Source organism: Paramormyrops kingsleyae, chromosome 1 (genome assembly GCF_048594095.1).
Source record: "Paramormyrops kingsleyae isolate MSU_618 chromosome 1, PKINGS_0.4, whole genome shotgun sequence".
Lineage (NCBI taxonomy): Eukaryota > Metazoa > Chordata > Actinopteri > Osteoglossiformes > Mormyridae > Paramormyrops > Paramormyrops kingsleyae.
Window position 1 is genome coordinate 69096982 of NC_132797.1, and position 72089 is coordinate 69169070.

At 42.3% G+C, this 72089-nt stretch overlaps 2 protein-coding genes and 1 non-coding gene across 4 annotated transcripts; 2 read left to right on the forward strand and 1 right to left on the reverse strand.

Annotated features, from left to right (window-relative positions):
- Positions 1-19218: 19218 nt before the first annotated feature.
- Positions 19219-51616, reverse strand: LOC111859821 (glycerol-3-phosphate dehydrogenase, mitochondrial). The gene is made up of 17 exons (XM_023842868.2): positions 51503-51616; positions 49207-49314; positions 43729-43900; positions 40289-40413; positions 39278-39375; positions 38345-38508; positions 34078-34242; positions 32419-32563; positions 31441-31634; positions 27296-27430; positions 26856-27031; positions 25483-25614; positions 25179-25337; positions 24109-24221; positions 23923-24001; positions 23190-23288; positions 19219-20505 (listed from the first exon to the last, which is right to left on the reverse strand). Exons 2-17 carry the CDS (start codon positions 49306-49308, stop codon positions 20380-20382), a joined length of 2184 nt encoding a protein of 727 aa, XP_023698636.2. The 5' UTR covers positions 49309-49314; positions 51503-51616; the 3' UTR covers positions 19219-20379.
- Positions 51617-52392: 776 nt separating this feature from the next.
- On the forward strand, positions 52393-52464 carry trnaa-cgc (transfer RNA alanine (anticodon CGC)). The gene has a single exon. It is a non-coding gene; the product is annotated as a tRNA-Ala (tRNA).
- A 4701-nt stretch (positions 52465-57165) lies between these two features.
- nr4a2a (nuclear receptor subfamily 4, group A, member 2a) lies at positions 57166-62384 on the forward strand. 2 transcript variants are annotated; one of them, XM_023843089.1, is made up of 8 exons: positions 57166-57336; positions 58121-58224; positions 58593-59461; positions 60296-60425; positions 60652-60815; positions 61304-61506; positions 61628-61806; positions 61943-62384. In XM_023843089.1, exons 3-8 carry the CDS (start codon positions 58595-58597, stop codon positions 62197-62199), a joined length of 1800 nt encoding a protein of 599 aa, XP_023698857.1. In that variant the 5' UTR covers positions 57166-57336; positions 58121-58224; positions 58593-58594; the 3' UTR covers positions 62200-62384. The 2 variants fall into 2 exon arrangements, with proteins under 2 accessions (XP_023698857.1, XP_072574795.1); XM_072718694.1 differs by lacking the exon at positions 58121-58224.
- The last annotated feature ends 9705 nt before the right edge of the window (positions 62385-72089 follow it).

The following is a 72089-nucleotide window of genomic DNA, read 5'->3' on the forward strand; positions in this document are numbered from 1 at the left end:
ATCGTCTGTTTTGTAATTGGTAGTTGACGTGACTCTGCTTCTTGAGAGAACTGGAAACCTATGTATTGAATAATCGACAGGAAAACCATCCGGAAAGGAGGATATATATTTTATGTGTTACAATTTATCAATATATCAATGTTACATTTTAAGAATCTTCTGGAGTTTACGGTTTGTAAATAAATCTTAAAACTGCATTTGTGAGCAGTACATTCTAAAGAGCTCTGCAAATAGTTTACAACAGGAACGACGGAAAGATAAAATAATGACAGTATTTTAATGTAAGACCAGTTAAAGCTCATTTCTGTGTATTGTAACAGTCTTTGATATAACAGCCATATGATGACAGCAAATTTTTGGCCAACACCTAAATCTTGCCTTTGTTACAGCTGTTGTTGTTCAGTTTTTATGCATATAGACAAGCAGGGTATTAAGAAACAAAGCTCAACAGCCGAATTAGCTCATTCTGCATTTGATCCGGTTTAATCCACTTTCTCCTAGTGAATATTAGATAAACTAATGGCTTAATTGTTGGGCTGTGACAAGCTTGAACCCAAAGCGTAAAAGACTATGTAATACTTTTGATAATAAAGCCTGTTTAACTGCCGAATACACAATGCAGAGCATTATGAAAATATATTTACTTGCTAAGTCATTTTGAAAATGGACATATGGACACTGTAATGTTCTTATAAGGATAGTGTGTCCATGGCCAAATGATGTTCTGTGACCAATGTGTTGGTGCCGTAGAGAACTGAAGCCTCCTCTGGCCGATCTGTTATGTGGGTTCTGTAGCCCAAACGTCATGCCGTTCAGCAATCGAGGAACAAATTGCTACCCATCTCCGTCCACATATCAATAAATTTTGAGGGCCCATACGTCTGCATTTTACATACATGTGAAATAAATGACATGCAAAGAGTTGCGTGTTTGCCTTTCTAATTTTAAGGGTCAGCAGTATTTTAATACCATTTTAAACACATATTCGGTGTTTTCTTTTTTTATTGCACGTGTACAACTGGCTTTTGATGGCCAAACCAACGAAGCATGGTTAAAGAGCCCCTCGCAGGCGGCCGCCTCTAAACCCGGTGTAATTGTATCATTTGACCTCAGCTCACCTAGGCCAGCATGGGAATCATAATGCAATCCAAGTGTGAAGAAAAATGATATACGGTGTCTTTCACCTAAATATTTATTCAGGTTCCACCAAATAGCTGTTTGTCCCTAATAAAAGGGGGGGGGGGGGGGGGGGCTACTATAGGGGGTTGTAATCACACTGCCCCAGGGCCATTTAGGATGTTAGGGCCTTCATTGGCTACGTTGGCCACTGCTACTTTCCCCTTTTTCCGTTAATAAAGCACGTGTAACGGAAAGCTAATTGGCAGCATGGTTTTCAGCAATATTTCCCTAAAAAAATGTACTATATCAAAATATTAAATATAAAATATCGTACATTTTTCTTTGGAAAAAGCCAGAGTTAAGTGAAGATATGATAATCGCTCCCTCTCGCATCTCCGATCGCCTTCCCAGCCGCAGTTCACCATTGAGATGCAGCAGCCGTGAGACGCAGTGAAGCCCCCCCTCCGCTTGTACCGGTTTTTGATGTTTCGTTATCCCCCCCCCCCACCACCACCCCCCAGTGTCCCGGCTAACGTAAAGTGACAGCTGCTGGGAGCTAAGTCCGATGTGTCTATTGCTCTACATCGCAGAATAATTTCTGACCTGAAGATGTCATCTCCTACCTTAGGGAAGCGGTGGAAATTGAGATGGGGTGGGATGGAGGGGTGGAGTCAGGCATAACGTGAACTGACTATATAAAAAAGGAAAAGGATCATCGTCATAATTAGCGGGTCTGTCTTACATGCTCCTCCAAAGGCATCAGAAGTAACATGGTCCTCCTTTGAACCATCAGCAATCCAGGGCAGTTTCTCATTCAGGAACATTCCGGTCGACATGCGAGATGAGGCTGGCCGGCCTCTGGCCTCTGGCCCTCCTGGTACTGAGGCTCGCTGCTGGGGCAGGTCGGGACGAGAGGCCCCCCCGCTCGTCCGTGGGCGGGGCCTCCATCCCGGGCCTGTCTCTCGGCCCCTAATGGCGACTGCGTGGAGCGCGCACAGCTGCTGGCAGGGAGAGTCTCTCCTGTGCCGCGCAGCCTGCTAATGAGATCTTCCTCCATTTAATTAATACCATAAGAATTTTAATTCTGACTGAATCAATTTAATGTGATGTGATTTTGTCAGCTCTATTCCCCAAGTAAAAAAAAAGAAGAGGACTGAGCCTGATGCTTATTACATACATCATTTCACGGGCTCTGCCTTCCCTGCTGACTTAAACAAATTCTAATTAAGACTAATTAAAGCATCATTTATGAAAATGCTTGTGATAGTTATGCAAACATTCGGGGTGGGTATGCTTTGCATGATAATTACCCCCTGGTTTAAATTAAGACCTGTTCCTTGACAATTAGGTCCGCTAGACACCGGTACCTTGTGGAAAACCAGTCTTTATTCAATTCTTGCAATTAAATATGAGATCCACTTATGAACTGTCTATTCAAAATTCATTTTTAGAAGTGAGGGAGGATTAGAACTCGAGATAATAATTATAGGGCCGGTGACGATCTCATTTGTTTGCCGTGATTTGCAGGAACGGAGGCTCTCTGTTTTGGTAAAATGGCTAATGGTGTTGACCAGTGATCTGTTTGGCTTGCATAGGATGACTTCTGCTATGCTATAGGATGGGGATTAATGTTCTTACTGTGATAGGCCCAGTCAAGACCTCTGTTTTTCAAGCCCTACCTCCTCGACTTCTCCTTGGCATTCTGTGCCATCCTTTTCCTATCACATGTAACATTTCTAATTGCATTAAATTCCAGGGTAATTGGGTGGCTTTGGTGTTCATTAATTCAGTGGGATGCACAATAAGTCAAAAGCAAAACTCTCATGAGTTCTTTACCTAATATGCCAAGATGTACTTGATGCAGTTGGTGTCTATTTACTGATACAGGCTAATGTTGCCTCACGAGATTTGAATATAGGTATGAATAAGTAGGATCATTGGTATTCCGAATGATACTGAAAACATATGAATCCAGTAGTAGATGTTGGTGTAGATGCTGGACGTGTTCACCTGTTGATGTTCATGTATGTTGCATTTTGGCCACACAGATGTGGAAAGTTGCAGGCCCAAATGTGGACAGACAAAGAGGTCAACAGAATGACACAGGAGAACGGAATGATGGATCAAACCTTGTCTCTCCGTAGACTTTTACGTGACACGTCAGACAATGTCGGACAAATTTACTTTCCAGGAGCAGCCAAAAGATGTGTGATAATAGGAAACTCTGGCAGCTGTGGGACTTCATCACTGCGATAAGCGCAGATTTCACGGAATGAAGTCAAGAGAGTCTTTCTGAAGGAATAACGAAGCATAAAGCATAAAGACTGCGACATTCTCAACCGAGGAAGCGATGAGGGTTTGTTGACGTATTTGTACAACGCTCATTATTCTGTCCAAGTTTGTTTAGCTTGCACTTCCATTCGATTTTGGACACGCTCTGGCCAGGCCTTACGTTATAGGGCGATATTGCTTTTTTTCCCGACAGGCAGCTGGTTCAATATTTAGAAAAAAAGGAGAATTCCCTAATCTGTTGCTGAAGCTTGAGGGAGGCAGTATGAACACAACAGAAATCTACCCGCTCCCTGTTTAACGTGTTCCTGTCGTCCCCAGACACGCAGATGGCACGGTGCTCCCTGATTTCATTTGAGCTAATCTAATCCCCCTCCGCTCCCACTAGAAAGGAGGAGAATTACCGGCCATATGTCAACGAGATTTGTCAGATTATTCATTACAATTAATTGCTGTTCTCACTTAAGGCCTTTAAAGCTGTGAATTGCCCGGAATTCTATTGCAAACACAAAAATTATGAGTAAAAGACTTTAGCCCTGTCATTCAAATTTCAGGCTGACCTTTAGTGGAGACCAGCTTTCGGAGGGTGCAGCAGCGAGAGACTTTCTAATTGGTGTTTCTTCTTCCCTTTTTTTTCAAACTACAGGTAGGCTGTCGGCCTAGTCAGTCATCTCGACAGTGTAGACAAGGGATAGGGCGTCAGCGGTCCCTGCGGACAGAATTTTAGCGCCATGTCGAGAGCGAAGCTGCAAACTGACTGCTTTTTTCTTTTTTCTTTTTTTGGCCAGGGCGTATTACGGCAGAAGGTGTGGGATTTGTGAGAGCGTAACATTTAGGGCGTACGACGTCAACGATTCAAGCGCAATTTTACTTCGGATTTTTCGGTGAGTGTATTTAAACACTAATAACATTGTTTAGCATTTTATTTTGAAATCAGGACTTAAGTTTGTACGAATTCAGTAGGAATTTATAGTGCCAGGAAACCCTCATATGGGTTAATGTGCTGCTAGTGTATAGGCCTTAATATTTGGGTGAATGCTTATTTCAGAATTCCATGCTTTTATTCCGGCTAGTAGTGACACTGGAACAGCTCGAATTGTTGTCCCTTTTTTTAAATTAAGTCAAAGCTGCACACGTAGACATCCTCATCTCAAATCCACATGCAGGTGCTATATGAACCTAGACACCTGAGCTGCCCACACTTCCACGCAAGGTGCTTTGTGTCCTCACGGCCTGCCGTAGTTTTTCCCATTAACAGCACCGTTGCTGACTCCCGGTTGCAAGTCACATTGCATTCTACTTCATTTTGAGGTAATAAAAATATTAGAGTACAAATTTAAAACAGTGTGCATTGTAAATGGTAGTGATGGTCATTACTGGGATTTTTGGGCTTACAACAAACAAATACAATTAACAAACAGCAGATTTCATCATGAGTTGCTTGAAATATAATAACATATTATTAGCAACTATTTACTATTATGTATCTATCATATGTCCAGCTTCCAATCACTTTCCCGCTACAGGTGTAATTGCTATTTTAACTATTGAAATTAGGACGATTTTTTCTAGTTTAAGTGAACAGCAATAACAGGACACAGACTAAAGATTCAGGCGTGAAATGAAATCCCTTCCGCTTCTTCTGAACGGACCCCTCCAAATTCCCCCGAGCTGAACTTTTCAGCGGCGCCGGTCGTTGACGGTTCGGAAGCGTTTCCGATGCCTCGCCACGCGCGCGGCTCCGGATCAATCGCGGCCGATAGCCGCAGCTCTTTACTGTAGCCCCGCCGATCTGACACGTCCTCATTATACTACACTACTGTAGCTGCCACTAAAGGTCACCCTCCTCGAACACAATCACCCACAATCAAAACCACAAACTTCATACATCAAGGAGACAGTAAATAGCTTGAAGGTCTATTTCCTCCTGTCAGATAAGGGCTCCTGGTCCGTGCTTAATCTTGGGATACGGTCACGTTATTATAGCCATTATTTAAGATCTGAGTTGGTGCACCAGACTCTCAATAAATTAATTATGTAAGGATTGAAGAATGGATTGATATGTACTCATATTCATATGTACTGTGTGTACATTAACTGCACCTTCTTACAGCATTCATAGAACATTCATGTAAGTACTTTAATAACCTTGTATGATTATACAATTATAATGTTTGTTATTATCATATAATGTTTGTTATTAATGTATAATAAACCTGTTAAGGTATCTTAGGTTGTTAAGATACACTTACATGCTGCTTATGAATGTTCTATGAATGCATTAAGAAGGTGCACTGAATGTTCTGATTATAAAGTGTTACCACATGTCCATCCATCCATCCATCCATCCATCCATCCATGTGTGTGTGTGTGTGGATTAAGTTTATATTACATTGTGATAAAAACCTGTCATTTTGACCTTCTGGGGACCATTTTTCAGGTCGCCATAAAGATCTCTGAATGCAATCAAACAACTAAAAACGCAAAAAGTGTAATTTGTTTTTGTTTACTTATGGTTAAGGTTAGGGCTGGGTAGGGGTCAAGGTTGTCATTGTTGGGATTAGGGTTAAGCCCATAGAAATGAATGGTGAGTCCCCACAAAGACAGAAATACAGCGACTGTGCATATAAATGGAAAAGCCTTTAAATTTAACCATATAGTATTTCTATTAAAATTGTTAAATATTGTCTGTCCTCCCCCACCCCCATATTTAAAGAAGGAACCCATTTTTTAAAAACTTGACGGCAGGTTGACATGACGGGAGTATTAAAAGAAAGGAAAGTGCAAAACGTGTCTCTCTCCGGCATATTAACATAATGAGCAAAACACGCTTAGCGGGCCGCGACCCCGTGTCATGTGATTATCCTCATGATTGATGATACCCCTTAACCGTAACATGCCGATAGCACCCTATGCTTCCTACCATGTTTTTAAAAAATATTATTTATTTAATTTTTTAATTTATTTAACATTTTTCTTCTGATGCCCAGTACTTCTGCCGTTTCCTCGGCGTGTGAAAAACTCAAATCACAGGTGGAAATGGAATATCAATGTTGTGGTTTTTTTGCATTATTTAGTTGATGGAAAGATATCGCATCTGTCTGCATCCGTGTTTTCCATCATTCTAATGGAGCAGCCATTTCCAGGATGGTGCCTCGTCATTAACGTCTTCTGGAAGAGAGACGGCTCAGAGACTCCTTTCACCCGGGCCACTAGGAGACAGACCTAGATATGGAGATGGCTGACGATTGACCTTTAGTGATTCCAGAATGATTTCAGTCCCAGGGTGAGTAATATCCACCTTTCTTGTTTAGATGCCAAGCTCAAGGACGGCCTGAGCCATATGTGGGAAAATCAGTTGGGGAATCAGCTGTTACATCTTCGCCACTTGGCTATAAAGCGAATAGCACAAATCGTGAACAGCTCTAAAAGGACGTTGATTAGCCTTATGAATGCGATGGCGATTGTCAATGTAGATTCTCAACTTCAGAAAATATACCACTCCAAACTAAACAATGAAACATGGGTTGCACCCTGAATTTCGTAACAAGAGCATTTTGCCAAGAGAAGCTTCTTGGGTCTCGGAGCAATGCGGTGTGTTCTGCCTGGTACTTTACCTGAATCTTAAATAATCAACTTATTTGACACATTATCTCCATACTGAGGTTGCTCAGAAAAAGTACAAAAAAAAAAAAACATGTAGATGTTGTGGAACGTTATGACTGAGGTTTCAGATCTCAAAACCAGTCCTTTTACAAACAGTTTTCGATTCTTTTCCCCTTCAGTCATTTTTTCCGGCATTTTTCAGTAGTGATTTTCCTCGGCATTCATCTGAGGGTTCGAGTCCCGTGCTGTCAGCCAAGGTGACCTGAAAACAATGCTGAACCCAGTGACTCAGTTCAAAATAATTTCCCTCCTGCTGCCACTGTCTCCCAGGCGCCCCTTGGCCCACAAAGGCCTCAGTGTGGCCATGATGTAGGACACAAAGGTGGCCTCTGTCCCCAGTAACAAGTGGGATGGGCAATAAAAATACAAGAGCTGTCCTTCACTGCAGCATGTTTTTTTTGTTTTTTTGCAGGCCTGCAATTCATATTTATATTTGAGGGACAGTATTTTGGGCTCCTTAAAGGGACGTCGGGCAAAGACAACCTACATTCCTCCTGCTTCCCACTGCACATTTTTCTTCTGTCTTGGGTCACCTCTCTGTCTGGCCGCCCGGCTCAGTGCCTTCGTAAGTGCGACAGCGAGGCTTGGTGACCTGCTCGGTGAACTTGGGCACCTGCATGCTCGGAAGCTCGTACTGTAAATACAGACCAGTGAAAGATCCAGCCGTATCCTCAGTAGCGTAAAATAGTCAAACACGTTACAATTGGTTTTATGATTGCAGGACAGATATGAGAAAACATGTGACTGAATGCACTGCAGAGGCATACAGTGAAATGTTTAGGTTTGTAGGTTGTTTTTTTACTAGAAAATCAAGAATTATTCATAGGCAGTTTTTCCTCTGTGACATATGTTTTTTTTTTCTATTACACACACAGAGACATGTACTCATATCTTTGTGGGGACTGTCCATTCATTTCTATGGGCACAACCCTAATCCCAACAATGAAACCTTAACCCCTACCCAACCCTAACCTTAACCATAAATAACCAAACAAAATACAAGTGTTTTGGCATTTTTAGTTTTTGGAATGCAGTCACAGATTGTAATAAAGCTGAATTTCCCCTTATGGGGACTGAAAAAATTATCCCCACAACATCAAAATAACTGGTTTTTATCACATTGGGAGGACATTTGGTCCCCACAATGTAATGCATATCTAACCCACACACACACGCACACACACACATACACACACACCTTGGCTGACCTCATTAGCCCTCTGTCATAATGCGGTAAAGAGATATGCGTCACACTTGGGATCTGTGTTCCTTATGGCCCTAAATCCAATGGCTTAGGTGGGCTCAGGACCCCAGCCCTGTCGGTCACAGAGGCGGGGCTGTCTGTTGTCTGCCTGCCATACGGTGAACTGTGATGAGGCTTTTAGATGAGTGTGGGGGGGAGGAGGGGTCATTTTGTACCCTCGTTTGACCTTACCATGAAGCGCCACGGGATGTGATAAATGGTTACCCTGAAAATCAGAAATGTCATGTGACTGGTGCCAAAGCATCGTGCTGAAATGGACATTCATCTCCTGTATTATAGTATCATGTATTTCAGAAGTGAGAATATTAAGTTTTAGGGCCCCATTTTTGTCTTGTTATGATATGATCAGAGAATGAAGAAGAAGGAAACGATTTATCAGACCATTCTAAAGAAAACCATTGCATGTTGTGAAACAACATTCTCATTCACTATTCTAATACTTCATACATCAGCAGAAAAATGTATTTTTTTTCATTAAAAAAGGATATGTTTTATTCATAATCATGTAACTTGTTATTGGGGAGGTACCATGAAGCTCATGTTCACAGTGTTAAGTTTGCTCTGTGCATGAAAAGAATCGCATTGTTCAATTAAAGGGAATGTGAGCAGAGCCCTCCGGGAATTGTGCTCGGAATTCGCCGGAAAGGTTCCCTGTGCACCGTACATGTCCTCCCTCAAATTCACCGTGAATCTGCGTATTGGGCTGTCAAAAAATTAAATGGAAAAATCCTTCTAATGGGTGACCCTTGACGTGCCTCATATTTCCTGTCAATTATGAAGGTGTAAAGTAATGCATAATTATGAGGCTCAGCAGCCCATATTAAAATGCACAAATAATTTGTGTTTATATAGAGGTAACCATGGATCCCCTCAGTTCTGTCATTGAGAGCCTCACATAATTACTGGTCTTATAACACAAAACTGGCCTCTTCATTGTGTTGGCCGTGAGAAAATTCAGTTAGATGGTTATTATAAATAATTTAATAATTATACAAACTTTTAAATAAGCAATAATATACTCAGAGTGTAATAGTCATTTATTTAAGCTGTCACGGTTTGTGGGACAAAGGACTCGAAAGCGGGCGTTTGGTAAAAAAAAAGGGGTTTTATTAATTGAATGGAAGCAGGGAAACAAACGAGACTGTGAGGAGTCAAAACAAGAAGGCGAGTATGAGGAAGGACACAGGCAGACAGGAGGAGTGACATGACTGAGGCTGATGAGACAAACAGGTACAAGAACTTAAATACAAAGACTAACAAGGGGTAACAAGTAGCAGGTGTGGATCATCAGGGCCGCGGTAGGGAGGGGACAGAGGGGTCAGGCAGACATGACAGGCAGGATGTAACAATACCCCCCAAAAGCAGACAAGGAACTGGGGAGGGGACCAAGGGGACTGAACGCGAGGATGGACATACCGGGCTGGGGACACACAGGACAATGGATGGGACAGGGCATGCTAGGACCGACCCAGTACACAGGACAGACACCACACAAGACCAGAGGGGCCGAGCCACTGGACAGCACACATGGCACAACAATGGACAAAGAACAGACAGGGGCCACACTAGGGACCAAGAGGACAACAGGAAAGACCAACACAGAACAAGTCCACACTGATGAAACAGACAAAACACGCGATGGAACCAGGCACCATGGACCAGGGACCAGAGGGACAAACACCAGACATCAACGGAAGCAGGAGAAACAGAGACTGAGACAAACTGAAAACACCACACCGGGGGAACACCAGATGAACAAAACCCAGGAGACAGTACAAGACACATGACATGACTAGGAGCATGGCACAAACTAAGGCAAAATGAAGGACAGAAGAGAGGACACCCAACAAGACACACTAGGACAGGGTGGAGAGGTAGAGGATCCATGGGGACAGGGATGGACCCTGGGTAACTGGGCAGTGATCCTCGGACAGGCACCCTCCTGGGCCTGTTCACTGGGGACGCAGGGTGGCATGAAGACCGTAGGATCTAAGGACCTTGGAGAGCCAGCAGGACCAGAGAGCTTGGAGGGGCCAGCAGAGACAGAGCAGGAGGTCGCCGCGGGATCTGCAGGGCAGGAGCAGGATGGCGCAGGACAGTTGCCCAGGCAGATAGACAGGTGCCCAGGCAGATAGACAGGTGAACAGGCAGATAGACAGGTGAACAGGAGTCTGGGCTGCTGGCACAGATAGTGTGTCCCTGTCTCCCCCTTCTGGGCCCCAGCTTATGAGCTTAGGAGACTTAGGAGCACCGGTCCAGACTTCAGCCATGGAGCGTGTTTTAGCGCAAAGCCCAAAGGGTCCCACTCTAAGTCCTCAGGGATGAGAACCCAAGTGCAGCTGTACAGCAGGTGATACCTCAGCACAACACTAGTGTGAATGGAATGGGAAAGTGTGAAGTCTTTTTCTGGTGTCTGAAAGGTGGTGGACCTGCTTACAGGGCTGGATGTAGGTTAATATCATACCCAGGATGATGCAATAGCGCATTGCTCAAGGGCCCAATGGAGTAGAAGCACTCCTGGCATTCACGGGATTCGAACTGGCAACCTTCTGATTGCCAGCACAGATCCCGAGTCTCGGAGCCACCACTCTGCCCCTGATGGGGCAGCACTTAACATAAACTGCGTTCAGTGGAATTAGCTAGTCGCAATCCACTGTTTGCAGCATTACTCATAATGATGTTTCTTATGAATTAAAAGTGCTTTTTTTTTTGTTAATGATCCTTCATTCATATAAACGTTTAGCGATCCTCTTGGGCCCAGTGTGTAACTCAGGTGTGCATAATTATAATTTTTAAGGTCAAACTCTCAGCAGGATGAATTAGTAAAATTACATAGTTGACCACTCCGGGGCTCGGATGTAGATGCAATTAGCTGTAGTTGGTAGGCTTGCAGCGGCGAGAACGAGACAGGAACCAAAAGCTTGGGAAGTCTGTGACTCGACAATCTGGGGAAGATTCCGGAATATTTCCAAGGTGAATAAGCATGCCGAATCTCAGGCACGGTTCTTATTTAATTATTTTTTCATATTCATAGGAAGTTTATTTTCTTGAGCTGTAAAAGCTGGGCTTTTACTTATTGGTCCCAGTTTCCATCACCTGATTTCCTTCCTAGTTTTGCTAAAATACTTGGGTCCAGCCAAGAGACACTGAGGTGCTCCTGGTCCAGAATTGGTTCCCCCACAGCTCACAAAGAGCAGTGCAAATTCATAATAAGCAGAGCATAATCTGCTGTGAGTCTTTCAATCACAGAGGAGCAATAGTTTAACCCTCCCGTCCATGCATTTTCCAGCCCTGACACCCCAGGGATTCAGTGTCTCAACGGCACTGAGATATTAGATATCCATATGTAGATTCATAAGGTAAGCAGGTCCCCATTGTGCTCCAGTATAACCAAAATGTAACCGAAATCCCACCTCTTGTCTAAAATGGAACAGCTATGCTGTGAACTATTTTTTTTTCCAAGGGGTACCTGAAATCGAAGGTTTGACTTTCAGCCCCTTAAGTCTGATACCTTCTTGTTTAACATGAAGGTATCAGACCTTCATGTTTAGAAAATGTGTCCATTTTCTAAAACTGAGGCTGGTGGCATCTATGTGGAGCTTCTGTGCTGGCTGACACGTCGACAGATAGGAGGTACTCCAAAATGGCCCGTTTGTGACTGCCGGTGTGTGTTGCGAAGGGACAGACCAAACCTTCGTTAAATAACCCCATGAACTCATCAGCGCAGTCAATGAAAGCAAGAATGGAAAAAGCTAAGCCTCCTTTGGTCTTCTCTTATCAAATGCTAAATGTATTCAATGATAATAATCACTGTTGCCAGTTTCTTTGGGCTGCATATGGAGCCAACATGGCTAGTTAACGGAAAATGGATGAACGCGTTGATTGTTCAGAAAGGGTTTCGCTGAATTTGTCGACAAACACACTCTGTACACCTGTGTAGTGAAATACCTTCTCTACTTGCTTCATGGATTGTGCTCAAAGGGGAAAACATAACAGAAAGAAAAATAGTATTAAAATATAAAATATTTACATAACAACAAAAATTTAATTAAAGGGTAAAAAAGACAATAACAGCAGCAGCAGCAACAACAACAACAACAATAATAATAATAATAATAATAATAATAATAATGGGAGGGGGGCGTCCTGTCAGCAGTGTCCACCCATAATTCTCAGCTCTCAGCGAGATCCTGGCGGACAGCAGGGGGCGGCCTGGGAGGGGGCCGGACGTGCCACTGCGGGCCATCTCGGCATACACCCGGTCAAATTAGACAAACGACAGGACGCGGCCGGTGACTGTGTGACACTGATATTCCAGCACGTCCATTATTCAAGACGGCATGGAGTGAAGGCAGAGTCGCGCGCACGGGATGGGGGGGGGAGGCGGCCTCGTGTTTTTGTTTGTGGCAAATGTAGCAGAAACAGCCGCATGATGCCCAGGAATGGGAGACGTGCCTGTTATACTCCATCATCGCCCTCATTTAAATCTTAAAAGGGAATTTTACGCTGAAAATATTCTGAATTAAAGCAAAATAATTGAAAGGAATTTTTAAATGCTTTAAATTGGGCTTAAAATGCACATTGAGCTGGATTTCAGTACACGCATGCTAAAATCAGGAGACAGAAAGGGGGATAAACCACAATAAAATACTACTAGAAGCTTTCACAGTGGTGGGTGACCATAACGTGACGGATGGACACTTAAACCATAATCATTAAATTGATCGGACGGCACTAATTCATCGAGAGCGCGACGAGTCCGTAGCAATGGAGCAACCTGTGCTTTGCAGATGCACGTCTCTAAACGGTGACATGAACCATCTAATCGTCTCCTGGCATCTGGGAATTCCCCTGCAAGGCAGGAATATTTGATTATGACATTAGGCATTCGAAAGTATCTGATGATCCGGCTCACCAAGTTAAAGGCAACGTTTAGGCTCGCAAACGAACGAAAGGGTAAGCTTGTTAAGCCGGCAGCCTGATTATTAACTTCCAGTTCATTTAGTCATCCTAATGCTAATTTCAACTTTGTAAATTAAAATAAATAAGGTCATTATCGTTTGTAATGCATTTACATATTTCACAGGTGTAATTCTCCAGGCTTTTTACAGTGAGCCTTGTTCCTTTAGAGTAATTCATTCAGTGCCATAACCAACAAAGATGGGAGTCGGGCTAATTTATCTCGGAATTTGCGCAAAGTATAAAATCATGCAAATGAACCCGGGTTGAAAGACATAGCATTTAGCTGACAGTAATCAAAGAAAAAATATGCCCGGGAAAGTTGACGAAACTTGCGCGGAAATGGCACGTTGGTCAGAGCGCTGATCCCGCACTCGGCCTTAGAGTGACGTCGGCGCGAGGAGAGAGCACGCGCTCAGGTCCCCTACCGATATTTAAAGCAGGAAACACGTGCTTGAATCGCTATGGATCAGCCACAGGGGCTCGCTGCTTTTCCCGGGATGCTGATAATTAGTCACTCACATCATGACCATGCAGCTGGCGCTTTCAGCCTTTGCTGGGGCGGCGCCGTTATTCCTCGTGAATAAATTATTTTTTTCCCGCGTGCCGTGTTTTTGTGTGAAATACCTGGATCGATGAGTTTTGCGGAATATGCATGAAGCAGTAAGTCCGCGAAGGAAATCCTTCCGCGAATCAGAATACTAATGACAATTAAACGTTATCGGGAGGGTTAAATGAAGCTTATGAAAGAAATCCCCGCTTTCGGAAGACGGCGGCCTGAATACAGAGATCACATCAACCAGCAGCAAATACCACAGGGTCCATACTGGAGAACTGAATTCCCAGATAAAAGACCAGGGGTCAGACAGCACCGAGACCAGCATTCAGCCTGTTCACTGATAACAAAATAATCACAGTTATATACAATTACAGTACACAATTATATATTTATCAGTCCAAGCAGCGTTAGCTGCTTGATTCCTATACTTTTTATGTTTTTTCTCCCCAAAAATCTGAACTCAAAGTAAATGCATTAGAGGTGTTAAATGGCAAATTAAATTCCGGCGACTCTGTTGTGATGGGAAAATTAAACTGAATTGCATTTTTTAAATATTATCTCATAAAAACAATTACATATATATAGACACATTAAATAAAAAATATATAAATATGTACACACACAATATATTAATCTATTTGCTTTCTATCTATCTATCTATCTATCTATCTATCTATCTATCTATCTATCTATCTATCTATCTATCTATCTGCACATGCATGTAAACTGCTCATATGTACCTAGTCTTATAGTTATTTAGTTATTATATAACCTGTATTTTGCAAGTCTTCTTTTTTTCAAAAGTTCTCTCTGGCTTAAAGCAGAGAAACAGCCATCAGACAGGTAGCACAGTGCTCAGGTGACATCCCCCCCCCCCCAATAAGCAGGACATGGTTCGCGGTTCCTCTCGCCATCCTCCCCAATGGCGCGGTGAAGCCAGCCAGTAAACGGGCTGTGGTCTGTTACCTCTGCACAGCGTGGGCCAAGCCACCATCATAACAGAAAGTGTTCATACACATATGTGTGTTTATGTGTATATATATGTGTGTGTGTGTGTGTGTGTGTGTGTTTATATATATATATGTGCTAAGGCAGCCATGCAGAAAGGCCGGAGCAGTGATCAGAGCCCCTTGCACCTTTATTCTGTGCCATTCACATTGAAATGCAAATATCAAGGCAGGGTTTCCGCCCGTGTGCCACTCACAAATTGAAAAGCAGTTTTTATCTATGCAAATGTAAGCATGGTAATTGAAGTTAATCAATCAATGCTAGCTTTCACTAAAACCTTGAACATGATTGAATAAAGTAATTATCATTCAGCAGAAAATGATGAAGTTGTAGACAGCATGAACCTTATTAAAGGAGGATTTTGAGTCACAATGGCTTAATTTAGCCAGCAGCCTCTCTCTCTCTCTCTCCCCCCCCCCTCTCTCTCTCTCTCTCTCTCTCTCTCTCTCTCCCTCTCTTTCTCTCTCTCTGTCTTTCTCTCTGCTCAGGCTGAGCGAGGCATCACCCGCACCTCAAACTGTATTACAGAAGCACCCGGACTTGTGTTCCTGATTTGCCCCTTTTACGTTACACACACACATGCACACACACACACACACACACACACACACACACACACACCTCAAAACCCCTGCTCTTTCATTAAGGCATTTACAATTTCTTATGTGCACGCTTAAGCTTTCCTTTGATGTCACCAAGTAGTTATAAGGTGAGACGCTTGGTTCATGTGCCATTTAAGAACAAAGGCTAAGCAAAGTCATTAAGTAATTAAAAGTAATTAAGGATTCTCAATGGAAATTGCAATAACTTTTGCTCACCTTGAATGGATTAGGAACTAAATATTATCAACTAGAGGAAACGTTTGTGGTCATTCTGCCCTAAAAACCCACCCTGATGTTAATTTTCACAAAAAGCTATGCTAACCTCTTCATCGACTCCACCTCCAAAATTTAACGGGCAGCCACACCCCCTGCCACTGTCTCGACTACTGCAGGAAATGCATGGCTCCCTCATGGTGCTAAAGAGAGGCTTTTGGTTAGAACATTCATGGAGACACAAGACTGTCTTTTTCCTCTAGGGCGGTGTCACGTCAAATTGTGGAGGGGTTAGATCCACCAAATATTTATTTTGAGTGACTTTTAAGCAGCCAATATACCATGTTCACCCCTAGAATATGTAACTAACCCTTTACAATCCCCAAAGCTTATCAAGACTAAAGCTTCTTTAAATCTTACGTGATGTACTTGTACTTTAAGGGTAAAAGAACACTGTCACATGAGGTGGTGGAGAAAAGAGAAAAAAAAAACAGACATGTCAACCATTTTAGGATGAAGGGTTTTTCCCAGCATGCACCTGTCAGCGGTACCTCCCGTAATTGAGCCTTCCGATGTCCTGCAAGTAGGCTACCTGACTCCTGGTCTTAGGCTCATCTCTCCATTGCCGGGGTAGTTAAAGGCTTCTCCGGTTTGTCACAGAGTTTAATATGCACCCTACATAATTATGCAGGATTCACAGTGCTATCAAACTGCAATTCAAATTAGTTCAGGATTAAAGGCACAGAACAGTACTGGTTCCTTAATTGCATTGTACTGTGCTGATCACATTCAAATACCCATTACTCATTCCCTCTGTGGAGCAATAAGTCAGGGGGATTAATACTGAGGCAGGTGACAGGGCCAAGCCATTAAAAGGCCGTTATGCAGAAAGCATGGCTGGTTTTATTCACGTTAATGAAATCAGCGAAATGAAACTGTAATAGATTTATCAAAGCTCAGATGGATTTGCAGTAAATCAGTTTGATTCAGGCAATCAAACTGGACAATAGAGATAGTTTTCAGCGACACCAGTGGATGTCAGGACGCGCCATGTGAGCGGTGCTGATATTCTTCTTGCGAGGATTTGGTGAGCACCCAGCATCCCGGCCGTATTCCCAGAACGCCAACGCTAATTTCTGTCAGCTAAGCAGTGCCAGTGACTGATAAAACATACAGCCTTCTGTTTAAGCGCCATATTCCTCTGTCTTCCCACTCTCTCGTCCTCCCTCGTCAATTTCCTCCTTCCGTCTCTCTCTCTCTCTTTCTCTCTCTCTCTCCATCTCTCCCCCCCCCCCATCCTTTTGTGAGCTCACCCGAGTTTCAATTGCACACGAATTAGCGTCAAAGTAGCACAAGTTACTATCGCTGGCATCAGCCCCTGGGATTATTGACATGCTGCTACTCTCCTACCCCTGGCTTGAGCTGGCATGGACGGCATTCTTTATGACCACACGGTGACTCCCGTGTCCATTAGAGGGCGCTAATAGTACCCAACAGGATCCACGAAAGATAGGCTGAAGATACCGGATGAAAGTTTACATATGTTTGTGACTGTTAAATGTTTATCTTATATTTTAGCAAATAACAGCTCGTAATAAATAGAAAAGTATGGAAAGTACATCAGTTGCGCTCCGTGTTTAAAACAATCATCAGTAAATATTGAACATCATTAACTGGAAGCTGTACCGCATAAGTGGATGAAAGATGGATGGATGGATTAACTGGGGAAGCAGATTAGGGACTTACAACTCGAAGGCAGCTAGTTGAAGTTTAAGTAGGGGCTTTGCTATGGTACACATGCAAAATATTTCACACAAATTTCTATCAATAAAGGATATGGCTGCAAAACTAAGGTTTGCTTTGGATAACTGCATCAGCAAAGCAATTGAGAGCCCTGTCTCTACATCACCTCAGTGTAACTTTGGGGACACAAGAGTGATTTTGAAAAACAACTGGAAGAGCATTGAACTGAGTACATAAACTTGCTAGATTCATTGCAGATAATCGATTACTCTTTTGCAGAGTAGAGTTCATCTTAATATTATGAACGTCATTACACACAACTAATTTAAAAAGAAAATGTATACTGCTGCACAGTATCTTTTATTCAAATGCTCAGATTGTAGTATCAATTCCAATTATAACCAATTAACCTCAAAGAAAAGCACCATGTCCAGGTTTTCTCTTAACATTTAATGGTCCATTGCCACGTCAGCCATTGGCTGGACTGGATGAACCTGGAACAGCCACACGGAAAAGCATATACACTGTTAGTGATAATACAATAACCTGGCACATTATCCAGTGCAAAGCTTATTTTGATCTTATTAATGGGCTACATCGATTTCGGTACTGGACTCCTACAAGGACAACTTTATGGTTCATTGAGATTTTAGCCCCATTTGAAAGGTATAACTAAAGGTATAAGTATTGAAATTGTCCCATTAATGAAGCCTCATTAGGCTCTCGTTTCAAAACATGTGGCTCCCCGGGAATTGGAGATGGTCAGTGCGCACAATCCTGCATGTTAGAGACCTTGATTGACTTAAGCGATAAACCAGAATCAGATTGACTCTTGGTACCATCCAACATCTCTAACATAAGCTTCAAGCCTATGTGAAATGTAGGGTGGCGTGACTGCAAATTATACGCAAGGTTTTTATTCTTTTTCAGAAAATGTAATTGGCTACTTTCTCCTCCAAGGATTCCCAAGAGATTTGCAGCTGAGAAAAAATTATTTTGCTCTGTATTAGTCAACCATTTAACACATATTTAAGTAAGATTTGTATCGCTGGGCTTTTCCATAAGTCTGCCCAAAGCACTTATGGTTAGTACTAAGAAGACAACGTGTTCAGTTATTCACGAAGAATAAGTTGGTTTTGCACGAATCAAAGCTAGTATTCATTACAGTTTTAGAAATTGTAAAACTTGCAGTTTTATTTACATGACAGATGCCCCTAATGAAAATTCAAATGAATGTAGCTCACATGTAACATAGTGAATAAAGTTTTGCTTGTTATTTTGAATACGATTTTGTAAAACTGTTTTTAAAATTCCTTATTGCTATTGGACGAATAAGCCTTTAAACCTCTTGCCTATTTTTTGAGCAAATTTCATGCCTAGCTGGTGCTACCATAAATGATTATAATAAAGTATACCAAGAATACACTCAGATTTTAAGATTCTAGGATTTTAAAGTGGGGTAGAAAAAGTAAAATAAAAAATGCATTACTTTTAGTATGTGTGAAGTTTTTATAAATTTTAGAGTGAAATTATCAATGCTACTTCAGCGCCAAGTGCACACATTTCCTACTGCAGTGTGTGGCTTGGTGCAGCGCTTACATAGGAAGCGAGTAACTCCGCTGATTGATTCGCCCAAGAGTTGAGTTCAGCTGCAATATCCCAAACGACTCTCCCCTAATCAACCTTTAAATTCAATATGTCTTGTGCGAAGGCCGACAACTGCAGTCTTTTCACAATTGCATTTAAATGAAGATGAATTACGCAAAATAGCGGACAAAGAATTACACACGGACGCATTTTGAACACACAAAACAGTTTTTTCATTCATAATCATTCCAGGAACAAACATATGAAATCTTAGCTTTGAAAGAGTGCAAGACAATAATTAAGTTATTTATAGGTACTGTGAAATTAAGCATGCTTAAAAGCTGGGGCCTGTATAGTTTAATCAGTCATATTGATTCATGTTTTCAATTCATACTAGATCTGAAAGCAAGGCACATTAAATACATTCTCTTATTACTCTATAAATGCAAGCGACCCACCCGGCAAACCAGAAGCAATAAATTAATAGTAATAAAAATACCAACCGCACAGACAGATCCAGAAATTAAAAGCCTGCTTCAAATACAATAGTTAATCCCATTCTGCATAATAAAATCAGCGAGCACAATAACACTTCCAAGAACCAATCACGTAACACTTTCTATGCGAGTCTTTGGAATATTTAAGCATGCTTATTATAGGGCTGTATTTCGTTTGACATTTAAGCACACTAATTGAATAAATATCTTGCATATATAGAAACCAGTATGTATAAACAATAAAATAAAAATACAAAATTGGCAGAAAATAAAAAACACCCTGACATTGAATGAACAGAGCAACAATACATTGTGTGCATTATTAATTTTTTTTCTGAAAGTTCGACAGACAATATGCACATTCCAATATGCAACAGTACAAAATCGAATAAAATCTATATCGTGCCGTATATTGTAAGACACCTTCCTGTGCTATAATACCCGTTGCAAGCAGCTGCTTTAAATGAAACGGGTAATAATACTTGCTTTCATTTTACAAAAGTTGCTGGAGTGTAAAATGGCACAGGAGTACAGTACACTGGTTTAGAGGGAAAAAAATAAGTATGCTTTAGAAACATTGAAATGCATTCCTTTTAAAGCAACATTGGAATTTTAACACTACACTCACTTTTATTTAGACATGAGAACCGCCTCGAAGAAACATAATTGCCAAAATACAATAACATACAAAAGTACAAAAAATATTCCGGTGCAAGGCGTTCATATCATATTAGGACAGAAACTCATTTAGTATAAAAGTACACAGTGTTAGACAGCCGTTAGACGCGAGTGGAGCAGGTGACTGAGGGACTGAGTAGGGGACTGAGTAGGGTTGTAACACAGCAGAAGCTGGTGTTGCTCAGCCGCCGGGACTCACACACCTCCGCCACTCCTGTCCACGGAGACGGGCTCCCGCTGCTCCAGGCTCTCCTCCACGGTCTTCATAAGGATGGCCAGCCGGCTGTCGGAGACCTGACCCTTCTGTACAGCACTCATCAGCTGGAAGAGTAACAGCACAGCCGGACGTGCCAGCCATGGCGTACAATGTTGATAGACATGCCGAGGAGTAACTTGAAACAAACAATAACATTTTTAGAATGGGACTGTCCCCTTCTTCATCACATGTGGTGGACTGCCATTCTGTCCAGAGTGTCCCCTGCCTCTTGCCCTGTGGTGGACTGGCATCCCATCTGGGGTGTCCCCTGTCTCATGGACTGTGGTGGACTAAACAACACCGTATTCCCAGGGTGACCCCATCACTCCCCCTCCCCCATATAATCTACACCCACACCCCAAAAATCTTAATTAAATCATCTGTAAAGTATTATGTAATCAGGTTCGCCAGATCTGTCTGTGGCTGTCCTTTCATGTGCCACTGCTTTAATTCTGCTTTAATTTTGGTGCACTGTCTCAAAATTAAATTACTTACAAACCTTCTCATATACAGAATTACTGTGAAGTATGAAAAATATCTGACAAATACTATTTGAGGTATCACGCTAATGAGATCAAATGTCTGAGGTTGACTTTCACTTTGATACCAGTTTGTGGTGCTATTTTAATTTTGTTGTGATTTGTCTCAGAATTTGATCTTTTCCAGTTTGTCTCCCATATGATGTGTCTGCAAAGTCTGAAGAAGATCTGTCAAATACTTTTTGAGGTATCACACCAATAAGATCAAGTGTCTGATGCTGCCCATCTCTTTGACACCACTATGTGACACTGCTTCAATTTTAGTGCGATTTGTCTCAAAATTTGATGAGTTGCAGATCTTCATCCATACAATGTGACTGCAAAGTTTAAAAAACATTTTGTCAGTTATCACCCTAATGAAATCAAGTGGACCAACCTCAACACCATAAGCATTTTCCAAAGAGCCAAAGAAAAACAAAAATAATTACACAATTTACATCCGTGTTACTTTAAATAAGTAGTAATGGTTACAGGAATATTTTCTTATTTTACTATTTTAAAGACATAACCATTTGTTCTCTGAGCCAGCTCACTAAAACCCACATTCTTCCACTGTTATTTCAGGTCTCTCCATACTAATTTCTTCCCTTCTCCAGTGTGGCTTTCCTGTAATCTTCAGCTCGACCCCGTACGTGTGTTAAAAGTGTGCGGGTGAGCATGGGGGTGGTGGTGGGGGGGGGGTGGTTGTCATTATCATGCCTGAGCACATCCAGCTTCCTAGCCGCTCCGGATCGAAGTCTGCCACCATCCTCGGCGAGGAAGCCCTTGTCCGTCCATAATGCAACCTGATCACCCTGCCAGTGGAGGAATTCCATTTGCCTTCCCCTTAAAATCTACACTAATGAAGATTAAATTATGTGGTTTCATTAAACCCCAGATTACCGGTAATCTAGTCCCTGCCGTAACATTGTAATTCCTCCACTCCTCTACTAATTATACTGCTGCACGATAGTGACTAATTTACTGCATGGAAGAAGCCCCGGACTCATTATCGAAGCTCATTGGAAAGATTTCCTCTCACTCCTCTAATTGGTTTCATCTCATGAACTCGAGCCAGGAAGGAGCACGCCAGAGTCTTGGACACCGGCGGCAGACACGCTCATAGGCGTGCCCCCGGTGGAGAGACCCGAGCCGTAATCCCGATATGGAGGCAAACGTGGGAGCACTGTAAATTTACACAAAACAGTGATACTGGGAGGTGTGTTGGTCAGATGGTGGTCGATTGATGGTGAAAACGATCAAGATCACCGGCAGGCAAAGTCATCAACGTGCAACTAACGGTCCTGGACATGAGTAAGTGGCCCCGGTGGCCCCCTGTGACCACACGTGACGTCGGCCGGTGTGGAGACTCGTGCCTGGCATGGGGCTTGTCTCGGAAGCAGCGACCGGCATTTCCGCCGGTCCCATCTTGTTTGTTTAACTTGACGCGGTGAAGAAAGGGCTGACATGGGCCGAAATCCCCGGCATTAATGGGACTCATGTTCTGCATTTATCATTGTCACCTCGCAGGAGCGAGCTGGCAGAGCAGACGGAGGGATGCAGGCTGGACTGGGCTGGGGGCTCCTACACCCCCCCCCCCCCCACCCACCAGCCATTGCCAGATAGCATCTCATATCTGAAGAGGCCTGTCAAAGGACCTCCACTTGACAAAAAGGTTCAAGTACAGCCCCCGTCCCCCCCGTCCCCCTAAGTGCCGATGAAAAGCCAACAATAACTAATAACTTTATTATTAGTTCTAATCATTTTTTTATCATCTCTATTTCAAAAATCCAACAACAAAAACAAATTCTGAGCTTAGGAAAGGATCTAGGGTTAAAAAATAATGAGCATCTAATTTCTGGATGGAAAAACCAGCAATTTAACCATTAGTCTGGAGCAGGATTGCGCAGAAGCCTGAAGCCCATCACAGGCAGCATAACTGGGGACACCCTGGATGTGATTCCAGCCCACTGCAGAGCACATACCTACATACAGTCATGTACAACAGGCAACTGAGATGCACCAATTCAACTGCAAGTCTTTGGACCACGGATGGAAACCAGTGTACGCTGAGGACGCAGCAGGCAGGAATTCGAACCCCGTCACAGGAGGTGTGAGGCAACAATGCTACCCACTGAGCCACTGGAAAATGATACCATTTATATTATATATTTGTATTATGAAAATTCGTACATGAGACACTATTCTTCAGCCTGACAGGCGACACATACCTGCAAGAATTCATTCAGTTCGATCTGTCCGTTTTTGTTCAGATCGACTTCGTTGAGGATTTCATGGAGTGTGTTCTCATCAATCTGGATGCTGATGCTCTAAAGAAGAAACATGGATGGACAGGTTAACGGGGAACATCTTGGGATCTCCGGTTGCCAAGGGAAACCACGCGCATCCCTCTAAAACGACATAACATGCCACAGTGGCAACTCTCCAAAGACTCATAGTCCATCTGGGTTTGTTGGGTCCCGTACCCCAAACCATATTTTATTCATCGTCATACTAATTTTCTACCTCTACGGAACAAAGACGGCATCTTCTCGGTTATCCCGGAAGGGGATCCGCTGCACGAGATCATATTGCTTCCCCTGAGTTTGCCTTTCGTTGCTTGAAACAATGGTACAAGTGCAAACTCAGACGATTCTCCTATTGACTCTGTGATTGGGCGAGTGTATAAACTCATAAGTTGGCGATTATAATTAGCAAAACTAGGTCCCAGATTGGGAATGCATTCGAAGCCTATAATATTTGCTGGCTGACAGGCTCAATGTCATTTTCACAGAGCTAAAAGAGGATCCCTGAAACAGAGCAGCAATATTAAAGAACAGAGAGTGAGAAGCATAACCCTCCCCGGGTGTTCTAAAGATATACAGACGAACGCCCACTGCTAATCACACACTCTCCAGTGGGAAGAACAAAGAAAAACTAGAAAATTAAACTGGAAGTCCTTACCTCTAAAACCTGCTGAACATCTACGGTGGTGATAAACCCCTTATTTTCTTTGTCGAACTTATGGAATCGCTTCTTATACCTATTGACAGAGGAATTAGACGTGAATGGCTGACCATGTACCGTTCCCACAGGAGAGCAGGTAGAGGCTTCTCACAGTGAGACGGAGCAAAGGTACAGTCTGCTTACCTGTCAACCTCGGCAGACGTTAGGGCGATTTCCGACATGTTGGTCAACTGCTCGGACTTAGCCTTGTAGCCCATCTCGTGATGCAGGAACTGCTTGGCTGCAGCAAGCTCCTCCTATTGGAGAGAGTAGAAACTTACCGAAGATCCACCAGGCAAGAACATTAACCAAATAACCAGCAAGTTGACTGGACAACCATTCTTCTTACTGTATGTAGAGGCATTCATGGTGGTGATGAACTCATTCAAAGGGAGAAGATATAGAACAGGGCTATTCAAATCATGGTCCTCAAGGGCCAAACCCTGCTGATTTTCCAGCCTTCCTTCACCTCTGAGTCAGGTGTGAAGACTCTGGCTAATCAGAATCAGTAATTAATAAATTCACTACTGAAAACAAGGCCAGGATTTGGAATTGAGGTTCAGATTTGAAGAGCCCTGATATAGACCATCTAGGAGTCTATATGATAAGGCTTTCAAGTCTTCAATTGCCCATAATTTTCTTTGTTGCTCTATTGGAGATGTCCTGCAGTAGTGACTTTTACAGATCTAGGATGGTTAAAAATGCAATAATTTTGAGGTGTGGGACAGCAAGAGAGTCATGGACTACTGTATTGCTTTATAATTACTTGACTGAACTCATGTGAACATAGTGACATCAAAGTAATGCCAGTTGACCCACTGGTGTATTTAGTCGTCAATATTTAGCTGACATAAATCGATGTCTACATACAGCCCAGCTATGAATAAACGTGCTGCGTGTGGCAGGCTGAAGCAATTCATGTCCTTTTGAGGCAAACCTCAAAGGAATAACCTCATAAAACAAACAGCACGGTGCTGGATTTTAACAACCTGCCACGGCTTTTGGTGAAAGAAACACGGGAGAGTGGTACAAGGAATCCTGCCTGGAGTATAGGAATTTTCATGGCTATTGCTAAGCTTTCCTCAGCGTAAATAGCTCATGTGTAAGAAACTTTAAAAGAGTTAGTAAATAACGTAGGATGACATTGTGGACATAGACGAAGGCGACTGATAACGAACAAAAGAGGGTCGTAAGATGGCAAGAAAGGTAGCTACCCTCTTCTTCTGCTCGCTCCACCTCAGCTGCTTCCCCATGATCTCCACGATGCGCGGTAAGGCCTCGTCGGCTGCCTGCACGTTCAGAAAGCCCAGCCGTGTGCGTCGGGCGATGACATCAATGGTCGTGCAGGCATACTCCTTGATGGCATACTGGACCTGAGGAAGGACCAGCTTTTCTGAGATATCCTTCAAATTAGCATATGCTAAAGAAGTATTTTCAACAGAATTTACAATAGTATACAGTTGGTGTGGATCTCAGAACTGATGAAAACTCATGGCGAAGTTCATAGTAGGTGCATACCTCACTCTCAATGTAAGGGAATTCAGACACAAGTCGCTTGCCCACGATTGGCCACCGTTTCCCGGTCACTTGAGCCATTTTAGCCACCTCAAAAGCTCGTCCCCCATAGGTTGCAGTCAGGTGTTTGGCCACCTGCAGGGTGAAACCATTCACCGTTGATCAAGACAGCCATGGCCGAGTGGCTAGCTAGCTCGAAACCTAAATTTTTAAAAAATTAAAAAATTAAATGTAATCATTTACATGAGATGGCTGTGTGCCTCAATTGCATGCCACGACTAAACAAAGAGGAAGTTATTTCAATTCCGATGGTTTTGTTACTTTTTCCACCAAAGGTCAAGTGCTGTCAAAAATATCAGCATACTGACCTTTTTAAACATTCCGGAAACATCAGGATCATAGATTATGCTTTCTTCACATCTCACATCTAACGAGGGGTTAAAAGTCTCTCACATGCAGTAACAGAGGGACCCCCCCCCCCCCCCTTATTGTTATTTGCAGGTCGGTCGAGCGGCTCGTTGGGCGTCTAACATGCTGCTGATTGTCCTGGAGAGCTGACAGGAGTGATGACGTGTGGCCAGACAGGAAGAACTCCCCGATAAGGCCTCCGGATGCATCCTGTACTGTGCCTGTCGTTTCATTCAGCCGGCATCGATCTGACATGCATAACCTCTTTCTTTGGGCACCAAGATTACACATTCTCATTCTAAAATACAGCTTAAAATTAAACCTGAACCCACAGAAATAATAACATGCAATTTCTGAATTACTTTAATACGCTGTACTGTACTATTTCTGGGACAAAGTCAGCGTGTGGCTTAAGTTATCAGGTAGCTAGATGAATTTCTTTATTAAACAAGAACTTTAAATGCATTGTCTAGCCGACTGCTAGGAGACACTCAGATTGTGAGGTACCACGGAGGTACCAAGACGAGGAACGTGTGGTGAATGAAGGAATCTTTTTCATGAAATTTTATTGCCCCATGAGATTGTGTGCTGCATTGTGTTCTGTGCATGCTAATCAGCTGTTCCACTTGACCTTATTATGTAGGAGTGCTTGTTTTCAGCTTTTTATCTACAACGTATTTTTAATTGATATTTTTACTTTAATAAGAAGAGGTAAAATCAAAAGGAGTAACATGACATGTTTTTTATCAGTGGTCTGTAAATTACTATTACTACTACTATTACTACTACTAATAATAATAATCAAAGATCACTACAATATACCAAGCTTACTTTGTGTGAAAGTTGCTCAGTTGCTGCACAAACTTAGCCTGCTTCAGCCATGTTCAGGGTCACCTGAAAACTCATGAGGCATCACGTTACATTTCAAAATCACCTGAAACATTAAACAGTCGCAGCACTGAACTCACCTCCACTTCCAGCCCATAGTCTTGCACAAGACGGATGTATGTAGTCGGGCTCCAGTCTTTGGCTCCCTCCAGCATCAGGCCCACGGTCTGGCTTGGCCCCCCTCCCAGATCGTGGGCCTTGACCGCCGCGTCAAGGGTCTCCGTAGCCATGGAGCGATAGGTGGTCCACTTCCCTCCTTAGATAAGATTTTCAGGTTATTCAAGGTGGAAGCCTTTCAGGCAGAAGCAATCAATCTGTTGCATTGTGATCATTACATAAACAAATTCAACTGGATCAAATTCTGATTGAATCTGAAAAGCCTGAAACCAACCATAATGTTATCATTTACATATATATGAGATGGTAGGAGAATACTCATCAAAACAATTGGAATAATTATAATTTCACAAATCTACTGTTGCAAAGGTAAAAAAAAAGAAAAGAAAATATACATAAATACCAGCAATCGTGACCAGCCCGCTGTCACTGATATTCACAATGTGGTTGCGGCAGATCGACTGGGTATCCTTGGAGTTGGGGTCCGTGACCAGAGGGCGGATTCCACTCCAGGCAGCCAAAACGTCTCCTCGTCTGACTGAGCGTGGACAAAGCAGAAACGGGGGGGTGACTGGTGCTCGTCGCTGGTCCCCGGGTTCTGGCCTGCCTGTCTTCTCTCTCAGGTTTGGAGAATTGACAGAAAATGAGCCTGTATCGCCAGCGGATCACAGCACCTGTTTGGTGCACCTTAATACCATGCTAAGGTGATGCCAGACGGTTCATCGAAAACAGTCCTCTGCATGAACAAATGAACAGGTGTTTTTTTATTAAAGAAACGAATAACGAATAATGAATAAAAAGTCGCTCTGATTTGGCCCATTCAGTTCTGCATTACCGTATTATTGTATTTGTCTGTATTATTATTTGTCAGGCTCCTAAGAAAGACCAACCACCATGTTTCTCACAAGCCTACAGGAGAGACCAACCACCATCATTATGACAATCATTGTGACAGAAGAGACAACCACTATGATTCTGACTGGCCTGCAGGAGAGATCAACCACCATGATTCTGACAAGCCTACAGAAGAGACAACCTCCATGATTCTGACAGGCCTACAGGAGAGGAGACCAACCACCATGACTGACAGGCCTACAGGAAAGACCAACCACCATGTTTCTCACAAGCCTACAGGAGAGACCAACCACCATCATTATGACAATCATTGCGACAGAAGAGACAACCACTATGATTCTGACTGGCCTACAGGAGAGACCAACCACCATGTTTCTGGTAAGCCTACTGGGGAGACCAAACATCATGAATCAGATAATAAGAGACTATCCATCATGCAGGACAGCCATGCAGGAGAGACCAACCACAATAAATCCAACAGGCTCACAGAGGAGACCAACCATCATGAACTTGACAGAAGAGACCATCCATTTGGGTACCAGACAGGGCTAAGTACTGGCAGAGGAATGCTAATGATATTCCGCTGTTTAGCTCTGCTCCTGGTCTGGCCTGGTGTTGGTGCCTCTGCTGGTCAGGCCACTTGGGAGCTCAATAAATGAGCTTTCAATGCTGATCCACTACCTGCGCTGGAGACTTTTTGTACTGCGGTGACATATAAGGAATTAATTATTAATAAGATGTTGTGTATTGATTGGAAAACTACCTGCCGCAGTAATGGGCTGGGTGATATTTCTGAATAAAACAATGACAAACTCATTATCAAAGGGCATTTTTAAAACATTTATGACAGGCGGAGTAGCTCTGGAACCTCCAAGCTGGCACGGGCAATAAACCACTCTCCGACGAAGACAACGCGTGTTTGTTTCCGCGACACGCAGGAAGCCATGCATTATACAAAACATCGCCCTCGCAGACACAATCTATATTAACCCTGGGACAAGTGGGTCAATGGCAGACATATTCTGGAATTCTGAAACATTAAACTCCAATAACCCAGGGTGAGGGATGCAAGCCAGACTTGTCGAGGTATTCAATATTTCTTAGGGAAACAAGACTTCAGCCCTTAGCTCTCTGAATCCAGTTTAAAATTCTTTCAGATTTAAATGTTACTTTAGTGACTGAACACAAATAAATAGAGTGGTAAATACGATTCTGACCGTCTCCCGGGAAATTTTTGCCATTGGGCACCGAGGTCTAACATCGGCCCATGGAGAGCGTAGGCTGGTCTGGCGTCTGGCGGGTGACTTACTTGGGGGGGGGGGGGGGGGGGCACCGGGGTCTGTTCCGAGTGCAGGGAGTTTCCAGGGGAGGGAGAACAAAAACTGCTCAGTGGCATGCCAGAAGGGGGGGGTAGATATGCCCTCACCGTGGGAGGGCCGTCATGGTGCGATACAGAGCCACGTCTTACTGCAGAGACGCAGCATTCCGGGGGGTGGGGAAATAAAGATGGTCCACTCTGGGCCCACCAGGAGAGCGTCGACTCCAACGCCATGTAACAAATCACATCAGGAACCATCCCCCATAATCCCCTGCTCCATCTTCATCACGCGAGCAGCATCTGAGGCCTGATGCTGCTCCGCTCCCCAAACAGCCAAGGTCGTGAGGGGTCCGGTGATGACAGAGGCATGGGGGATTTACCCTCCACCCCCCCCCCCCCCCCCCGTTCAACCGGCCCTTCCAGTTCACTCACCTCCTATCCCCACCCGAGATCAGGAGCACAGAGCTTCATGGGGGCCTCTCCCAAACATGCATCAGACACAACGCCACTGCCTGGATCAGCTCCTGCCCAGGGCGTCTGGGTGTCTCCTAGCAGGTCACGACAAACACCTAAAGAACAACTAATCCTCTTTGATCTTTCTCTTTTGTTTTATAAAGACACGGAAGCCACAGGAGGGGGTGGTGAGCCGATATCAAGTTAATCGATCAAATAATCAAGTTCGTGCCCATTGCGAACTAAAAACAATTAGGTGGCGTCTGCGAAGAAATCGATAGCTGCGCGTCCTGTTCAGACACGCGGCTGTCATTCATTTAATAAAGTCTCTCTAGGCCACGCCGAACCCAGCCGTCTGTCTTGGAGGCTCGCCGAGCTCTCTGCCGATGGGCGATGACACCAGCGCCGGCGGGATCTCGCATGGAAGGCTAATCTAAAACAATAGGAGTCGATCCGGCATTCGTTATTATGATAATTATTTATTTTAATTCCCCGCCAATTTATAAACACTTATTCCCACAAGGTGGACCCAGACAAGAAAAAATCCATTTCTGACTATCAGTTGGGGTGGTGGAGAAAACAAACCGGAATGATATCCGGGGGAAATGTAGGATAACTACCTACAGGAAAGACCTCATAAAGTCGCTCTCAGAAATAACGGAACAGTCAGGCTGATGGCTCTTGTTTTAAGTCTGGCTCCCATACATAATTAAAGCAGAGATTTGTATCTGTCCACATTCTAGGGCCTGCAGATGGATTAATATCAGTGAGTAAGTCCACACTGGCATCAGATTAACTCATTTATTTCTGTCAGCTGCTTGCACTATCAGCTATTTGTAGATTGGAGAAAAAATATATATGTGAAACCAAAAGACTTATTTACTATCACAAACAGGTGTTATAAATTAGGCAACATTCATGTGTCAGTGTTATACCGCCTTTAGTAAACTAAAACTGTTCATTTTTCGTGTTCAAGCAAAATACATATTCTTTAGGTCATAAAAGGAACATTACTGTCAGGGTTCCTTCAGCTATGCAAAGAAATCCAGGTAATGTCCATTTCTTTGAAATATTCGAGGTCATCAATAATTATATGTTTTTTTATGGCATATAAAATGCAAAATTAGCCAGAATACCACTCATTAACAGAGATGGTAATTACACCGATTCATGAATGCTGCAGACATAAAATTAGCGATTAATGCAAAGGCTAATTGCTCTTTACTGCCGAAATGAATGGATCATTTAAGACATCCGTAAAACAACATATGTTTTTATCAGATTTGCATTCCTGTTAGCTGCACCGCCATTCACAGAGCGAGACCGCTGGGCATTTTTAGATCATTTTAAAGGATAAAAAATATTTGCAGATTCTTCAAGCGGCTTCTGATCTATATTCGTTTTGCCAGTTCTCCCTTTTGACAAGACCAGCTACTATGTACATAAGCAGTGGTACGAACAGGATGAGACGCAGAAATATTATATACATATATGTAAAGTTTCAATAGTGCGATTCCTCAAAATTCAATAAATATCACGTTATGGCTTTTTAATTTATTTAGCTATGGTTTCCCCTTTGTTGCCATTTATGGCTTATATTTCTCAAATCATAAAAGATAACTTTAGAAATTATATCCATTCTAATTAAATTGCTGTATGAAATACACTTATTTCCATGAAGATTAACATCCTATTCCACCCAGTATTATTAGGATATGGTATTACATCCGATATGGACATCCCAGTATTATTAGGATATGGTATTATTATACTAAAGATGCAAAGCCCGCGTTAAGCAAAAATGGATAGAGCCTCGAAACGGTTTTAGTAAATGATTTTTTTCTTCTCCGATACTTCATTTAATTCTCCGTTATGAATGTTTTATTTTGACTGCCACTTCATGCCGGTGGTTCCACATTTACCTTCCACGTCGGGGCTCAGATAGTTGCGGACCTCGGTGAGGATGAAGTTGATGTCCTCCTCCCTGGGAATGGGGTGGGCGGTGACGTCGGTGGGCGTGTCCGTCGTCCCAGCGATGGTCATTTTCTCCCAGGGCAGGAAGAAGATGACCCGGCCGTCGCTCGTGGCAGGGTCCAGTAGTCCCATGTTGTCTGGACTTGAAGGGGTTGGGAGGTGCGTGTGGGGGTGGGGGTGGTTGGGGGGGGGGGCGGTGACAAGAGCAAACAAGATGACTGGACTGCATTAACCTTTCCTCCGCTGGTGGGTGGGACTGGGGCGACTGGTACATTCTCCATAATCAGGCACCTGTCGCGCTCCGAGTGGGAGATTAATTCTGCGCCTGTCCTGCGGCTCCCACCATTACGTACAAATGGGCCCGGGTTTGAAACACACAGTCACAGAGTCGTTTAACATTTAATTCCAAGTCACATGACGGAAAGGGGGCGGTACCTATCCTATATTCAAAAATAACATGCATCAAAATGAAATCTGAACACACAGCAAAAAACCCCTTACTTGAGCAGGCTCACCCATTAAGAAAAAGAACATACACAGAGGTTCCTTCACATTAAGAAACACAGAATGAGCCCATGCATAGAAAAACTCGTGGTTCATACCATCCTTTCCACCCACTCCCTTGGCTCACTGATTGCATTATTTGCTTCAATGAACCGACTTAGTCCTACTCCGGCTCTCATAGAGCCAGAAAAGCAAAACAAAACAGAAATAAATAAATAAAAAATACTGCCGCTCTCAACCCTAATTGCACGTGTTCATTCTTACCTCCACTTTTAGGGTAAATTAGTGGAGCTGATTATTATGGAGCTGTGTGTGTGTGTGTGTGTGTGTGTTTTTGGTGTTGTTGCGTTCTGTTTTGGGCGGACGTGCTAATGAGAGTCTTGCACCGTGCCGAACCCACGCTGGCGAGGGCTGCTCCCTACCTGTAATAGCCGGGGATGACGATGTGAACCCCGGCGCTGGGCTGACAGATGTTGGGGTTCTTCTGATCATCCATTTTCCTCACCGAGTCAGTAAAAGGTCCCGTGGCATTGATAACACATTTGGCTCTGACATCAAATTCCTGCCCTATGAAAGAAAACAGCATCAATCATGAGGCCCCATTCATCTGCGTCCACTGACAAGCCGGATTATTAATTTATCAGTGAACACATCCCCGCCCCCCCCCCATAATAGAGTGGCTCTCCCGTCTGTGGGAGACTTCAGAGGAATGTAATTAATAGCAGGCGGATGCACCCTGTTTCTCCACTTCTCCTGCCTGTGTCAAAGAGCGCCCTGTGCCCCCCCTAGGTGGGGAAGCAGGGAGGGGTGGGGGCCTCATTTTAACGTCATGGGGACAGCAGTTGCTAATCTTCTGTGTGACGGTCACGGCTGGAGGAGGGTCTGATCTATCCTCTTTCCTTCATTCCTTGTTATTTCTTTCTTAAGGCAAACTATGGCAAAGAGGGACGGAACAGTAATCCTAATGGGCACAGATGATGGGGGGGGGGGGGTCGCAACACAGACTGTGGGGGTGTCTCAGCACAGACTGTGGGGGGGCTGGGCGGGGGTCGCAACACAGACTCTGGGGGACTGTAGGGGTGTCTCAGCACAGACTATGGGCGACTGTGGGGGGGTCTCAGCACAGACTATGGGGGGACTTTGGGGGGGGTCTCAGCACAGACTATGGGGGACTGTAGGGGTGTCTCAGCACAGACTATGGGCGACTGTGGGGGGGTCTCAGCACAGACTATGGGGGGACTGTGGGGGTGTCTCAGCACAGACTATGGGCGACTGTGGGGGTGTCTCAGCACAGACTATGGGGGGACTGTGGGGGTGTCTCAGCACAGACTATGGGGGGACTGTGGGGGTGTCCCAGCACAGACTATGGGCGACTGTGGGGGGGTCTCAGCACAGACTATGGGGGGACTGTGGGGGGGTCTCAGCACAGACTATGGGGGGACTGTAGGGGTGTCTCAGCACAGACTATGGGGGGACTGTGGGGGTGTCTCAGCACAGACTATGGGGGACTGTAGGGGGGTCTCAGCACAGACTATGGGCGACTGTGGGGGTGTCTCAGCACAGACTATGGGGGACTGTAGGGGGGTCTCAGCACAGACTATGGGCGACTGTGGGGGTGTCTCAGCACAGACTATGGGGGACTGTAGGGGGGTCTCAGCACAGACTATGGAGGGACTGTGGGGGTGTCTCAGCACAGACTATGCGGGGGCTGGGGTGGGGTCTGATTTCTACATCGACTTTCCAACCACAAAATGTTTGAAAAACGCTGAATAACATCAGGGGGCAGTCATGTGCGGGGAAGCAGCGCCGATCCACAACAGGTGGAGAACTGGGGGCTGATCTCACTGATGACATTTAAAAAGTTATGTGGGGGCCAAAAAAGAAATAAAAAATACCCACCCCCATTACACTGCATCCAGACCCTAAGGACCTTGACCACCATAAAAAAAGCTTATTAAATATTTAAGTGTAACATTGAAAATCGTGTGCTCGAGTGCATGATTAACAGGGATTTTGTTGTGGAAAAAAGAGTATGAAACATTGTTTAGTTGGGGGGGGCGGGGGGGTCGGCTTCCCGTTACCTGTGATAACGTCCCGGCACCGTGCTCCGCACACCCTCTGCTTCCCAGTGCAGACGTCGGCCGTCTTCAGGAGCCGCACGACCTCGGTGTAATTCGCAATGGCAGCGCCATACCTGGCAGCGGTGAGGGCGATGGCGAGGTTCATCCGAGCGTCATTGTGCTGTCCTGGGGGGTGGGGGGCAGGAGCCGAGGAGAGCACGACGTGAGTCACCCCCCCAGCCAGTGACTGGTGGCTCGGAAGTACGTCGGAACCGATATGTCACATCTGTCCCTGTCACTTCGCATCACTGGGGGAAGGCTGAGAGTCACGCCAGCCTTTTGCATGCCCCCCCACCCCTCCAAGTCTACGCACCCCGATCCACACCGGCAAGCTCCTCCAAATAGGAGCATTAAAAGTGTTAAAACTACAAACTGCAAAACACCGCACGGGTGTCACTTACATCCGTGATCCACGAGGTCCGTCCCTGTGACAAGAACACGTGTGTAAGACCAGCATGACCAGGCCGACCCGTGACTGGATCCTCAAATATTACACTGAGCAAATATAATTACTAACATCTCAATTTCGTCCCCTGCCAAGGGACACCAGGGGTCAAAGATGGGTCAGGAGATCTTTTCATATTATTGCTGGTTTCGAAGGCTTTGGAAATGCACGGCAGTACCTAACGGTAACACATTACATGTAATGTCATATATATACCACTTACAGCTAGAGCAGAAAAAATGAAGCGGTGTATCTGTTTTACAACTTTGCAGAGAACTGTTTTAATGAAAAGAAGGAGATTCTTGTATCCAGATTCATGGATTAATCCTCACACAGTTTTAAAATACAGGAAATCTATATTCGGAGTCACAAGGTCGGATGATTTGTAATTTAAATTAAAGGGTTTAAAAAGGTGACAAATGGACAAAGCCGGGTTTCATTAGAGTCATTGTTATGTACATCATTAAAGATTTATTGCTGGGAAATCCTTAGCTAAAGAAAAGAGAGAAGAGAGATGATTAATTGCTTTTAATGTTGGTGTCTTGAGAAGTACTCTTTCTATTTATTACTGCTGAGGAGGTTCTGGTCCCGGCCGATGGGTCAGAACGGAAACATCCCCGCTTTTCAAAGGGAGAGCAGCCCGGAGCTGGGGAACCGGCAGGGTTCTGGCTAATGCTACACTTTGCTTCGAGTGATCCTATGATGCAGAACCCAAACACAAAGGCCACATTTTAAATGAATTATACACCGGTGCGAGATCCCTGCAGCGTCACACACTAGACGCAGACGGCTCCCAATACTCCACATCTGTGAATGTGTGTCTCTGGTCCCTTTAAGGGGCTCCGCGTGGAATGTACTCCAGTCGGTCAAAACTACATTTCCCGGTAAAGAGCTGTTTACGACTTCATGTTTATCGAAAGCGGTATGTCCGATGTCCCCTCCATAACGTCAACTACTGTTATAAAAAAATAAAAAATTCTCTGTTAAGCACCCACTTGTAATAGTAATCTGTATTACTTGTAATCTTGTAAACCTAATATTTTCAATTATCTAATACAAGTAAAACATTACCTTAAGCATTTAACAGTAATACAGCAACAATTACTATCTATTATTATGATTATTATCATTACAGTTCCTATTATTATTATTATTATTATTATTATTGGTCAGTTCAAAATGGCCACACAGTGTATTGTTGATATTATTAATTTTAATATTAATATTAGTAGTAGTAGTATTAATAGACGGAGCACCCATACACAGGGTCCAACTCCAGCAGAGAAGCCAATTTAATATCAGGATTCCCAGGAGGAGCATGCAGTTCAGCGGTGCCCCTACCCGCGGCTCCACCATAATCTGCGCCACCCGGAGGTAGAATACTCACTGGAGTGAAAGGAAGACCGCAGCATGGACAAAACACTGCAAAAATGACAGGGACAATAATGACAATGAATTTCATGTCTCCCAGTCATGGGCCAGGAACACTCAGCTGGCCTGACTTGTCCAATTAAAACGTCGCAGGTACAGCGGGAGATGCGGTCATTATCCCGGATGCCTCTGGGAATTGCTCATCTGGTGGAAAACAAAAAAACACACACGCACACACAAAAGGGGCCCCGTTCCCTCTCAGCACTACGGGATTAACAAAAAAACACGGAAGCGTAAAGACAAACGAATCGCCAGCGAAAGTATGAACCGAGAAGAAAGTTCTCGTTTTGGAGCAAACTCTACGATTGACACGACACGGCTCGAGGAACAGGCCCCGGACACGCGTGGAAACCGAAATCGCGGATGGAAAAATCCTGGGAGAAATGAAGTCATGCGGCGTGCGACCGAACTGATACAGAAGGTCAGGCTGTAAAATGTCACTGTCAGGACGGCTCCTGATTGAATAATTGGAGATAAATGTAACGACGGCTTGAGGGGAAAAATAAATAACTACAGACTGGATTCGTACATCAGCTACTGTTTTTTATTTGTTTGTAATTAAGCTGGCTCTTTATCTTATGAATAAAATAATGAATAAAATTACAAGTCGGATGACACCCATGCACACAACATCAATGTTACGATTCTCTTTACAATTAATTAAATTAGTAAAATTGACGGATCACTGCTCATATAGCAGTCATATTTCCTACAGATAGATAGATAGATAGATAGATAGATAGATAGATTGATAGATAGATCAAATAAACGCTGCCTTTTGGCTGTGCGCTGGAATTCACGTATCGGCGATCGCCGAATGAATCCTGACAGATCGCCTTAAGAGACGGAGTTAGTGGTCGCCCTCTACACAACGGCTCTAAATAGCCGGGACAACGCTGCAAGCACGCGAGGTAACAAGGAGCATATGGTTTGTTTTCCGACACCAGCTCGGGCACACGCACGCGCGCACGGCCCGCGGGAGACAGACGCTGCTCCGAGCCCCAAAGACACAACCGTCCTCCTTTTTACACGTTTCCTAAGCGCACTGCTGTACAGCGCGGCTAATAATTACAGAGTATTTCGATGAAGGCGTTGCGGAAGTATGTTTTTAAGAGGACGAAAGTGGAATTAACAAGATTTTAGATTTTAGTCTTCAGTGGACTTCAGTATCGTGTTGATAGTTAAGAAAAAAAGAAAAAGATGTTCCAGGAAAATAAGTGATAAAGTAGTATAATATATATTCTTATTTAAACGAGAGATCCTTTATCCTGCTGTATTTTCCTACAAATGCATGCACAAATAAATATGGAAATCACCTTGACACGCAGAACATGACATTTCCAAACACATAAAATCCTAGGAAGAACATGGTAAGTCGCTCCGCCAATTACTCTGAATCACCCTGATTACAGAAAAATCTTATTAAAACTTTTTTCTTAAAACAGAAGTTGTGGAGTTATTTTAGTGAACATACGCCATTTTCTTGATTTATCAGAATTTCTGTACGATACATTTGAATTCAGAATTATTTTAGAGAACTGAATGTAGAAATAATAAAACTAACTGACAAACACACCTTTTCGGAGCAAATGAGTTTCATCGCATAAGTACGGTACAACTAATACCCAGGGCAGTGGCTGGTCACAGTACGGTGAATTATGCTCTGTTTATGTAGATTTATTCTTCTGAAGTTGTATTTTCCAGTGTGATTTTAATATTATAATAAACACTGACCTTCTGTTATTGACTGATAGGATATTTTAGGATTTTGGACTATTTTGAGCTCGAGGAGATTTTTCTCCACTGAGATGTTGTCCAGGCGTCACGTGACCCGCATGGCTCCGCCCATCCCTGACGGCTTAATTCAGCCTGACATCCATCTCACACAACCGAGCACTATTGGGTCATTGAAACACTGATATGTGTACACAGGAATTAGGGCCAGCTCTAGCTATAGGCAGGATAGCTAGGATATGTTGCCTAGGGCCCCTGAATTACCTGCGTTGTGGAGGAACTTTGCCTAGTTGCTATGCTTAGAAGAAGAACTGAAAAAGTCGATCTGACCTGACAGGAATGCATTTCGCGTGAACCTATATATAATGTATGAGTTTATAAAAACTTATTTGTATTTATGTTAATTTATGTGATTAACACCATTTTTGTGATGTGCCTTAAAGTGACGGTACTCAAAAACACAGCTGCATATATCCACCCATTCCTCCACCCAGCCACGTACATCCCGTCACCACCTTCAGCTACTTGCCAATTCGCTGAATCCTGCTCATGCTGTACTAATCGGGGGGGGGGGGGGCATATTCATATCAACATTGACTCGTCTCCGTGCAAACCTACCGTCATAATAGACGATGGCTCCCACCAGCTTGTCCCTCTTCAGCATGGGGAAGTGCTCCAGAGCCTTGGTCTTGCTGAGAACGTAGCTGCCCTTCAGGCACTGAGTTCCAGCCACCAGGTCGTACAACTTAATCCCCAGCCAATAATAAGGAAGCTGCCACCACCTTAAAATGAACAGATGAGTCATACAGGCCCGCCCCCCCCTCCAGGAGACCAGCTGGTACCTGCTACTGAAATCCTCAACAAAACTGGGCGATGGGGCTGAATCAAATCTGAACGTCTCAGACAGTCTCGAGTAAGTTCACCTCGTTCTAAAGAAGTGCTATTGAACATTTTTTTGTGCATGGATTCTGTTGAATTGAATCAAAACATCCAGGTGACAGGACACCAGATTGCCGACTGACGTGGTAACCTTTTGGTACAGTTCATCTTTACTCTTATGCCTCCCAAAACGTGGCCAAAGATAATAATTAATAAAGCACATGGGACAATACTGCGAATGTTACTTGGGAAATTAACTGTTGGGTGTCGCGCACACCTGGTGGGCTTATGTGTGTGTGTGCGTTTCCTGATGGGGGAGGGGGGACCGCAGTAAGCCATGCAAGCCTTACCCCAGCCTTCATTAATGAGACACACCTGTACACGCTTTTAAATACCAGGGAGGATCGTAAATGTCAGGTGCAATTAAAACTCATGATATACGGTGGAGTGTCTGAAATCAAGCCCCGCGGTTTTGCCAGAGATGGGGAAAGCAGGTTGGAACCCTTCCCGCAATGGCTTCACACGGTATTCAGAGGGCCTGACGGGGGGACGGGGTAAGTCTTTTGAGTCGCGGCAGGTGTCTGATGCGGCAACATCTTTCGGGAGACGTGAGGACAGACGTCGAGGTGGTAGGCGGCCAGCGTGGCCGGGTTCAGACAGGGGTGCACTTACTTATACACAGGGAGCATGATGGGGAGCGGGGCAGACAGGTGCGGAGCAATTTCCAGAAGGTTGGAGCGCTCGTGGAGGGCCTCCTTCACCATCGTGTACTACGAGAGACACGCAAGGAGAACAGCTGATCGAAAAAGATCTCGACGATGACGACGAATATGTCGATGATCCTTCATTTTTGACAAGGACGGTCCCGCTACAGCACAAAAACCTTCATGGAAAGCAAAAACAGTCCCGCCACAGAAAATAATAATATGTCATCTATAAGAACGCAATCGCAATGCTGAAATCTGACGAGCTAGGAGTTAAAATCTGATAACGATAATGAGCATTCAGCTGATCAGAGCTGAACCTTATTTTTCATTAAACCATTAAATACAGGACTTAGCCTGGGAGTGAATTCTCCGATTACCGTGTTTGTTTATTTACTAGCGCTGAGAGCAATTACCACGGTGCTGGGCCTGTCTGTCGCATGTCTCACATCCTCTCAGGTCTCTGCCAATTTCAGCGCCAAGCTGGGCCGGCTGGCCAGTTATGCTCCCCGCAATCACACTAATTGGTCCCTCTACATCTCACCTTTTAGACCCGAGTGTGTTCATACACTTCGGAAAATGAAAAAGAAAAGGAAAACACGGTCCTAAAATAATGAGATTCAGGGGGAACCCTGAAATGTAACATAAAATGATGACATTTCAGCTTGAACCTACGTGACTCCTCCATAGCTATATGCGGGCAAAGGGAAAGGACCCTAATCCTTTATTCCCCTATTACCTGCATATAATTCCCAGGTTTAATTTGAAACTCGATAACGATGCCGACTCGCACCCATTGTTGGCCGAAGTTCGGAAACACTTCCGAATCTCTTTTAAAAGTCTCAAACACCCTTCTCGACGGTTCATGTCAACGAATGAAATGTGAACGCAGAGAGAAAATAAAGCACTCGGACCGAACGGACAAGGAATTTCACTGACGTATGTCAGCCATACCAAAGAAAGAAAATGAAGCGTTTACCTGTTCATAATCTAATTTCAGGATGGCCTTCTGCAGATATCGTACGCCGCCGTGAATGAGCTTTGTGCTTCGGCTGCTGGTCCCAGAAGAGAAATCATTCCGCTCCACAAGGGCCGTTTTAAGATCTGTTCGGGGGGAGGGAATCAAGGCAGCAACAGGCTGATATTTCTGTCCCAGTAGGTTTCAATCGCATAACGAAACTGCAAGAACGGCATAATGAAAAACACAACATGCCAAACATTCCACCACAAAAATCACAAAAAATGGCATAAAATAATTTTAATAGTTAACAACTATTAAATCCTATTTAAAATACATATAGCTAACTGAAAAATGATGAAGCATGCAGACTATTACAAATAATAAAAGATTCACATTTATTTCAAAGCTTATTGTTAGTCCAACTAGGACATGTGAATATGATTTTTTTTTGCAAACACAAAGCTTGCAAATCAGTTTCGACGGGAACTTATAATTTTTTTTCCTCACTGCAAAACTAAGTAAATAAAATAAATAAAACTCTCATGTGCCCCAGAAAGACTGAAACACTGTTTCGCTGCTTTCCACTTATCCTTCTGCCATTAGAAGCTTCTGTGTTGCCCCTGATGGATAGAGACCACAAATCCCAATTTTGAAAAGGATAAAGAAAAAATAAAGGAGGATTAGGAAGTTGGGGGGGGGGGGATGCGAGGGGGTGTCCAAGTCCCCGCTGTTTCAACATTAGACAGTTGAACTGGATAAAAGGAAAAACAGATTAAAGAACTCTCTAACCAGCAGCATGCATAATTGATTTAGGATGTAATGGAGGCAGCGGGAAGGAAACTGTCTTTGCGGGGAACAACTCTGTGAGTTGGAGACCGGGCTCTGCTCCGGCTCACTCTTCCGCCGGATAAATCCTCCAAGTCCAATGCCTCCCTCTCCGGCTCTCCAGAGCTCCCTTCTGCCTCTTCCTGCCAGCGAGGCCCCCCAGGGGTGGGAGGGAGTATACGCGGCTTGGAAGCTGATGAGGTTACGCAACGTAGAGGCGAGGGATGGGCCGTCAGAATCCGCGACAGGGACACGGAACAAAAGGCATGCCGCTGGAAAATCCCGCCGAAGGGCTCGTGAGCTAGCGGGCCACCGCGCCGGCGGGATAAGTGGGATCTACGCGCGAGGGGTGCCTTGGAAAACCGGGCCGCAACCTGATCTGCTGACGGGCACGTTTCCGCCGTTTATCCGACTTGTGTGAGAAGCTTTGCAGGCTCTCTGTCAACCATAAAGCTGCTTTCTGAGCCACTCTGCAGAAGCACACTCATTTATTTACAGTACGCCAGTACGGAAACACTTATTTAGAAGTTAATTAACAGACTCCTGTGTGTCCATTAAACTGGAAAACAGTAAAACATACAAGAACACCTGCAGGTGCGTCAAACTGAAGAATGCGAGAATATCTGCATGTAAAGTACAGTGCAAAAGTCTTAGGCAGTCAGAGGAAATGTTTGAAGCTATTTATCTGGGTTGAAAGTGTGTACAAAAACACAATTTAACATTAGATTGTATGCAACTTAACAGCAACATTACAATAAGAATTTCTTCTGTTCTCCAAAAAGTGACTGATATCTTGTTGGATGGCTAGATGAACACAGCTTCGGTTCCCAAACCTCTCCTCAGGGGAACCTCTTTGTGTTCATTAAATTTCACCACCAGCTCACTTGATTCGATTTAATTAGTTTAAAAAGTCATTGAGGTATTGATTGGCTGTATCAGGTGTGCTAGTGGTCGAGTCAAGTTGCTGCAAATACTGGGGTGACTTTAGGAGAGGTTTTGATGTGGTAAAGATAACACACTTTATAGAATCATAGTTTTTCACCAACATGAAGCTCATTTAAACATCATGTTGTTTGACTGCCTAAAATTTGTGTACAGTACAGGTCAACATAAAGAAAGAAATCTATATAAATATATATAATAATAAATTACTTTTGTACTATAGTTTTTTGTCATACACACTATTGTGCCATGTGACTAATCAATGTTCTGCAGGGTTAACAGAGCTCTTCATCTTTTTTTTTTTACAGGGAAAAAGTAAGCATTTGGAAACCATCTGATTAGAAAAAATATACAGAAAGAAAAATGCAGTTATGTGAAGAATATATTTTTAATAAATAGAAGGGGAATTTAAGTGTTTTAACCAAGGGGGAGCCAGACCAGATGCTAAGTTATGCATGATCCATGAGTAAAGGGAGAGGGAAGTGTGCAGGAGCCAGCAGGGCAAATGAGCTGTCCCAGTGGGTTTGACAGATATTCCCTACCAGCTGCAGGTGCACACTATAAGCTAGGGACCCTACAATGCTCACTACAAGCTAGGGACCCTACAATGCTCACTACAAGCTAGGGACCCTACAATGCTCACCATAAGCTAGGGACCCTACAATGCTCACTACAAGCTAGGGACCCTACAATGCTCACTACAAGTTAGGGACCCTACAATGCTCACTACAAGCTAGGGACCCAACAATGCTCACTACAAGCTAGGGACCCTACAATGCTCACTACAAGTTAGGGACCCTACAATGCTTACTACAAGCTAGGGACCCTACAATGCTCACTACAAGTTAGGGACCCTACAATGCTCACTAAAAGCTAGGGACCCTACAATGCTCACTGCAAGCTAGGGACCCTACAATGCCCACTACAAGTTAGGGACCCTACAATGCTCACTAAAAGCTAGGGACCCAACAATGCTCACTACAAGCTAGGGACCCTACAATGCTCACTACAAGTTAGGGACCCTACAATGCTTACTACAAGCTAGGGACCCTACAATGCTCACTACAAGTTAGGGACCCTACAATGCCCACTACAAGTTAGGGACCCTACAATGCTCACTAAAAGCTAGGGACCCAACAATGCTCACTACAAGCTAGGGACCCTACAATGCTCACTACAAGTTAGGGACCCTACAATGCTTACTACAAGCTAGGGACCCTACAATGCTCACTACAAGTTAGGGACCCTACAATGCTCACTAAAAGCTAGGGACCCTACAATGCTCACTGCAAGCTAGGGACCCTACAATGCCCACTACAAGTTAGGGACCCTACAATGCTCACTAAAAGCTAGGGACCCAACAATGCTCTTTACAAACTATGGACCCTACAATGCTCACTACAAGCTAGGGACCCTACAATGCTCTTCACAAACTATGGACCCTATAATACTCAGTACAAGCAAGAGATGCTACAAAACTCGTTAAAAGCCAAAGGTCCCGGAATATTCACTACAAGCTAGGAACCCTACAATGCTCACTACAAGCCACAGGCTGGAGAATATTCAGTACAAGCTAGGGACCCTTCAACAATGAGATTAAGCCGCTTACCCAGAATACTTTGAACGAAGGAATGGAATTATACATAAAGATGTTTTGTTGAGTGTGGTTTTAATAACAGACAATGACTTACTCCGTGTAACAGCATCTAAGGCACATCCCGCCCCCGTGGCCCCTCCCCCGATGACAAGCACGTCAAACTCGTCGGCGTTCTTTAGCGTGCTGAGCTGGGCCTGTCGTGACGGCAGCTCGTCCTGGAAGGCCATCTGCACTTGTTCTGCTGCCTCCACCTGTGCCAGGCGGGCCTGTGGTGCCCATGCAAACACGCCAGTTACCCATTCTGTCATCGTACATGTCATCGGGGGAGGACAGGCTCGTGCAGCAAGCATGCGCTAGAACGCAAACAGCACGTCCACAGATTTTCATTAGTGGATTTTGAAATCCTGTGTTTTCTGTGGTCAACAGCAACAAAAGGCCACATGCCATTGTATTGTTATTTCATGTTAATCAAAAAAGTACACACGTATTAAAAAAAAAAATGTAGTAAAATTCATGCAATGCATCACACAATCTGGCAAGGTTACAAACCTTATCGACAAGAATTATCAATCTTACCAATCAGTGTTTTTGCGGCTTCTGGTGGGTCATAAGTTATAAAATCTCTGGATTTTTGTAGCAGGGTGTAACTGGATGTTGAAATGTATCCCTTCTGACCTACACAGGATACCAGACTCAGGGGCTGCTTACTAGTTAAAGCCATTTCTTATGACACCACCTGTCTGGCGATAAACTTAATTTATTTAGCAGGATCTTTTATCAGAATCAAAGAATAACTCGGAAAGATGGGTCATACAGTCCCTGGAGCAATTGGGATTAAGAGCCTTACTGAAGGACCCAATAGTGACATCACTGCACTGGCCGGCAGGATTTGACCCAGCGACCTACCAGTCACAAGCACAGAATTCTAACCCACTGAGCCACACAATGCCCCAATAACAGCCTTACCCAGGATATGGGCAATGACCAGATGGATGATGCACAGTAACTTGGAGGGAAAAAAAAATAAGTAAAACACCAGAACCACGACTGAAAAATCAACCAAGATAAAATATAAAGATCATCCGCAAATTAGACAAGACGACGTGGAAAAAAACTCCTTAAGAATTTCAAAAATAATGAAACGCTTTATTCATTCTGCATTTAGCACCCCCCCCCCCCCCATAAATGATTACATCCATCTTCTCCAAGCCTGCGCTCCATTAGACTTGCAAATCTGTGAATGAACCTAGACATTTGCAATTTTGACAGTAACAGCAAACAAGATCTAATAATTAGGGTCTATTTCTAAGAACGTGCATATCTAAACACGACAGACAATTAAGAGCCAGGTTTGTCCTGCAATCAAGTAAGACGCGTGAGAGAGGCGCTGAATTTCATGCAAATGACGGCTCCGCCACGAAACTTTGCCGCGCCTCCGTCTCGCTGGGGCCTTAAGGATCCACACGTGAGATTATGGGCGGATTGTTTTTGCGAAGGCCGCTGTCCGTTCGCTTATCCATTTAGGCTGGCATGGGGAGGGGCACAGGGAACCGGGGTGGGTGGGTCTCAGGCATAGACACAAACATTGTAAAAAAAAACTAAAGCAGAGCTAACATGATTCAGAAGCTGTCTGGTTGGTTGGTGGCAGTATTTAAAGGGATCTTCTGCACAAGCCTTTTTATTCTGTTTATTTGACCAACCTCCCTGTAACAAAAGGGGGACAGCAGGCTACCTCGTAAAATGCTTCATACTACTTTGCCTTCACTGGGTATTAAGTCATAGAAATGGCATCTGTGGTTGTCAAGTTCTAGGATAAAGGCTTATATTAATGAATTTGATGCTTTTAATGTGATTGCAGATTTCCTCCAGTTTCGGCCAATAGCTGACAGATTTAAGGGTTTAACACTGTTTCTCTGTCTGCTGCCAATGCTGGAACAGAACCGTTTATCCAGTGCAGCATGGAGCCTGTCTCAGGAAGAACAGGGCAGGAACTCCCTGGACCTGTGTTTCCCAAGCCGGTCCTCGGGGATCCCCAGACAGTCCACATGATTTGCTCTCTCCCAGTTCCCAGCCAATGAAGAACACCGAAGACCTGGTACATGTGCGTTGGGAGCTGGGGGAGAGCAAAACACGGACTGTCTGAGGGTCCCCTAGGGCTGGTTTGAGAAACACAGCCCTGGACGAAATGCCAGTTCATCGCAGGGTACATGCACACTCTTTTGGCAATTGGCTTAAAGCGCGTGTTTTTGGAGTGTTGAAAGACACTCGTACAGAGACGGTTAGATCATGCAAACTCCACACACAGAGCTGGGGTTTGGATATCGAACAACTTCAGAGGTGTGAGTGTTAACCGCTGAGCCTCTGTACCACCCAGGACAGCTGGTACTGCAGTGGTGAAGCGGTTATGGGCGTCTCTTAGTGGACTGCACAGTTGTCTCTGGCCACGAGGGTGCAGTTTGCATGTCCTCCCTGTGTCACACAGCTTTCCAAACTCTGCTTTTCTGCTGCAGTCCAAAGACATGCAGTTAAGCTAAACAGAATCAGTAAGTGGATCACAGTCTCTGTGTGTATGTGCCCTACAATGGACTGGCATCCCATTTAGGGTGTACCCCAGCCCAGTGGATCCTGCAATAAGGCCCAGTGCCGTTGACCAGGATCAGGTGTTGGATGGATGGATGGATGCTTACTAGGGATGTCCCAATCCACTATTTTGGTACCCTGATCTATTTAATATTTATATATGACAATTACAAGTCATGATCCAATGTTGAAATGATTAAATATTCTTACACATGCAGTACACATTACTGCATTATTCATCTGAGTAAGCCACATGATTTCACGGTATTCTTCCTTATGATGTTTCTTTAAGTGCCTAATGTATTAAATGACGCTCTGTTGCTACCTCCTCTCGAAAGGGTGGCATTGCAAACATCGCAGGTAGCTGTTAGGCTACTCAGAGTTTCCAATTTAAAGAATTTCCACATGGCTGACACCTTGATAGTTTATAGTTTCGAGCCATGTGCCTCAGGGTTACTGCAGCGTGCGACGGAACGTTAAAATCTGCGCAACTGACGTAAATCGAGTAGACATGGAAAATTAAATAGATCGGGCTTTGGATGGGCTGCGGTAGCCGATACAATCAACTAAAGATTGCCTGGATCGGCCCAGATTCTGCTCTTTGATATCAGCTCGGGACATTATTGATGCTTACAAAATGCAAGGCCACAATGAGTCTGGAACCTACCCAGACACAAGTTATAAGGTTCTAGATCTAGATTCAGCCATCACAGGGTACACATTCACACGCTATGGACACTTAGAGACACTAGTCCAATTAACTTTCTGTTCATGGACTATGGGAGGAACTCATGCTGTGATACCATACGAGCCACTCAAAGAAACCTGAAAATCATTAAAAACTTAAAAATGAATGTGCTAATTTCAAATGCGCAGTCTCAGGTTCCCCATAGTAGGAAACGACACCAAACAAAACATTTGCCTCTGCAAGCAATGAAATGTGAATTTCTGCACTTTGTTTCCTGAAACATGGATCACTGCCCATAGTCACAGCTTAAACAATGTACCAAGAGCATTATCATAATCTACAATGTAGGAATGTTCTTTCCAAAGCTGAAGACACTGATTAAAAGAAGGCAATCAGCAATCTGTGCTTTGAGCCTGAGACGAGGGGGAAAAAAAGATTTGTAGAGCACATACCATTTTACTCTCCATTGACTCTCAGTGAAAATGTTACCTGGTGTTAGAAGATGAAATTTTTCAGAAGAATAATTTGATCCCAGTTCAAGATGCATGTAACAGTATTTTCTGTGATACTATTGGGCAGTGAATACACATCCACATACACACACACATGTACACACACACACACAGGTTTGTAAATATATCTTTGTGGGGACTCTCCATTCGTTTCTATGGGGAAAACACTATTCCCAACATGAGGACCTTAACCGCAACCCAGCCCTAACCTTAATCATACAGTAAGTAACCAAACAAAACACAAGGCATTTTTTATTTTTATGATGTTTTATAAAATTGAGTTTCCCGAAAAATAACAGGTTTTTATCACACACACATCCACACAATCGCATACATTTTGATACTTTTCTCTTTTAAGCTGATGTTGTTTGGTGCTCCTGTTTCCAATTAGCTCTGATTGTGAAGTTTCACTCAACTTCTGACCCATCCAAGCAGTTACAGTGTAGCTGTGATACGGGATCAAAGTACAGACCCACCCAAGCAGTTACAGTGTAGCTGTGGCACGGGATCAAAGTACAGACCCACCCAAGTAGTTACAGTGTAGCTGTGACATGGGGCTGAGTACAGACTTACACAAGCAGTTACAAACCTGAGTACAGACCAGTCTGATGAGGTATGGTGTAACTTTCACACTGAGTACCAACCTAATTTGACCTCTTGGAATTTAATTTTATTTTTAAAAATTATTATTTTTAAAATTTTTATTTTTCATTGTTTCATTGAAAATATCCGTCCATCCGTCCGTCCATCCATCCATCCATCCATTTCCAATAATTTTTTTTACAGGGCCATGGGGTTATAATTACTTTAACAAAAAAAAACTACATTAAAATTTAAAACTACAGCAAAAAACTGATGGAAAATACTAATACAGTCACTATGTTCACAACAGTTTCATTTAACCCATTAACATTTCAAATTGCTTCTAGCCTCCTAAATAAGCTGTCAATACTACCAGAGGTAATCGGCTAATTCAAGCCATTAAATATACACCATTGGTGTGAGTAATAGCTAATATCTAAATGTAATTCTTTGTCCGGCCACTTTCTTAAAGTGGCAGTGTTTAAAAAATTAATTATTAGCATGCTCGTTCAGTTTAAGTAACGCGACTCTCCCACAAGGATGACGAACACCTTAAACGGCTCAGGGACCACAGCCAAAAGCCTGTGTGAATTTATCAGCTGGACGTTTCTGGTTTAAAGCAGAGCCCCAAAGAACTGCCAGAACTCCAGATAAAATGGTGAAAGGCTGCCGTTCCGCAAATTGCAGATGGAGGTAAATATGTAAACCACCTGACAGTTAGGTGTATTTCTTACCATATTCCATTTTTTTTTTTACATTTACTCTGCAGTTAAACATATCCTGATTATAGAAGCCTTTAACACAGAAATACTACCTCTGTGAACCAAACTCACCAAGATCAAATAAGAAACTATATCAAAGCTCAATCAGACCAAATCAGAAATTATGTTAATGAGAGTGTTCTTAATCACAACAGCTTACCTCACTGAATCAAGGTCCTATGATATGTACCTTGAATGGACCGTAGGAAAAAATGCTGGAAACTTGAATTTCTTCAAAGAAGGCCAACGTGGTACAAACCCATACTTTTCTACCACTCTGCAGCAAAATGTACCCATAAATAATATCTCACCTCTGTGAGTTTTGGGAAGCCTGAGGCGGCAAATGGGTGCATAATGTCAACACGGTGTTGCGGCGTCTCCGGTATATGTGTGTATTCATCAACCTGCCAGGCACAAAGGGTGACGGAATGTTTTTCGGGAAAACCTACCTGCTTTTTTCTGTATTCCGAAAGCTGTGAGTAACCGTAGAGAGCGGCAAGGACCCCTCCGCCAATGAGGGAGGCCCCCTTGGCGGCTTTCCGGAAGGCCATGACCGTCTGCAACACAAGAAAGAGCAGTGAGTGAGACGATGGCTCACAGCCTTAGGAGGGAACCTGCGGAACCCTTAAGCAAGGCATTTAACCCCAATTAGAGTTCAAGCTGTGCAAGGCACTACTGCAGAGCCGGTTCTGAACAGAGACACCAAACAACTGACTGAAAAATAACGCCTCTACCTTCTGGCCCTCAAAGGCAACAGCTAAACTTTTACAAATTGATAGCAAGTACTACCTTGGAAAAAGTTGAAAAGTACAAACACATAATTTGTGGTCTATGAACCATACAAACAGAGAATCATTTATAATAATTTTCCACTGGATTTTTGACAACAGTCATACATAACAGAATCTAAACTGGATAATTCCCTAGAGAATATTCCTATTTCCCTTTCCCATAAAAAGAGAAACCACAAATAATCCTCTCTATGAATAAAACTTACTGGTTTGCCTGATTTCCAATCTGTAAAACATTCTAATGGGCAATTGATTGCATCTACGTGGCAATGGGCCACCTGCAGCTTTTGAATACATTTCCAAGAAAAAAGAGGGAGATGAAACAACTTGGAAATATCCCCTTTTCTACATGAATATGCAGGCACCCTGAGATGCCCGTGGAATTATTACTAATGTTGGTGCCAATTACGAACCGTGTCATGACACTATGATTCATGAATATTCACTGCTGACTGATATACAGCCGCCCCCCCCCCCTCCATTCCGTGAAGGCCCACGTGCCCCTTTTACTGTCTTGCCGTGAGCCCATGACGACGTATCTCCATCATCCCGTGCGAGCGCGGCTAAGCCATGGACGAACCGTCCCATAAGGCGCACCTAGTTAACTGTGCCTTATATAAAGGTGCATTAAAGTGATGAAGTGCTCCTTGCCTCAGAAGAGTGGGCATTAAAGCATATTAAGTAGACATTTAAGCTTGTAAAGTAGAGACCCAGAAATGGAGAAAAAGACAAGAGGCAAAGCCTTGAGGGGAAGAGTGTTTTTAGGGTTCCAAGAATTAAAATTCAAGTAGTAATGTATTCAGCTGTAATGCAGTCTAAGCTTCTATCAGATCATAATAATTCCGTCTGTTCCTGTCAATCAATCATAAAATGAGCAAAATATAATGTTTTTGCTGTTATTTTCTGTTCAGTTTCACAGCTACGGGACACTGAATAACTTGATGACCTCTTGCAGTATTTGTTTGCATTTTCCTTTCAATTTAATTCAGCACTGTCAGGTGGAAAATTTACCCTGGAGCTTGTAGCAATACTTGGGAAAAAATGGAAGGAGTGATCCTTGTAATCAGGATAAGCGCTTGGAAGATGGATGGATGGATGGAAAGAATGATGTTTGTACATCAGACCCCTAAAATTTAGTACATACAGAGCAATAATATGATAGTGACAGCAAAAATTCCTAAAATTTAAAATCAGGTCAGAATTGTGAAGAATTTGAAGACATTTTGCATACATTTTGAAGAACAATTTAAGCTCTGGTGAAGGGCAGTAGGCTATTAAGTAACCTTACACTGTGCAGTGATTGACATTCATTCATCCTGGATATATTAATTTGTCAGATGTTTAATGATTAACTTTAAGTTTGCACTGTGTGTTCAAAGATAAATACTGAGGCACATGGTGAATGAAAATTTTAATTGCTTGAGATACTGGGAAACTCATTGGCAATGTGCAGGTGCACAGCTAGGAAATCAAAGAAAGTCAAAGGGACTCGACGATATAGTGTATCTCAATAAAGCTGTAAATCTATAGCTGTAATATGAATCAGCTTCTTTCAATATATTCTAATAACATTCGCATTAATATTTCTTATAAAATCGACATGTGACGTGCGTTGTTAATGCAGCACATACCAGACTGAACTTAACGAGTTAGAATACGTTTTAATGGTTTTTAAATAAAAAGCTATTGGTTAACACATGGTGATATATCCTAGTTATTAAATAACTATTTACCCCACAGAAAATGCATTCCAAATATTGCTCAATGTGTAGTAACTGCATGCCAAAACTTATATTATATATATTTAAAATCAAATAATTCAACTCTGATATCAGCTGTTATTATTAAACACCGCCAGCTAGCTTGGTAAGCACAGCTAATCAGCTGTTATCTTCATTATTTTAAATGCAAAAAAATAATAAATGAAATAAAATCGGTATTTCTGTTAACTTACAGCTGTTCCAGGTGTTTTGGCGAGCACTCAAATAGGTATGCCGTAAGGATGCCCCTACGTATTCACAGCTCTTATAAGCAGGTAGTTAGCTAATATCGTTACGGAAGAGAACCAGGAAACATTCCTCTTGATTGACAACACGGTAATCCAATCAATTTAAAGAACAACGAGTCTCGGCCAATGAAGTGAATGGGGCGTTCTTTTAGTATTTCTTTGGGTAAGGAAGTGTTCCATGGAGTGCATGAAAGTGTATAATGATATAAATAACATCTTTCGTTTGAACCTTGATCAGGATACGTGGTTAGAAGACGAGTATCTTGGTGGAAAATCCGAGAATTCATCAAGTAAATACACTGTACCCGATGTCAGACCTGCAATATTAGATCAATCAATAAAATAAGCTTGCTGTAGGCTCCGCATTATTAGTGCACAGTACGTGCACAGGGATTTATATCAAGTTTGATTAATACATATAGTAAGAATTCAAGCAAGATACAACCTATAATTTGCCATGTAGTGCTACACTGTCGTAAAGCGAAACATATTTTACTTGTTGCTGCCTGAAAGCAAGTATTAGCGTACATAACGTGCACAAAATGACCAGACTTCTCTTATTCACTGCTTATATTCTCTTATGCACTTAAGAAACTCTTTTGACTGCACTTCTAAATTGTTATGTTTACTGTAATACAACAGTTTACATGAGCACACACACACGGCCTCCTGTTTGTTGGATGCCTTGCCGTATCTTCAGTTTAGGTGTCATTCTAGTCAAGCGAATTTTTTCAATATACAATGCCCACTATACAATATGAAAAAAAACAAACTTTACAGAACAACAACCATATCTATATTGAGTAGAATAAATTTGAAGCGATCTAGCGTGTCCTGGGGATGTAGCTCAGTGGTAGAGCGCACGCTTCGCATGTGTGAGGTCCCGGGTTCAATCCCCGGCATCTCCACGAGGGCGTTTCATTTTCTTAAAATAAACTTTGTGAAAAGCTACTCAAATTGTTGCAACAAACAGAAACTCTGTTAATTTTTTAAATTATGCAGATAATGTTATCTTTCCAAAAAGTAATATGTGTATTGCACGCTAAAAGAAAAAGGAAAAAAACATAAAGCGGCTTTGTTAGAAACTTGGATATTAGGAATGATTTAAATGTGGCCGTACATTATGCACTCTATGGTGTAAATGCTATCTCGAAGAAATAGTTCTGAGTCCGCACGGAGTCTGACGTTCATATATACGTATATTTCGGACTGAGGGACTGACGCACTACGCCGTTGCATTTGTTTTTCTGCAGGTACTGGACGGTGTCCTTAAGCATGATTTGTGGCGTGTCTGTTTTTCGTGAAATGCAAGAAAGTATCTCATCTTTTAAAAGTGAAGAAAAAAATATTTATTGTTCTCTGAAGAAAATATATATATATATTATGTCATACAGGATAATACATTACCTGCCTGACCTTTTTCCAGGGGATCCAAATATGTAATGTAAGTATTTTATTTGGAGGAAAAGCTTATAACGGTGTAATTCTATTTATGTCTTACATGAAAACAAAATTTAAATTGACAAATACGTATAAATGAATTACTCCTGAGTAATTCATTTATAAGCGGAAAATGTAACGTCTCATTTAATCGATCTGCGATTGTCATTTAGCTACAGTTAATAATAGTTCATTGAGTGTTGTCATTATGTTTATAACAATGTACTGTAACATGTAACCGGCATATTGCTAGCTTCATTGAATTATTAGCCTGCATTTTCAGACTACACGAGGGTCTGTCTCCATCATAGTTTGGTAAGGGATGGGCAAACGGCGTAATATAAACAATTTTATCAAATAAATAAATTAATAAACAGGCAATCTATACTGAAATGGTACTGGGAATTATTATTTCAAACTCCGGGTGCCAAGAAAGTTACATTTTAAAGGGGAGATTAATCAATAGTTTATGCTACACATATCGCATTATATTAAGTATTTTTTTTAGTCATATATTGTGCTCTTTACTTTTGGTGGTCCGTTTAGCTATAAATGAGCCCCAAGTTTAAGGGGATGACAAAGTTATCTCTCTGTCGTCATTATCACGATGTAAAATCTCACATTTAAGAAGCACAGGTATCCTGTGACGGTAGGTAGATTTTCTCACTCTCTAATTACCTGTGTCTGTACACTCATATGTTCCCTAGTAGATCCAGCATGTCTTTCTTGTGAAATCACTGCTCTGATTTGATTGCACTTGATTAGCTCCCACCCCAAAGATGATTGGCAATTAAAATATGCATATAAATAAGGTACTTAGTATTTCAACTCTGCAATGGACAATTAAAAAGCTTAATTATATTTTAAACTCTTAACTGTAATTAGTAAATGAATAACAGTAGATTAAGGATATTATATAAATACCTTAATAAATTGCACATTCAGAATTAATCAATTAATATGGCTGATCATTGAGGAAGGAAGTGTAAAAACAGAGAGTTAATGGCTCTGTATAATTACATAGATGGTGATTCAATGTTCTGGAAACCACAGCAGGTCTCAGTGGGATTAGGCAGAAGTATAATGAGTAAACTCATCTGTACAGCACATGGTATAAAAATATACATTACTAAGATCATTTTTACAGAGGTCAAGCAATGCAAGTGGGAAATTGTTACATATAGCCTATTTTAATATTTAACTAATTACTTAAGAATTATATATCACTCATGATTAGTATCCTTGTAGTCTAGAAACTTCCTATAATTCAGTAGTGTGTAAACCTCCAAGGAGTGATGCAACAAGGATTACGTTCCCTAAATAACAAATGGCTGAATTTGAGTAGTATTTCTAAAATGTTATGACATGTCTATCAGTTCATATAATTGATCAGTCTGCAAGTTAGTAATGCACTGGGGTTAAACCTATGGGGTAATGATATAGTATCTGCATTACATTGTAAGAGTTTGACACCTGTCACTCTTTCCCAGTAGTTGCAATGGATGATGAGAAATTGCTTATTACTGAATCTGTTCTTTCCTGGATTCAATTCACTTTTGTGATCAACTATTGATTATAACTTTCATAAAGGAATGGAGTTGGGCCATGACCACAGTTTATTAATATGCAACATACACATGCACCAAAGACAACAAAAGAATGGAAATGTAGGAATGCTACAACACAAGAGCTCTGGAAGTTAAAAATCACACGCAATCTCCAGATAATGTTGGCTGTAGTGAAGTTTTCGCTTTCTGTTCGCTGCGGCACGTTTTGCGGTATGTTTTGCCTGACAAATTTAAGCATGCCTCGCCACGCTACAAAGAATATTGCACTTCGCTCTCTCCAGTATGTGCGTATGTCCCGGAGGAGAGCGAGATGTGATTGGGAAAAGGAGCATTGCAATTGATCTGTGCTCATACATGCACAAAAGGCAAGTTTTGATCTTTGTTGGCTGTCAGCATCGGGAACAGCAATCCAGCATTCATACAGTGATCATCTTTGTGTATGTAGTAAGTGTTTTCATGTTAACACAGACAGGCTTGAACATACGTAACATCCATGGTATGGATAGTATTTGCCAGTCAATCAAGGGGTGCTAACGTGCATGATCACAAAGAAATAATCCAGTTAGCCTGATTACAACTTACTGGACTATACAAGGAAAGCTGACAATAATGGTTTATAACATGCAAACTCCTAACCATACAGAATTCAAACCCCTAACCATGGAGGTGTGAGATGGCAGTGCCACCCACTGCACCTCTGTGCCACCCACTGCACCTCTGTGCCACCCACTACACATGCTAATAAGTTCAAATTCAATAAGCAATTACCCAAAACTATGTAGTATATATAAATAAATGTTATAATAACTAATTAGTACCACAGCAGCATGTATACTGTATATCAGTTTCCCAGTTTTGTTGTGTTATGTGATTACATTTGGATATAAAATTGTATATGATAAAGCCAAATAAACATACAGATAACAAACAGTTAAACATACAGATAAACAGTTAGTAACACTGTCCTCTTGGGTATTAATATAAACATTGTTTTTTTTCTTCACTTGTTTGTGATCCACTTCAGTTTAAACTTCACTTCAAAATGTATCATGTTAATAAGATGTGCATGATCTTGAACAATAAATAAACGTTTCTTTTTAAGACGTGTGTGTTTAATACTTATTTAATGTATCACCTTACACCTGTCATGGCTGGCACCTGAAAACACAATGGCTTAGACATGACTGACACATTCCTTTTGTCACATAACTGAAATGACAGCTTTGGGAATGGCGCTAATCTGCTGTCAACAGTGGTCAAACGTACACAGTATTTAGGGCTGCATACCATGTAGCTATAAGGTAGAGTTATTACAAAATCGCTACAGTTTTTGAAGTTATTGTTTGAGACACCAAAGTATTTCGTTTGGCTATCGTATGCGGAAGGGGCTTGATTTTTGAATTATCCTTTGATTCTGTAACAAATATAATATTAATAATCCTAAGAAAAACAATAAAGGTCCAATACATTTCATGCTTTGGACCCTTAAATAGTAAGTGAGCAGGGTAATAAACTAATACCTGCGCTTTATCAGCAGATGCGTGTGTGTAAGGGGGCGGGAGGGAGGAGCTGCCAGTCAGTATCGACTAGTAATTGGCACAGTACACTACAAATAAAGTTCTGGGTAAAAATAAAAGAAAGCTTTGTAAAACAAAAGAAAGGACTCTAATAGTTATTTTTGGCAGGTTCTTTTGGTTGCGTCAAAGCCCGTGTGCCTTGCGTCACGCGCAATCCATCTATCGCTCATTCTTTCTTCCTCGCCCACGACAATCGACGCTGCTCCGCAGTTAATGGGCGCTCGGGATTTGCACTTAACTGCACAGACGCCTGGAAAAATTGCCATTCTCACGCAAAGAACACACCCACTTGCTTCCGACACCTGATTTTGGTAACTGATAAATCGGTGCCATGTTGGAGCATACTACACGCAAAGACACAAGTTCCGTGGTGTTTTCACTACAATTTCGTATTCAGCACCATTAATGCGTGCAGCCTACGTTCACTTAAGTTATCAGCTTCATAGGTGAATCTAGATGCTGACCATTAATGCACTGGAAGAATAAAACACGTCCAGAAGATTTGAGTTTATTTGGAAATTTGCCCAGAAATAATTTTAATATTCAACACAACATACTGTTAGCTACTTCCTTCTAAATTATGGACCATCCCTAGTTTGAAATACATCTCAATTGATTTCACAGAGCTCAGAACTGGATGCATAAATTACTTTCCACAACTCCTGTCCCTAAATAGGCGAATCGCCGGGTAAACGTAGGAGACCACACACATAACAAGTGCATCAGCGTAACTAGAAAATGAGTCAGTCTTCAGTCGCGCTTTATAAAGTCTACGTCGGTAGAGAATGTGAATGTTCTGTTAACCAGTATTCCTGTTGCTGTGATTTTAAGTATGAAGGTTTCCCGTCCGCGACAGCTGGCTACCTGAAAGCATTGCTCAGCTCCAGCCGTGCGCCAATAGCGCAGAGAAGAACGGCCCCCGCGAGGAAGGGATTGGTGCTTCTCAGTGACGCTGGGCATGACGTGAAGATTTTAGACACGTGGGCTTTGGTATTCGAAGCTCACATAAACAAAGGCACATTGAGGAGAAGGGTCAGTCTGTGCTGTTATCCCTGCAGTACTGAATGAAAGCCGCACTCCTTTACAACTGAAACGTCGCCTGTGGTTTTTGGCTTTATTCTTCATCTAAATTACAGAAAACTGCATGCGCTCCATCTGCATGGATAAGCAGCATCATCCTTGATGACGGTGTAAGGTACGGCATAAATTTATTTATAATTCTTTTTGTCTAAATGGCCAATTTGTTAATGTATGACTATAACTCACAAAGTTCATCTAAGGCTTTGATACATAATTTTTTATTTTGTTTCATTGGGTATCACTGATTTGCTGTAGAATTGTAAACATCTTGCATAACATTGTAAGAATCGCCGTTGTTGTCCGTATACGGAATATAAGAAAATTTGGCAAACTTATCTCAAATACTGATGGAAATTACTAGTTGGGATTAAATTGGGATTGTCTGCGAATGTTACTCACATTTTCATGGGAAAGTAATTATATATTTAGGGACTTTAAATATGCTTATCACTACCAAAACTGGGATTTTTTTAAAAATACGTCTTTGTTTAAGAATTTGGACCGAGCGAAAACTCACGAAATACTCGAACCAGGTGTACTCCTAGAGATTTTTGTACACTGTCTGCTTGCTATCTGTATATTTTCGTGTCTTTTATACATCTCAGAATTTTCAATGTTTCATTTGATCAGACCTGTTAAGTACATCATGTGTTCTATTTGTGTTTACTGTAATGATTTCACGGAAAAAAATAATAACATCAAACATGATGGCATGTTCATCACTACCTAAAAGAGGCCGGTACAACTATCTACTAGATGTCATAAAACCGAATAACACTACTGAGTGTAGTAAATTCTCAGTGTGTTTTATTAAATATGCAGTTCTAAATAAAAATAATTATAATATTTAAAAATCGAGACACAGAATTTAATGAGTGTATTTGGTCTTTATTTTCTAGGGGAGGATTCCAGAAGAAAGCTGCTTTCTTGAAAATTGCTCATCAGAACAACAAATAGTATTGTTCATTTTAAGTGTCGTAGAAAAACAGTCACTCGACTGAAGGTATGGCAAACTAATCTCGTAGCTTATGTCTTCTGTGAGCGTGACCAAACGAAACTTGGTGATTGGTACATCAAACCATCGCCCAGAAAACTTTGGCACTGTCCAAACAAGCGGCACTGAGTAAAAAATGCATTTGTTTCGCAGTGACCCAAACCATTACGTGACGAAGATTTATTTATTAGAAAACACACAAATTTACATCACATTTATTTGTGAATATATCCGATTGTATGAGTATGGTAATTGATGTGTGTTCTGATCAGAAACAGCTACCGTAATGCTCTGTGATACTTTCTAACTTTGTAGTTAGTAGGCATATTGCTTTATTTAATATGAGTATGTGAGCATTTTGACACTTTTGTTTACAGCCATGCCCTGCGTTCAGGCTCAGTATGGGACATCGCCTCAAGGAGCCAGTCCCGCATCCCAGAGTTACAGCTACCACGCCGCTGGAGAGTACAGCTGCGATTTCCTAACACCCGAGTTCGTTAAGTTTAGCATGGACCTGACCAACACCGAGATCACGGCCACCACTTCTCTCCCCAGCTTCAGCACATTCATGGACAACTACAACACCAGTTACGACGTCAAGCCGCCCTGTATATACCAAATGCCCCATTCTGGAGAGCAGTCCTCCATCAAGGTGGAGGACATCCAGATGCACGGCTACCATCAACAGAGCCATATTCCACCTCAATCTGAAGAGATGATGCCCCATTCCGGGTCTATGTATTACAAGCCCTCCTCTCCTCACACACCGAGCACACCAAACTTCCCGGTGCAGCCTAATCATATGTGGGATGAGCCCGGATCGCTCCACAGTTTTCACCAGAACTACGTGGCGACCACTCACATGATAGATCAGCGCAAGAACCCGGTCTCGAGGCTATCCTTGTTTTCGTTCAAACAGTCCCCACCCGGTACTCCCGTGTCCAGCTGCCAAATGAGATTCGACGGTCCCCTTCACGTGCCCATGAACCCCGATACCCCTGGAGCTCACCGTGCGTTAGAGAGCCAGAGCTTCGCCGTTCCCAGTGCTATCAGGAAACAGGCAGCCATAGGCTTCCCCCATTCGCTTCAGCTTGGCCACGCGCACCAGCTGATGGACAGCCAAATCCCGTCGCCGCCGTCGAGGGGATCTCCGTCTAACGAAGGTCTGTGCGCCGTTTGCGGGGACAACGCCGCCTGTCAGCATTACGGAGTGCGCACTTGCGAAGGCTGCAAAGGATTCTTTAAGGTAGGCCTGGAAACTGCCTGTAATTTCTAACGCGTTTTCCCAACTAATATTAAACAAGTATAACACAAGTTTTTACCAGTTTGAACTTAGATGGATGTATAAGCATAATGACATCACCGTTTTTATGGGGACGTGCGACCGGACCTAACTTTCTCTATTAGGCCTATCCACATGACATTGTCTCGTTAACGTTGTCAGTGCTTATTGTGTTTTTGAAGCAATAAAACAAAGTAGACTTTAGTTAGTATAACGATCACATAAACATTTTTCTGACTCTCTTACATTGAATTATTAAAATTGAACTGAACTTATATATATGTGTGTAAGTATATGTGCGTATGTGGATATATATATTATTTTAATTTTTTTTTTTCAATCTTACTCGAAAATTAGAAATCACTGTGTGAGTGTATGCTCTGGTGCATTTTAAGTCAGCCCTTTCCCCCAGAATTAAATTGGTTTGGACAGAGAACCGTGTCTGGGGTAACCAAGTGGAACAGAATTCCCAGTGGTAAAATTAAGTGGTCTCCTTATTTCACCATCCTGATTGAATAATCTTATCACTTTCAATGGAGAGGGTCTCGGAGGGACGTAAAAATATGAATGCCCACGGATTTGTGTTTACCGAAAGTCTCCTCCTGCTCCTTGCATATAAAACGTAGCTATAAAGCGATGGGGTCGCGCCTGCAGTTTCCAACTGTGTCAGTTCGACTTCCATTAATTTCGCCAAAAAATGTCAGTCGAATGTCACTTTTATCCGGGACCAAATGTGTGACACACTCGTCATCGTGTGCCGAACAAAATTTAATTTCTTTTCTTTTTTTTCCTTTTCAGCGCACTGTTCAGAAAAATGCGAAATATGTGTGTTTAGCCAACAAAAATTGCCCGGTAGATAAGCGTCGCAGAAACAGATGCCAATACTGTCGTTTTCAGAAGTGCCTTGTTGTCGGCATGGTCAAAGAAGGTAAGACGCTTTACTTTTTCTGTCATTTTTTATGTTCATATTTTAATAACCGGTGATATTTAAAATGAACTGTGACTGGCGTTTCTGACCCTATTTGACGTGGAAAGCGAAGCATTTAGTATTGGGTTCGTAAAACGGCTGTATAGTAAACATCGCTGCTTCATTAAATCTTGAGTCCGACACAAAACAATAATATTCAGCTTTGAAATTCTGTTTTTTTTTTTAGTGGTTCGGACTGCTAGTCTGAAGGGTCGCAGGGGCCGTCTACCGTCCAAACCCAAAAGTCCTCAGGACCCGTCACCACCCTCGCCCCCAGTGAGTCTCATAAGTGCCCTAGTACGGGCTCATGTGGACTCAAACCCGTCCATGTCCAGCTTGGACTACTCAAGAGTAAGTCAGATTATTAACACGCTTTTAATTTCCAGTCAGGCAAGCGCTATAATGAGGAGATGAACGAGTGGGTATGGCGCTAATCTAAATGACTCTGATCATTTAAGACTCAGCGAAAGTCTCTGGACTTAATAAAGTATACGAGAACCATGAAAAACACATTAATATCTAATCTCATTGGAACAACGTATTACCGTGCCTAACCAATACTTAGGGAGGTACCGATGCTCAGTTACCTCATCGCAAAACGGATTGTCGTGCGTCGTTTAAAACTACGTTCTCCTTTGCTCTAAATGTCTGTATCGTTGCGTATTTAATTTAACATACCTTACTTGAGTGAATTGCTTTGAAACATAGAACCCAATAATGGCCAGAGAGAGGTTTAATTGTTATGAAAACTCAACTGTCCTGCTTGGAATGGGCTTTGCAATTTCACGGGTTATATATTTTAAACGACCTCATTAAGCACTTTCTAAATTAAATTCCAGTTTCAGGCTAACCCTGACTACCAAATGACCGGAGACGACACGCAGCACATCCAGCAATTCTATGATCTCCTGACCGGCTCCATGGAGATCATCAGAGGCTGGGCGGAGAAGATCCCGGGGTTCGCTGATCTCCCCAAACAGGATCAAGATCTCCTCTTTGAATCAGCCTTCCTGGAACTTTTTGTCTTGCGACTGGCTTACAGGTAACTCATTGCAATTAAGATCTCCTGAGCTCTTACACATTCGGCTGTCCTGCGTTTTATCATTTAAGTATTAGCTGACTGTTAATTCTCTCCCCCCCCCCCCCCCCATATTTAACTGCAGGTCTAATCCGATGGAGGGGAAACTGATTTTTTGCAACGGGGTGGTCTTGCACAGACTACAATGTGTTCGCGGATTCGGAGAATGGATTGACTCTATTGTGGAGTTTTCTTCCAACCTCCAGAGCATGAATATCGATATATCAGCCTTCTCCTGCATAGCTGCGCTTGCCATGGTGACAGGTGCGTGAAACTAGACCCGTGAAATGTTCGCTTTTATGTTCAGTTATTTATTTTCCGGTTGCACTTCACATGACAGTGACTTAATTTAATCCGCAATATACTTTGATAATAACCTTTGTAAATGTTCTTATTGCAGAGCGACACGGACTAAAAGAACCCAAGAGAGTGGAGGAACTTCAAAACAAGATTGTAAATTGTCTTAAAGACCAAGTGACATTTAATGGCGGCGGTTTAAATCGTCCCAACTACTTATCAAAACTTTTGGGAAAACTACCGGAACTTCGCACACTTTGTACACAAGGTCTGCAACGCATCTTCTACTTAAAACTTGAAGACTTGGTTCCTCCGCCAGCAATAATTGACAAATTGTTTCTAGACACGCTACCTTTTTAAAACACCGGGCCTTTCTGTCGACGTCAACTTCCAGAGACTTTGTGCGCGACAAGGACATTTTTAGATCAGCGCAATTTTTTTCCATTTTCAGGCGCGGTTCTTTTAAAATGTCCAAATAAATGGCCAAGGATCCTCAGAAACTATCAAAGCAAAGTAACACGAAGAATATAAAGGAAATGAACTGATGTTTTCGTTTTAGTTTCCCTTGCATTATTACGAGAAAATAAACGACCTCTTTTCGGGAGAAACTGTTCGCCAAGGCTATATTCATCTGGGACTTTTCTTCACCAAGTTAACCATCTCCCCACTAACTGTATTCTTTGCTGTCAATGAAAGTATCTGTTGTATGGAGAACACGCCCTATAATGTAATATATTCAATTTATATATACATATATAATAAATTATTGTGATGCGTCCAAATGCGTCAGTTTATAAGAGGTATATGAAGCTCGATTCCGTTACGCTTTTTATATTTTCTGCCTATGTGTTTCTGTCAGAATTACAGGAGGGTGAGAGTATTTCAACAAAGGAACGCATGTTGTAGGATTTCTATAGGCCCTTGCTATCGAGGTCATGTCTATATTATACATTATAATCTGGACACTATGTAGTCTGATAGATTTTATAAAGATTCGTAGTTCTGGGACAACTTTTATGTATGAAACATGTGTGGACAACGACGTATCTCATCTGTATAGGTAAAAGGGACCCATGGTGTTTGTAAAACTGTCCAATATTCCTTGTTTGTAAGTGTTGTATGTACCGTTGTTGTTGAATATAAAAGTTTCTATATTTATTATTATTTTTTGTTGTCAAAAAACTACATTTTGCATGCCGCAGTTTAATCATCTTAGGATATCACAATCCATTCAGAGGTTTCGAACACTATGTCTGTTTTATGTTATAAAATACTGAGTAGTTATAATATAATAATTACACATTTAATTTGTTTGGTTTATTTTTTGAAATTACGTCTTAAATGTATATTTCAAATAGATGTGTGCGCCGCAACGCGATCCACTGCCTTTTTCTATGGTGTATTTCAGTATTGCAATGCATTCCGTGCCGATTCCGAAATATCTCTCCTTGAGAAAAACATATTTAATGTTTTCAAATAAAATTGTTAACTTAATTTTGATTTGTTTCCTCCTCGCGGATACTTTGTAACGAAATTAATGAATAGACAAAGTATCAGCAATAGACCACGAGCGATAGCCTAGCGTTTCCTGACTTTCTACCTTCAAAACAATGTGCTTTTGTTCTCTAACGTTAAATAAGTAAATCGAACGTGTTCAGATATTTAAACCACATGATTCAGTCGATTTTTAAAACCAAAATCGTCAATCCTACGTAAGAAATTTTAATAAACGTTATAATAAATAAATGTTGATGGGCTCTAAATGAAGTTGAGGATTCAAACTGCCGAAAGTTATCACTGCTTTATAACAAAAAACTTAATTTTCATTATTGCTTTTACATGCACTTATGGTATCAAATAAATAGTACTGTCTGGACAGCAGTATCAGCACTAAACGACAGAAAACGGCAGCATCATTCAATCAAACGTCTGAAGTTAGATGTTTAAACAGCCGTACCTTAAAGTTGTACCTTTTCTACTTGGCTTTTCACGTAGGTTTCGTAATCCGTTGCATTATTTTAGACGAACGGTAATACTCGGGGCGCTAACAGCATTAAATCACTCAAGTGTAACAGATGAAATATATGCCTTAATAGAATACATATGCTAGGTTTGTTACTGGTATTCTCCAACTTATTGGGTTATTTTACTAAAAGTTAAATAATGATGTGCACCTAACGGAAATCTACGTCATAAGAGCAATAATAAAGACATTAGTACATTTTTTTTTTAAAAAAAGGAACAAAACGTATAACGATAACCGCAAAGCATTACTAAAATAACTAATTCCATTTATCTTGATCGAACAATATCGATGGTGGTAGTTGCTTAATATTATAATATGATAATCTCGTGACGAATGACTATTTAGCTACATATTTGTCAGAGACATTGAAAACCCACTTTTAAACTACAGCTAGGGCTACAGTCACAGTTCTTAACCAATAAGAAAGTTCATAGCTACAATGCAATATTCAATCTTTGAGGAAAAAGCGTCATTTGTCCTTATTGCCGTCTGAATACCGTAAGAAAAATCACAGCCGCACCGCATATTAATAAAATGACTGACGGCATATTTTCGTCCATTGATTGTAAACTTTCAACGTAAAACTCAACAAATGACCGTCTTGAGGGGGTGATTGCAAGGTCAAATATGTGGCATCATAACGGGCAAGTGTCAAAATTTTAAAATGTATAATTATTTCCATTGATGGGCTATTTTTTTCATACCGTGATGTCGGTAATTTAGCCCATTATCAAAAAAAAAAAATCACTAAGAACAACTACCGACCTTTATTTCTTGTCTTTGCACAAGCCTGATACTTTCAGAAACCTAATTGCGAATCATTTTTGATAGCAAAGACATGAGTAAACCTAAAGCACAGCAAGAGAAAAATGTTCTGGCTTAAAAATGAGCATCAACTGACACCGTTAGGAAAAAAAGATTAGTGACTTAAGCTATAACACGACAACGAGATGAAGAGGAGACGAAACCTGAAGAGAGAACGCAAAATTAGTCCACACTGAGCTGCCCCTCCACCGGTTATATGGCCTATAATCTGAAGGATTAGAAATCAAAGGAAAAACCTCCATCAAGAGATACGTGGTTTTTAGTGTAAAACTATGGTTTTATCAAGTGCTAGTAGCGCCTGACTTAAATCGCATTGGAAAACACAGGACTGAGGGCTCACTTTTGAAAAAAACTTTTTGAGTCAAGTTTTATTTAAATAATGTAATAAATAAAAGACTATTAGAAGATTGTTATTGAGAACCTTAATTTTCATTAAATTAAGCATTGGGCATTATACTGTTTACAAGAAAACATTAGCTACTTTATAAACAGTGATCGAAATAATGTCATATTTCTAATAGGCTACTGTTTAAAAACTGTACATAAAATGATTAAGTATTACGTTGCAGCTTACAACGAAGTTCTCTTGGTAAACTACCATTTATATTCCACATATGCCGTCTACATAGTTATTTTCCAGTTGTAGTTCCCTGTTATTCAGTTTATCAGTTAAAAATAACCATTTTTTAAATTTAATAACTTTGGGAATTTGAGAGTCTATAGTTGTATTGCAGCGCGTTGTATCTAAAATTGGCATTACAATATCGACTTTAGATCAGGAAGCAAAGCGTCGGCTTTGAACCAACACAAAGCACAGAAAATTCCGTTAAAAAGAGGCATGCAGAAGACGTTCGTAACGTATACAAGACGATCAAATTATATCAGAAAGATGCTATAGAGTAAATTACCGTTTCTGGATAAAACACGGTCTCCTGTATTTTCAAGATCGTAGTCACTTTAAAAGTTTATTTTAATTTGATATGAAATATGTCATTAAATAAATCGTCTTTTAAATAAAGAATTAAATATTTAGAATGCATCAATAACAATAAATGTGTATACCTATCCTCTGTTCCGTTGCAGTTATTTGCAGAAATGTGTGTTACTAATTCATCGGAAAATCTAGGAAGGTAGGCTACAGAATTACGTTTTTTAGCGAAGGTGGGAGGCGCACTGGACACTTGAAAAATACAGATATCAAGCAACTACATTTTCATATGCGCGTATTTACATACATCTGCGACGCTGCGATGCATGCCCACAAAAACGTTTTAATATTCCGATAAATCTCTGATCGACTCATCAAGTTCCCTGCTGGCTGATGTCCCTTCGCTTTAAGCTATGGCCCTAAGATCTGCAAGCAAAGCGTCCATTGAAGTGTTACCGATTATGAATAGTATAGCCTACTCCTGTTTGGTCCTGGCTGTGTAAGGAGCTGAGCTTTCAAGTCGGCTCTTGAATTAAATGTTTCCACATCAGAACATTCTCACTTTGCTACACTTGAAACGAGACTTCCTTTGAATGCACCCACCCCTCCTACATAGGCGATGCTGGTCTTTGACAGTTACTAAGAAAAGTCCCAGAAAAGCATTTCACACAACAGAAATAACTTCGTTAATTGGGCTTGGATTTTAATTAGGCATTTACATGTGTAGCAGAGATATTTTATGTTGTTATCTATTGACATAGTGAACTGATGTAAAAGAATGTTATTTTAATTTTTCTGAAAAATACTTATTTATGAATTTGTGACAAAAAAAAAATGTTCCGTCTTGTTAGAGAGGAGAAACAGCTTGTCTGAAGCTCAGTCAAGCTAAGTGTGGCGACCTAGGGACCAGTACAGACACTTTAGCATCGGAACGTCACCTTGGGGTCTAGTAGCAATAGATGGGCAAGCCAAATCCCTCCCTACATCAACATTTAGCATCTCCCACAACTACTGTCTTCACATGGTAGCCTTGCTTAAGTGACCCAAGCTGGACCATGGAACAATGTAGGGTTAGAAGAAGGGAAAAAAAAAATTGACAGAAATACTCGGTCTCGTGCCGTAAATATAAAAAATCCTGGGGTGAATTTCCTAGCAATCACGACAACAACGGTGATGAAGGAAATCCATAGTTAAAACACCGGCAACAAATGAATTTTCCTTCTTAATTAGGCAATAATATGGACTACAGATTCAGTTGTACTAATAAGGCAAATAGTGCCCTTAGATAATTTAGCGGTTACTGGGGACTGACCCCATCTAACCTTTCAATTGCTATGAGAGGTGAAGTCTGAGCAGCTGCAGTTACGCTCTTATGGAAAAACACATCACTCCATTGCCATGGGCGGATTTTTCTAAAGATTCAATAAATATGTATTGAACCATCATGTTCATTTTAATGTCTTTTAAATAATTCAGTGCGGCAGCCAAACTTCAAGGGAAAGTCAAATTTATCATAAAAAGGAAAAAAAAAAAACACAGGGACATGTTCATTGCAACTGTCTAATAACACTTGGAATCAATTGAGTCCATGTTTTCTGATTATTTATTCTCCCAGCTTGTAATGTCCCAGGGTGAGTTATCTGGTATTCAGAGAATTATTTTCCTCATACATGAAATGATTCTTACTGCATGTCATGTTCCCTGGGGGGCCGTCCATGCTCTGTCCCAAAGCAGCTTGTTGGCTATAAGCCCCAAGTCTGTCTATAAAACCCCCTTTTAGAAGGAGGGCTACTGTATGATATACTGGATGTGGATTTAAACACATCGTGTTAAGTTTATGATACATGGAATTCGCACATTTCTTGATTCCCCAGTTGTGCTGTGTGTATGTATTTATTTCTTTATAATCAGATCTCGGCGAATAAGCTTCAATGTGGGAGGCAGTGAGCCAGGAACTGGGCCGCCTGCAGCAGAAAGCACACGTGCACCACTGCGGAGTGGTGAACGTTTTGTTTGTGGAGATACAGACATGGATTTTAACAAGGCGTCGGCTAATCTCGCGCGATTAGGAGCAATGCCTGAAGTAGCTGTTTCCGTAACATTGTTGAGCGCTGCTGGATGCTCGGACGTGCCCATGTGCTGCTCTCATATACCTCCACCCCAAAACGAGGCTCCGAAGCTACACCTGGGTCTCATATGCAAGGATAACTCCCTCCATCGTTTAACAATGGCCGCAAAAGTTGCCATGATGAATCTATATGGTGTCTGGACAATCAGATCACTGCCAGGACTCCTTCATTCCGGATCGGTGGAGAAACTCATTCAGAAGTGATTTGCTAGCCTTTAGCAGATCAGCCACCAGAAAGTTGGACGGCGTCACGCGGGAGATCGCGGCAACTGACGCTAAAGGCTCGTTCAGATATCGGAGTCGATTTGGCATTTGCAGAGGAAGGATGTTCGAGATCATAGGGCTGAGTATCTTGTACGCATTTTTGACATGGGTTATGGGTGTTACAGCATCTGCGAGCAGAGCCGCATTCAGCTCTGGCGGCATAATTGTCCCTCTCACGTCGATGCAAATTCAGCGTTACACAGGGCAATAAGGAAAAGGAATCATTTAGGATTTAGGGTACTCTATCCAATGGCAATTTTCCCTGGGATAGATTCAACCCATACGATAAACCATTCCGGTCCTCCCCAGCGATACATGATGGCCAGTCTCACAGCTATAGAATGGGGGGGGGTGGGGGGGTGGCATTAAACAGCACAGGACTTAATGCAGCAGCTGTCTCTCATAAGTGCTTCGGCCGATGGGGGGGGGGACTCATAAATATAAGGTTGCCAAGCCATCGGTGGGGGGGGGGGGGCTTCCATCCGGCAAGCCAGGCTTTTACCACTCAGAGGTGCACCAGCGCACCCTTCAATAACAATATAACAAAAAAAGCACAAGAAGTGAAATGTTAATACACTGAAACTTGGGGAAAAACCATGGAAAAGCAGGGGAGAGGGAGAAATACCACCAATGCTAGATACAGTCACGTCTACAAGAAGTGAATATCCGCACAGGTGGACATCAACTCTCCATTCATATATAGGTTTAATAGTCATGTATGCAAAGGATGCTCCCTGTCAATGTCTGCAGAAAGTAAGATTATTCAAGATACCAGGACAATTTCAAGGGCCCCTGAGGGACAGGGGCCCTAAAAAAATTAAAACGTAATTGGATTGGTTTGGGTTGGGGGCCCATTATGATATGCATAGATGAGGCTCAAGATCTCTAGCAGCGACCCTGCGATATACTAGCAGAAGAAGGGGAATCGCTTTATGCTTTTCAGTTTGGTATTCCTGGTCACCGTCGTGCGCTAGCTGGCATGGTCTTTGCTGTGACCCCTGACCTTCAAGACCAATGCACAAAAATCAAGACTCCGCACTTGACTGTCAGACATGGACCCTGTATGAAACAGAGAACGCCTGTGCTATGATTCTGCGGGTCTGATGGGGGGGACCAGACCTTTGCCCTTATTAATAGCCCTGCCCCCCCTCCCCAAGAGAATTACATGCACAATAGACGGAGTTAATAAATTGGTTACAGTGGCCCCACCCTTTTTTATGTGCATGAGGAGACAGTGAGACACACCCATGTGTCTGACCACTTCCGTAAGCCTACTGCCTGATTACTATAACCATATACATGCATATACTATGAATAAACTGCGATTCCAAACATCACCAGAAGAATATTAATCAGCATTTAACAGACATTTTTGTTTTCACACATATCAGACACATATCAGGGACTGATGGAAATTAAAGTTTACATATAGCAAAAAAACTTCCCAAGCATAATAGTTTTTTGATATAAAGGTGGCAATTGTAATCTAGGATATAATATATTTATCTAGCAGAAATATGGAACCTGATTACAATGGCTTGTAAAATCATTGCATAGTAAATCATTGTCATGTAGCTTGTACCGTCATAGTAGGTCGGACAAAATCATTTCACCGAGTCTTTGCATTACAAAACAATTCAATTGTTTGCATGTGCAAGCGACTGTAATTTATAAACAAATTTCAATATTCACGCATAGCTCCGATAAAAGTGGACGAACGTCAAAATGGTTGGACTGTTTGTCTGGACAAGTCTTAACGTACATCTACCCACTATTTAGGTAACCTGCCTCATCATATTTGCTTACTCTAGTTCTTCTATTTTTTGTGAAAGACAGCATGAAAGTTTATAGATTCAGTTACAGTGGTTACATACATGGAGGGCAGCAGAAAAACTTGTTCTACAATAGCTGGTCAATTTCCAGGAAATTTCATCTACAAGTTCTTCATTTGTGCTGGTCACAGTTCCGGGATAATGCAATGTTTTTCGAATATGAGAGTTGCTTGATTATTTACTTTTTCTTCACTAGCTACCCGCCGTCTAACCCCGTTTGCAAAATAGGTGTAAATGCAGGTATCGAGCGATTTAATACGACAGGCAATGCTTACCCTTAATTGGCTTACCGAGTTTTGACAAATACGCTCTTTTCTGTTGTATTTCATGCACAGATTTTGTCCAGGAGACGAGTAAACAGGCTTTTAATTAGCTCTAAAGCCACGACTGCGAATAGAGCCCCTGAGACACGGCATCGTTATCACCGTCCGCGCCGTCTCATTATTGCTTAAGCTCGCGAGGGGAATAATTTCAAAACTGGAAGGAGATGTGGTAGGAAGTTGCATGAAAAGTGGGGGGGGGGAACCTGGAATCATCAGTGCCATGCACTCACCTCCGATTTATTACTTTTAAAATATGTATTAATCTTTATATTAATATCATTAAAATATTAATATAGCTTTTGTACTCTTGACCTTATTCGTAACTTCTTATAAACAGCCTTAAACATTTAATTAGTATTCCAACTATTTGGGCTCCTGTATTTACATATGCACATATACACATTCATTGCACGGATAGAGTGAAAACTGCTTCTGCAGGATCCCAAGTTACACAGGTATATACAGCAACTTTGTATTTAGTATGTGGCTCAGTTTTAAGAAGCCTGCTGACCTCATTGAAACCGATTGGCTGCTTTCAACGCAATGGGCAACACCAGTCAGTATTAACATACAGTCAAAAGTCAGGTAGCAGATTGGAGGAAGTGGGCAAAATTAGCCCCAAGAAATGAATACCCAATCCTCCCCTGGTCCATTAGCGATTACCATCTGGGACAGAACTGCAGGGGAAGGTTAATGATTTGTTTTAAGGGCCAATCGACTGGTATGGAAGTCCAGTGAAATCAGTCTTAAAAATACAGTATATACTTAAAGCAGTTGCGGGGTGCATGTAGACATGCGAACATCTGATTGATGCGTCAAAGTCATTATTTAATCCTGCAGTTTATGGCTCTTATCTTATTTCAGGCTAAGGGTTTAATTTTGTTACGAAAACGAAATTATACCTATACCATCACATTCAATCACCGTAATGCCAAGAATAGATTAAGAGGAATTTCTGCGCTGCACAGATTCATGACAGATTGGCCAAAAGCTGAAGACATATTCTTTAGGAGAATTATTTCAATTAAGTTCGAAGCATACCACAGATCCTCCTTTCGGCGTTGTCATGTACTTACTGTATGAATTAATATTCAATATTGAAGAAAGTAACAGAACATGTGAAGGACCATTAGACACCTCATTGCTTCAAAGTCAGCTTTAAAGAGGATCGTCTCAGTTTGAGGTGGCACGTGGCCCTGTGCTACGCATATTAGCTTTGTACTTTGACCTTATCTCCGACACAAAGGCGAGCTTCCGCCTTTTGCCAAGACAAACAAAGAGTTAACATTTCCCAAGGCAGACATGTTTCCGATTCAATTAGTTTTAATGAAGCCTCTGCTCTCTGGTTGCTGAACTAGAAGGAGCGCCGACGAATGCCCAGCGCTTGAAGAGGAGACATTAAAGAACGCAGGGCTTAGGATCCAGAGTGTTTATTGCTAAGTGTTTGGAAAATGCTTTTGTTGGGGCAGTCAGGGCAGTTTCCAAATATGCACTGCGTTACATAACGATTCGAAAAGGTTGGGGCTTTTCTGAAGAAGCATTCAAAATAGTATGCAAAATGTAACACAAATGCATTATAAAATTATAAAACGCGTGTCTGACGCATACAATTAAAATACATGTTTAGTATAGGCCAGACTAAAGCGTGTTCTTTGTGGAATTTCAAAAAGGCTGAGCTAATCACCAAACACTATAATGCTCTTTCAAAAAGGCAAGGAAGAACGATGACTGGCATGTATGAAAACGACGTTTAGTTTGTTTTCTTAGATCAAAGGGTCCCGATGTGTGGAAGGCAGAGTAGAATTTGTTGCAGTTCCTGCTTTTCTTCCTGAACGAGATGACAACCCAAACAGAGTCTTATCATGTCATCACATTCGCCATGGTGTGTGGACACACTCGTGCCTCATCCCCATTCAGTCGTGTC

What these genes read in the sequence shown, in the direction of transcription:
- nr4a2a (XM_023843089.1), top strand. Translation starts at nt 58,595, where the DNA reads ATGCCCTGCGTTCAGGCTCAGTATGGGACATCGCCTCAAGGAGCCAGT. An exon ending in GTCTTGCGACTGGCTTACAG is followed by an intron (nt 61,507 to 61,627) that starts GTAACTCATTGC and finishes ATTTAACTGCAG; the next exon opens with GTCTAATCCGATGGAGGGGA. An exon ending in TGCGCTTGCCATGGTGACAG is followed by an intron (nt 61,807 to 61,942) that starts GTGCGTGAAACT and finishes TTCTTATTGCAG; the next exon opens with AGCGACACGGACTAAAAGAA.
- LOC111859821 (XM_023842868.2), bottom strand. Translation starts at nt 49,308, where the DNA reads ATGGCCTTCCGGAAAGCCGCCAAGGGGGCCTCCCTCATTGGCGGAGGG. An exon ending in TGAAATTAGATTATGAACAG is followed by an intron (nt 39,376 to 40,288) that starts GTAAACGCTTCA and finishes TGTCTCTCGTAG; the next exon opens with TACACGATGGTGAAGGAGGC. An exon ending in AGCCATCGTCTATTATGACG is followed by an intron (nt 34,243 to 38,344) that starts GTAGGTTTGCAC and finishes CCCACCCCCCAG; the next exon opens with GACAGCACAATGACGCTCGG.